Genomic DNA, 68,099 nt, shown 5'->3' with positions numbered 1-68,099 from the left:
GAGAACGAGGTGCCGGAGCCGGTGACACCCCCCCCCCCACCCCGGGCAGGGGACACGGGGGAGGCGGAGAGGGAGGGGATGGGGGGATGGGGGGGGTGAAACGGGAGAACCGGGGGGGGCGGGCGGAGAGTCTCGGGGCGGGACCGGGGGAAGCACCGGGGGGGGACGGGGACGGGGGACGGGGGGACGGGACGCGGCACCTGCGCTCCCGGTTCCACTTGATGAGGGTGTAGTAGCCCAGGAGGAGGCTGCCGACGCCGAGGGCGAAGAGGCTGTAACCTGCGGGGGAGGGGGTGTGTTGGGGGGGGGGGAGCGGGTGAGAGGCGGCACCGGGAGGGGGGGAACCGGGACACCGGGGGGGGAACCGGGCCGGGCCTCCCCCGCGCAGCCCCCCCGGCTCCGCTCGCCTCCCGCCCGCCCACCTGAGAGCCCGCGGCGCGGGAGGTGCCGCTTGTAGTCGATGGGCCCGTACCCCCCCGGGGGGGGCATGTCCTGCTTCACCTTCGGCGCCGCCATCCCGGCGGCCGCCCCGTACGTCACTTCCGCCGCCCTCGGCCGGAAGCGCCGGGCGACGGGAGGGCACCACGTGACAGCGCCCCCTCCCCTCCGCCCGTGCCTTAAAGGGGCAACGCAGGTGGCGGGAAGCGGTGGGGTCCACCCGCGCCGGTCCCGGTGCCGCCGGTGGGGACCGTAGTCCGGGAGGCGTCACCGAACACCGGGACGGGAGGTGGGGAAGGGAACACCGGGAGCTCCCGCTGCGCTCCGTGCATGGATCCTGCACCCCGGGGGGTACTCGGCACCCTCCGTGCACGCCCGGTACCGGGGCATTCCCCCCCCCCCCCCCACCGCGGGGACCGGACCCCCGGCGGCGGCGGCGGCTGCTGGAGCTCCGGGGGGTTGGAGGGCGGGAGATGAAGGCGGGGGGGGCATCCCTGTGCACCCACCGGCTGGATGGTGCACCCAGCAGCAAGCGTGCACCAGAATTGTGCACCAGAATTGTGCACACACCATCAAGTGCACCCCCCACCCACCCCCCCCATGAACCGGCCCCGCGCTCCCCCCCCCGCACCCCGACCGGGCTCTGTGCCCCCCCCTCCCCGAGCCCCGGGTGCCACCGCAGCCAGCGCCCACCATAAACCCCCGTAACCCCCCCATCCCGGGAACCTGGGGGTCCGGGAGCGGGGGGGGGGGTGAGGGGGAACTGCCCCGCGCGCCCCGGGGTGGTTTTTCCCTGCGCCCCCCCCCGTTTCCATCCCCCCCCTCCCCGGCTCCGTGAACCCTCGGATGCTTCAGATCAAGGTCGCTCTTGTCTTAAACTCTAATCAGCGGCCGTTAATCCGGGGGCTTAATGACTTTGCAGATGGCAGGGGCGAGATGGGGGGGGGACACACACCCACACCCCCCCCCCCGGGGCAGCAGCTCCCCGCTTTCTCCCTGGTTCGCCCTAAATTTCCAGCGATGATCGTAAATTACGAGGAGGGAGAGCGGCTTAATTTATCGCTTATAATTTAATAGCAAAAAAGGTATTTAAATACCCAATTTCCCCCCTTTTTCGGCTGTATTCACCGCAGCCTGAGCTACTCTTTTCTCGGGGTGCAGCCCCCACCTCCTCCAGCTGGATAAGCCCCCCCCCCCCCGGCTCCGGTGCCATCCCACCAGGGGCTTGGAAGAGGGAAACAAAGCTCTCCAAGGCTCGTTGGGGACATGGGGACGAGGGGAACCCCGGGGGGGGGGGGAAAGGGGGGGGGGGTTTAGAGGTTGTGGAGGGTATCAGCGATGCACGTCCCCTCCGGGAGGATTAAAATCCTCCCGGAGGGGACGTGCATCGCTGATACCCTAAGGGCCTCCTCATCCTCATCCTCCTCCCAAGGGACCCAGCCCCTCAACTGGGAGTTTTCTGGGGTGGTTTATACTGAATTTAGCACAAGACAATTTCACCTGCCTGCCCTCGGCCGTGCCAGCCCCACGGTACGGGACCTCGCTACACCTTTTTCTGCCCCCCCCCCGGGAGGGTTCGGATCTTTCCCCCCTTTTTTTCTCCCCCCTTTTCTACCCCAGCAGCTGCTCCGTGTTTTGGGTACCAAAGCAGGGTTGCCCAGAGCACATCACTCAGGACTGCAAATCTCCGGAGAAGGGGACTCCACACCCTCCCTGGGCAGCCTGTCCCAGGGCTCTGTCCCTCACCCTAAAGAAGTTCTTCCTCATATTTAAATGGAACTTCCCATGTTCCAGCTTGTGCCCGTTGCCCCTCGTCCTGTCACTGGGAACCACTGAGAAGAGTCCGGCTCCATCCTCCTTCAACCCGCCCTTTAGATACTTGGAGGCATTCATAAGGTCTCCCCTCAGCCTTCTCTTCTCCAGAGCCCCAGCTCTCTCAGCCTTTCCTCATCAGGGAGATGCTCCAATTCCTCAACCATCTCTGTTGCCCCACGCTGGACTCTCTCCAGTAGTTCCCTGTCTCTCTGGAACTGGGGAGCCCAGAACTGGACACACTATTCCAGTTGTGGCCTCACCAGTGCAGAGCAGAGGGGGAGAATGACCTCCCTCCACCTACTGGCCACACTCTTCCCTACGCAGCCCAGGATCCCATTGGCCCTCTTGGCCACAAGGGCACACTGCTGCCTCATGGATAATTTACTATCCACCAGGACGCCCAGATCCTTCTCCTCAGAGAAGGATCCAGCAGGTCCACCCCTAACCTCTACTGGTGCCTGGTGTTCTTCTTCCCCAGGTGCAGGACCCTACACTTGCCCTTGGTGAACCTCATGAGGTTCTTCTCTGCCCAGCTCTCCAGCCTGTCCAGGTCATGCTGGGTGGCAGCACAACCCTCTGGAGCGTCAGCCATCCCTCCCAGTTTGGTATCATCAGCAATCCCACATCCAGGTCATTGATGACTATGTTGAACAAAACTGGACCAAGTATTGACCCCTGGGGGACACCACTGGTCACAGGCCTCCAACTTGACCCTGCTCCATTAATTACAACCCCCTGAGTCCTGTCCCCCAGCCAGCTCCCAGTCCACCTCACGGCCCCCTCACCCAGCCCACACTTCCTCAGTTACCTCAATGGAAATGGAGAGGTTTTTCTCGTAAGCAGCTTATGAAGGACCCAAAAAACCCATCCCCAGGAGGGTCAAACACTTGGACCGTCTGTGAACCCAGCGGAGGTCGGAGCTGACCCACAGGGGAGCCGGGAGCGGTGGGATGGGGGTCCCGGCTCTGCCCCACATCGCTCCGGGTGCAGATCCACTCCCAAAACCAGGCTTTTCCCCGTGCCATAACCTTCCTCCTCCTCCTCGATGCTCTGCACTGCAGGACCCTCCTCCCATCCCATTGGCTCTTGGGAGTTCCAAAACCTGGTTTTATGACGTCAAAACAAGTTATTCCTGTTTTCAACCCAAAACGAACCACTTCTCCTGGGTGACCTCAGGCGTTTCCATGAGGAAGACTCACCGGAGCACAGCCAGACACCAGCATCGCTTCTTCCTTGGGACAGCCATTGGGGGATCCAGACGGGATGAGGCCAGGATGGGATGAGGCCGGGATGCTCCATGAGGATCCAGCTGAGTGTCACGGACGAACAGACAGACACCCAGGTTCCAATCCCCCACATCCAGGAATCCCAGGTTCCGATCTCCCACATCCAGGAATCCCAGGTTCCTCTCGTGGTCCTGCCCTTGACCACGCAAAGGCAGAGGCTGCGTATGGAAAGCTGAGCTGAAAAAACCAAAATAAACAGATATTTTTCCCCTCCCTTCAAGCTGGGCTTCGCTCCAGAGCGGGAACCCTGTCCCTTCTTCCCGCTCTCCTCCCAAACCAGCGGCTCCGGAGCAGGAGCTGTCGGCAAAGCCGCGTTTCCTCGCCTCGCTGAACATCAGTGGGGGAGCAAACGACACCGTGCGTGGCTTTAGGGAACCTCTCTTCGGAGAGACCCGGGTGCGATGGGATTCACCCGCTGCTGGGAAAGACGTGGGTGCGATGGACTCACCGTGCCCACGGCACTTCCCAGGCTGCCGAGCCGCGCGCCAACCGCTCCGTTTTCACCCAGAATTGGGGCCAAAAAATGTTCTGGCAACGTTGTCTAACGTTCAAGTTTGCCAGCCGCATCTCCCCTCTCCTCTCCCGGAGGGTAGCGATCCGTCGGCTCCGTGAGTCATCGGGGAGGATTTAAACGAATTTAGGAATCCATTCAAGTAATCCAGGAAGAAGTCGGGGTGAAATTTCTGGTGTGGGAATGGCGGAGCGACCGCAACGGCAGCTCTCCAGCCCCCAACGGGGACAACGCAGGCGGCTCGTTTCATCCTCTCGGGGCTTGCCAACTTGGGAAGCGGAGTTTTCCCGACAGGATACGTACGACGGATAAAACCCAGCGGGTGATGGAGGGGCAGAGCAGCAGACCCAGGGTGAGGAGAAGGGCTGTTTGTCCCCTCCCTTCAAGCTGGGCTTCGTTCCAGAGCAGGAACCGTGTCCCTTCTTCCCCGCTCTTCTCCCGGAGCAGGGACCCGGAGACCATCCGTGTCCATCCACATCCGGAGCCGGCATTCGCGAGGAGGTTTAATCCCTTTGCATCTTCAATTTCAATCCATAAAATTCCAGGCAGACCTCACCTTCTCCGTCCTCTCCCGTGGCAGGTCCCGGCCGTGGCCCCCCCCCCGGCATCTTCGCCCCCAGCCCCGGGGCACGGGACGGGCTGCGCCTCGGGAGCCAGGAACTGGAAATAAGAGGCAAACCCAAGAGTTTCTCCATTTGTTTATTGCCATTCACATCCTAAACCCGCCCCCTCAACAATACGACACACAGTCACCGGCTTCGGATTCCTCCCCCATTGGGACTATCAGGTTTTAATGAGTATTTTTTTATATATATATATTTTTTTTTTTTATTATTTTTGTTTTATTATCAAAGATTTAGAGTCACAATAAATATGAGTGACAAAAACATACCCTGGGGGTGGCGTAACCGTTACCGTCACGCTCCTGCGGTAGATGATTATAAATTCTTTTTCTTGTTTTTTTTTTTTTTTTTTTTTTTAAAAAAAAAAAAGCACGATGCAAGTTATTTCGCTAAATGCAATACACAGCGTAACTCTGCCTTAAGCAGACAAACACCACTGCGGTTCCTTGAGGTCTTTTTGCATTATATATATATATATATTTATATATTTATTACTTAAGGAAAAGAAAAAAAAAAAAAAAAAAAGCCTTGTTACCCCTCCTTCCAAGAGGAGAAAGTGAGAAATGAGCCAAATAGGGTTTTCTGATGGGATACCAAAGCCCGCTCCGCTCCACCCCCCCGTAGCCCAAGTCTCCCAGTTTCCACTCTGAGCTGTACTTTAATAATTTTATTTTTTTTTTTTTCATTAATAAGCAAAAAAAAAAAAAAAAAGTGACAACCGGGTCTGAGAATTCAGAGGGAAACAAACAGTGCCCCGAAAGGATTATATAGAAAAAACACCGACCCCAAACAACCTCGAATTTAAGATTAAGCAAGTCTTCCTCGCTGTTACAGCCGGAATGCCATTTACAGGAATCCCTAAAAAAATACAAAAATTAGCAAAGTCACCCTTTACACGCGCTGGAAAACCCTGTCCAAGTCGACTGTGCTGTAAAAAGAAAAGGTTCCACCACTCGTCGTGTTTCTGAGCAAAGGACCGATCTCACCAACCGACGCTCACCCATCAAACAGGTAATAAATTAGGTTATATATATAAAAAAAAATAAACAATAAAAAAAAAAAAATCACACAGCTCCCAAACCGCAACACGGGTTTCAAATGAAAATCCGGGGTTTATTTCACAAGTTGCTAAAATCTAAGTACAATAGTCATTTTTTTATTTTTTTTTTTTTTCCTTTTTCTCATTATTACTGTATTATAAAATCTTGTCGTCGCAACGTCTCAAAGAAAGGTTATATGGCTTGCGAGAACCAACGCTGCTCTAAACCCTCTCCCCAGGAGAGGGGGGGACAAGCAGCATCCGAGCAATGTCAAACCAGCCCATGCAGCACTTTGCAGCGAAGCGGTGGAGGGTCTGGGGGGGCGGAGGGGGGGGACGGGACGGGGGGACACACGACACGGGACGCGCCGCCGGGTTCTCCACCTCAACGACACCCCGTCACGGGTCGGACTGGGCGAGCAGCACCTTCAGGCTCTTGTTCCGAAGGAGGTTTAAGTGAAATGTGGGGTGGTTTTTACTTGCCGGGAGAGCTCTGCGGCACGGGATAGCCCTTCCGGAGGCAGGAATCCCAACCAGGACAGTGGGGCGGGGGGGTGGTGGTGGAATAAACCAAAGTTTTGTTCTTCAAAGCGCGTCTAAACCCTCCCCTCCTTCAATTCCTAAACAATTTAACCTTTAGGGGGTAACGTTATGGGACTATTCCCTCTAACTGAGCTTTTCTGTTTGCTTGGTGGGGTTTTTTTGTGGGTGGTTTTTTTTTTTTTTTCTGCAAGAAGGGGAACCCAGAGCTGGGGAGGAGGAGATCGGGAAAGACTGCGGCGAGTGTTTTAACAACCACCTAAGCCTAACGTGGTACCTTAACTAGCCCAGATCAACACTACTCGACTGAATAAACAGGTTTGACTCTAAAGGAAGAAGCGATTCCCTCCGGCGTTTTAACGCGTGGCCACCACTCGTGTCTTCTCCCGCTGCCTTTATCTAAAACTTTGCAGAAACATATCTATATGCAATAAATACACCCTCAAAGTCACCTGCAACGCTCCAAGAACGACAGGTTAAAAGCCACGTCAGAACCGGTTTGAATCCCGACAGCCAAACCTCCGTGTGTAGTATTTCCTAAGCCTCCCAAATAATTCTACCCCAATTCTTAATATTTACGGGGTTTTATTATACGCTAAACGAAAACAGACCGAGGTCCAGCATTGCTGAGGGAGCAACAGACTCATTTTTATCGTCAGTTTGAACCTTCAAATAAAGTCTTTTCAATTATTTGGAGGTTGATTTTAAGTCTCTCCCACCCATTGTGCTGAAATTCAAGTTTACAGGCTGCGGTACCCAAAAGGGTTTTGATGTAGCTTTTAAAACAAGCAAGTTCCTTACTTTGTGCCCCCTCTTTCCATTCCCCTTTTTTCCAGCATCAGCCGAAGCCAAAAGCCACCCCAACGCTGGAAAGAAACTGGGAAGTCGTCCAGGCTTCCCCAAAAGGTATCTGAATTTTAGTTTGAGAGGTTTCGCTGGTTCTTTTTAAGTTCTTTTTAAACAAATGCCCTCTTCCCAGGGGACTGGACGGCGCGAGGCACGTGCGTCGATGAGGGGATAACGCAGGTATTCGGCAGAAGAGAGAAAAGAAACCCAAACCAACTCCACGCAGGTAAGGAGCGAAGGAACCGAAACCTCTTCATAATATTTCAAAGTGCAAAAATAAAATGCACTCAAAATTTCTTCTCTCTCCGCATCTCCCAATCCAAAATGTCTTGGAATGAAAAGAAAAATTAAAAACTCCAACCGATTCCTCTCATCCCCATTCAGCTCTTAATATACATTTGTAAAACAAACGAACAAAAAAACCCTCAATGTCAAATTGAAATTCTAGGGCTTTTATACAGCAACAAATACCATTTTGCAAAACTAGGGTTTCTATCCTACCGAACAGTTGTCCAAGTATCTAAATACTGATATTCACACAACAGAAGAGGGGCTAAAATGAACGAGTTTTCTTTCTCACTACGCAAGAGTCGGATCCCAAGGGGGACGACCCTTTCGAGTTACTGGTTTCGAGTCCGATCTAACAGCAACTGCTAAGAAAATAGATTCGGCTTAGACTGAATAGTAACCCCTTCCCCCCCCCCTTTTTCTTTTATATATAGATATATAGATATATATATATATAATTTTGCAAATAATTCTTATCAGCACTACTTCTAGCACTGATATGCAACGTAAGTAAGTAAGGCATGTATTTCTGCCACTTGAATTCAACTTTAATTTGGGAGAAGCACAGGGAAAGGAGGAGGGAAGGTGACGAGAAGAAAAAACAAAACACGACCGGGACCTGATGGATTTGGGTTTAACCTGTGGAATCCCCAAAAATATATTAAAACCACGTAGAAACCTGTCCTTAAAGCAGGGCTACCTAAAGCTCTATATCAAAAATGAAATATTGGAGATGGAGAGGGGAACATGCTCAGTAGAACGCCTGGAAGAACGGAGCTCTAGAAGGGATCAAGGTAGGCAGTCCTGCCCCCAACGTGCCCAACGCCCACTGGCACGGTCACCGGGCCACCAATGGCCACTTCCCGGCAGGTATCAGCAGAGGAAGGAGCCAGCGACCCAACGGCAACCTCCCGGGTCCTCTGCTCCCTCCACTCGCCCTTTCTGATTGCGTGCAGCTTCTGGAATTCCTATTTATTTAATTTTTTTTTTTTTTTTTGAGTAAAATTGCTCAAAACAACAACAAAAACCAACCCTCCGAAAAAGAAAATAATCAAAAACAGTTTCACTTTGAAGTCTCTGGGAACATACGAAAGGCCCAACTGCTCTTCGCTGAATTAGAAAGACTGAACAAAGGTGTTTGTCTATTCAGTAAATTAGATTTTAGACTACCAACAGTTCAAAAGTCTATTCAAAACAGAATCCAACAAAAGTGAGAGGCTCCTGCACTGGTTCCCACCTACGGGACAAGTTTTTGGTGGCAGCCAGTCCCTTAGGAAAAAAAAAAACAAACAAACCAACCCATACTCAACTGGAATTTGAGTTTGCACTTATTTATCATTAGGTCATCATCAGAAGATTCGGAAACATTATAATCTGGAGACCGCCCTCCCGGCTGGAGGAGGGGCAGGGAAGAGAAGCAAACGTGAAACTGGGCTTCACTAAACGCATCTGCAAGACGGGGTTGAAATTCCTCTTCTCCTTGAACTCGACATCCGTGCTCGAGCGCCAACGAACACCACGCTCCTGGCGAATGGGTAGTTAATTACTAACGAAACAGAAGGCAGAGAGTCGTTTAGTCCTCTTTTTGTGCTGGTGACAAAAAACAAAACCCAAACTAAATACATAAAGCCAAAAAAAAAAAAAAAAAACCAAAAGAAGAAGGATTCTTCCCCTTCCCTGACAGCCTTCATCATCAGTCAATCGTAAGAATCTGAGAACCAAATGAGCTCGAGTCTTTGCCACCCACGTGGTGTCATTTTCTCATAGCAGGGACAGCAGCACTCGGTGGGATGAGGAGTGGTCTTTCTTGCATCCTATAAAGCCTTGGGGGCATATCCAGCTGGGATTAAAGCAGATTCCACTGTAATGTGGTATAAAAAGGATGGCAGAAACAGGAAAGTCTTCCTCTCGGGCGTTCCTCTGCATTATTTCCACGTGGCGGACTGTGGGATGGACCGTGGGGGAATCATATCCAGGAGATATTCACGCTGGCGGTCTACTGCCGAAGATGACTTGTGCACAGCTAAACTAGGATTAACGAAAGGTAAAGCCCCACCTGACGAGTGAGAAAAAGAGAAGAGAGAACAAGGTGTCACGGCGTGATAAAAACAGGAGACAAAACAGTAGCAAACCCTCAATAACACTGGGATTTCACCCCCATAAAAATGGGTCATCTAAGCACAGGGCACTGTTGGCCAGGAAGGTCAGACACCTTCAGAAGATGAAAGCTTCCAAAATCATCTGAACCAACAGGAGCAAGAGTTTTTGTACCAGAAATGAAGATTTGAGCAAGCTAAAGCTCTCTGCAATGAAATTACATTTGAAGTGTTAAATTAAGCTGTCAGGAATAAAACCAAAGAGAAATCTGTTCAATACTGGGCAAGAAAGTAGATCACAAAAGAGTGAGTTGCTTCAGTGTTTCCTGCCTGGAGACCCTTAACTATCATTTAAGAAAACAGACAACTTTTCTCAAGTCAGATTCTTATCTATATATATATATAAAAAAAAAAAAGATTAGATTAGAATTTGCCATTTCCATTTCTTCGAAGCAACAGCTTTAGTTATTTCAGACCCTGGGAGGGTGCACTGCAGCCTTACCAAGAGCAAAACCATCTATTTACCGTCCGTCGTTCTCAGTCATAATTAAACGACTGAACTAAACTCCCAGAAACCAAGGACAAACTCCTGCAGCGCGGCACTGGCTGCGCTACCGACTCAACCATGAACAGTCTGACGTCCCACCTATTTAATCTACTTATGAATGTGGAAAGGTACAAGAGGAAATGGGCACAAACTTGAATATAAGAAGTTCCATCTCAACATGAGGAGGAACTTCTTTCCTTTGAGGGTGGCAGAGCCCTGGAAGAGGCTGCCCAGAGAGGTGGTGGAGTCTCCTTCTCTGGAGACATTCAAACCCCGCCTGGACACGTTCCTGGGCAACCTGCTCTGGGTGGACCTGCTTTGGCAGGGGGTTGGACTAGATGATCTCCAGAGGTCCCTTCCAACCCCATATGATTCTGTGATTCTGTGAAAGTGATAGTTTTTATTTGGTAGCACCACCTGAGTGCCCCTTTTGATGAGCACAAACCACACCGAAAGCCAAGTGCCAACGAGGAAACTAAGAGCAAAGCCTTGGTGCCGTCGGGCTTTGACGCAGGAAGCGTGGAACAGAAAGCATCCTTGCCCCAAGAGCTACGATTGATGGAGAGAGCAGGGCTAATAACTACAAAGAAACAAAGAAAAGAAAACTTTAAGAGAAAAATCTACCTGTATTGATGGGAGTCTTCTTCCAGGCGGCCGCGCTGCCCTTGCTGACAGGTCTCTCGGCATGCTTACCTGTCCTGCTCCCAAGTGCTGCTGCAGACGATGCATTCTGCAACTTGGGGGACTGGCTAAATGCATGCAACACCCCACGGGGAGCTCCAGGAGGACCTCGAGACATCTGGCTGGAAGTCTGGCAAGAGAGCACAAGGTAAGACGGGAATAGAGTCTTCTGTCCCTTGAGTGCAACCGCCTGGATGACTCCTTCCTGCCCCTCTTCTCTCCCGGCGGCTTCTGCCAGGTCCGCAGCGCGTTGCTATAGTTTCAGGGCTGAAAACTTCTAAGATATCTCTACAGTAAAATAAGACTCAGCTTTCTACTTCTGAAAGCACCTGTAAGGACGAGGCGTTATAATCAACTGCAAAGCAGCAAAAAAATGTGCTGCGTAAGCACCTCCCCACGGAGGCAGCGCTCTGCTTCCCCGTCCTAAATAACCAGGACCTCCATTATTTCAACCCAAAGCAGCACTTAAGCAGCTTCCATCTCCCCCCAGGTGAAGGGTGGTTTTACCAAGGTGTGAGAGACCCAGTCCCTGTCACAGATGGCTGCCACCATCACCTTAAAACTTCACAAGCAACATCATGCACTCCTGGCTCAAGCCTATTTTTTTTTTTTTTTCTATTTTGGGTCAGTTTACTCTTGAGTATTTGGCACTGGAGCACATTTTTCCATTTCATACCTCCTAAAACAATTTAGGAGCACATTTTGCAAGCTAGGAGCTAAACCACCTGGATAATTACGACGACTCTGTAGAAAACCATCATTCTTCAGTTACAGGGAACATCATTTATACAACGAGTCCCCACGTGACAGAACACTTTCCCCAGCTTAGACTCAAAGACACACTCTGTAGAACACTTTCCCCAGCTTAGACTCAAAGACACACTCTGTAGAGCTAAAATAAAATAAGTTATCGCTTTTGCGCGTATCATTTTCACGTCTACGCAGCCAACATTCGTGCTTGGGGTGGTGGGACCCTCGCCCCATCGCTACCCAGGGGTTCTGGTGGCCAGGGCTGTACCTGCTTGAGCGAGTGGTGCTGCACGATGGGGTCCGACTTGGTCTGGACGGGAGCCGCCGTCTGCTGCAGTATCCTCTGCTCGATCTCCTGCTCCTGCTGCAGCGCTTTGACGAAGGCGGCCTTCAGCCGGTTGGTGTGCTCGGCTTTCAAGGCCTTTTTCTGGTTGGAGGTCATGCAGGTTTCGCACATAATGGTTCCGTTCTTCTCCTCCCTCCAGCGGCAGGTGAAGTCCGTCTTACACTGAGCACACATGTAGGGCTCGCGAGACGAGACAGGAACCGACACTTTACCTGGAGAACACAACCTGGTCAGCTCAGCTCCACCTTTCTAGGAATGAATAATACTCGAGACACCTCAAGAATATTTCAGCATTAAAAGACCCAACAAAGCAAACCCTCCACCCTTAGCTCCCATCAGGCTGAAGCCTTTCGCATTACTAAATCTTCCCAGTGGATACCTCTGTAGATACTGGTTAGAGGATTCAGTGGTGATGGACAAATGAGTGGCCGATAGAAAGTCAAAAGCTCTGGGGAGAACTGGATGCATGAGAGAAACCTTTACAACAAGTGTCCAGCCTATGAGACATCGTAACTTCTTTTTTTTTTTAATTATAATTTTAAATAAAGCAGTTTGAAAGTTATTAAAATGAATCCTAGATTTGACAGAATACGCCAACGTAATCCTGCGATGCCTGAAACTCCTGGATGCCCGCTACCGAGATAAAATCCAGATGGGAAAGGCTCTCTCTTCACTCTCAACAAACATTTTTAACGCGCTCTCACCTTGAGTTTCCAGCAAATTCTGCACAACTTCTTCCAATCCCACTAAGTAAATAAATTCGTTATTAGCCGCGCTTGGCAGGAAGTTCATCTCTGGCGCGGGTGGCTTGGGAGGAGGGATCTCCAACAGCGTCTTCTCCAGCTGCTTCCGCAAGGCCAGCTTGGCGGCCGCTTGCCGGCTGGCCGGCGAGTCGTTGGAGTTGCCGATGGAGGCGGCGCTGGTGGTGGTGGCGTTGGCCTGAGCGGATGTCACGGTTGTACCTTTGATTGAAGTTGGCGACGCCTGGGAGGGGAACAGGACAGAGCTGAAGTGACAAATGCTGGACGGTTGGGTGCTGTGAGCCACACGCTGTGGTCCCTGGGGAGGGACAGGAGGGAGGGACAGCACGGCTCTGATGCCGTTCGGGGGGCTGCGTGTCCCCCAGGAGCACTGGCTGCCTGGGACCAGACCCACCCACCAGCCTCTAGATCCTTGGTTTTGTAGGTGACCACCAGACCACAATACAGACGTTCACCAACACCGTACCTGTCACCTAATGCTCTAATTATTTTTCTAAAGAACTTTGTTTTTCTTTACTGCTCACTTTTAGAAATTCTCAAGCAAAAAAACCAAAAGGGAGTCATTTTCATCACGATTTTGCCAAAGCACTGACTTTAAATGATTTCCTTTATCTACAGCAGTTGTATGGCACCACCAGTGGTAGATGTTAAGCTGCTGCTTCGGTATCTCTTGGTGGTTCAAGCGGCAGCACTAACCCGTTTTGAGCTCTGTTTACCACAACACTCATTTACTCTTCTTAGGGAAGAAAAAAATTATTCTAATGGGACACCTTCATATTGAAACACCAAATTTGGAACGAGTCAACATTTAGTTGACTGAAATATGTATTTCCTCCCAATACTCTGTAATGTTTTAGTTCATTCCTGAGTACGGGAGGTGAATGTGAGCAGAGAAAGGGACTGCAGAGGACGAAGGAGGAGCTGGAGTAATAAGCAACCCCATCCCTTAGAGGACACCAAGCCACGCCAATTAGATACAAGAACCCGATGATCATTAATTAGTTCCTCGGAATGCTGTGTTTGGCACCAGGCACCGCGCGGGGGCTCACCTGTGGGATGTTGACGAGCAGGCTGGTGTTGGGGACGTTGGCGACGCGGATCAGCCCCTGCTGGATAATTCGCTGCCCCTGGATTTGGACGCTGGGGACGGAAGCCCGCGGCGCCAGCAGCAGCGGAGGCGGCCCCGTGCTGGAGTGCTGGCGGATGTTGTGGATTTGCTGGGAAGACACAGAAATGGGCTGATGCGATGGGGCCATGAAGGACGGGGAGGGTTTTGAGTGGGATGGACGTGACACAGCGGAAGTGAGGCAAGGCAGGGAACGCAAAGAAAGCGTGATAATTAACACCTGTGTCAAAAATGCGATGTTTTTCCCTTTCCCGCTATCAGAATGAAACAAGTACAACGTAACACGAAGAGATGCTCATGTGCGAGGCCATCACATTATGGCCAAAACAGCTGTGCCAAAAAAACCTAAAATAAAATCTAACTTTCCCAGTCAAACTCCTTTCAAAATGTAGAGTTGTTAAGCCTGTTTCATTTTAAAGGCATTAGGAAAGCTATTGCTCAGAATGAGTTTTTCTCCATCATCATCAGAGAAAGAAAATGAAATACCAAATCTCTCCCTCCCTCCTCAGCGCTGCCTTCCCAACTGATAAAAGCAGACCTTTCACTGCAAAATAAATCCCCATTGAACAAGGAAATATGCTTTTTTTTTTCCTGATATCCCACGGAAGTCATAATTTTAGAAGACCGTATCGAATTGAACATTGCTTTCCTACTCCTTTAGTGACACCACTATTTTCTGTTGTAGGTGATAAAGACCCTGCAAAGCAGCACTTGCAGCCTCCCCGTTGCCTATCTCATTTCAGCAGCTCTTATTCAATCACAAGACAGACACAAGAAGGAGGAAAAAAAGTGAATTTTAGCATTTGAAAAGGTGAAATTGATATGACAGAACGAATAATGAGGGCGGGGGGAAATGGAAGAAGGAGGGATTGCGTTTCATTTCCTCTGCTGCCGCTCTCCCAAAAAGGGGGTGAAGCTGGAAGCCGGTAAATTAACTTTCATAACGAAGGCAAAGAAGCTGCTTTGGTGGAGCCCAGGGAAGGGGCTGTGCAGGGAAGGCAGCATCCCGCATCGCCACGGGACCCTCATGCTCCACTGGAGGCATTATGGGACAGCACAACAATGCAAAACTGGAACGATGCAGGATCTTTCAGCAGCAAAACATCCAGAAATTCCATTAAGAACCTCGTAGGTTCCCTCCAGAAAACAGCTGAGGTGCGTTAAGGAAAACCAGAGCAGACGTACCCCGAGGCAAAGCCTTACCTGCGCTCCCCTGACGAGGGGCGGCATTACTATCTGCGTGTTTTGCTGAGTTCCTAGTTTTGAAGAAGTCTGCTGCCCTCCGCGGACCAAGGGGGGAGGAATAACGGTGCCCGGGATACGCGTAGAAGAGGTCTGCAAAACAGAAAAGGGTTTACTCGCACTTTACTCTGGTCTGTTTATACCCGTGCTCTCTCGCGCTGCTCAGCGTGCCCCCAGAGCACGGCTGCCGTCTCACGCAGCCATACAACGGAAGGACGGGACGGCAGCCTGGCTACGCGCTCGGGGACCACTCTCTCTCTCATCCTGCATGGAATTCAAACGGTAAAGAGCCGTCCTGAACGGCGTTTTCATCCGCCCTCCTGCCGCTGGAAGTCAGTCTCCCAAGAAGTGAGAGGCAGCAAAGAGCTGAGCGGGAGAGCGGGGGGTACGGAGAGCAGCTCTCCTCTCTGGCTGATGTGATGGACGCAGGGTAGGACAAGAGATGGCTCTGGCTTCAGAGCTCTTAGTGGCCAAAAAAACCCAGAAAAAAAAGTGTATTTTGGCAGAACGAGTAAAAGAACGGGGAAATACAAACTGCTGTCTTCAAGGAGAAGCACAGGGCAGGGAGAAGTTGGAGATGCAGGAACCCGGGGAGGTGAGCAGATGGGGGGTGTGTGTGTATGTGGGAAGGGAAAAACCAGACAGAAAAAGGGGAAAAGCTTCAGAAAAACGACAAAGGAAAGGAGTGAGGCTGAAGAAGCTTGAAAAATTGCTGCCCGTGCTTTCTGGGCTGCGGACTGTATTAAAGCCTCAAAGTTTCTCACGAAGGTGACACGGTTTCATGCATCACGTTCCTGCAGAGCACTAACGCTGCGCGACTGAGCCCGAGCAACAAACCTCTCCCCGTCCCACTCATGTGCCTTTACCCGTCTGGCCCCAAACTGACCGTCCTCTGTGAATGAAGACTCCTAAAAACACCCCAAATTCCCACTTTGATGGGTCACCGCCTGTACACACAGGTCCACGTTTAGGCAGGTGGGAAATTTAATCCACTTGTTCTGCCTTTTAACTCAAGACCAAACGTTTATGCAACTCCTACATGCAGGAATTAGTAGAGATTTTAGAGTCAAGCAAAAGCAGATGGAGGTTAGGTTAATTTGCCCAAACACCGCAAATTAGACAGAATAACTTCAACTCTGGCTTCTGTAGCTCCCAGCTCTCTGCTCTGTCCAACCCAAGTTTCACTGGCTGGTTGCTGAAGACGTAACTCGTGGGTCCAGTTCCTCTGAAAGTGCTGTCTGCAGCGGAGGCAAACGCGCCCCAAGGAAGAGATTACTCCAACTGACAGATGGCTTTAGGTTTTGTGAGCGTTTCCTGAACGGATGGCGAATTTACCCCTTCCCTCGGGTACAGCATTCCAGGGGGTTTTGAAATAAGAGTTGCCATTTTCCAAGTGGAAGCATTTTGTGCCGAAGCAGTTTTGAAATTTGGTTCGAATTAGCCTGGGGTAAATAACCAGAAGCATTTTTTAAATCCAAAAGCCAAACGAGATGCTAGACTCCAGAGGAAGATCAGGCTGACAGATTTTTTTCCTTTCCTTCCCACCATTTCATTTAATTGAGTCTGAACCAAGATCTTTCCTACCATCGTGTGCCATTCAGCCACCAAAGAGAAAATAACGAGTCACTCGGCTCTTACGGTTAATCACACTGAGGGCACAATTAAGTCTCTTGAGGGTACGGCAAGAGGCTGCCACGATATTCCTGTGACATAACTCCATGGCATCCTCTTTCCCCAAAGGTGGTTAGTGCTGGGATGGATGGATTTGCCAGCAGAGTGGATCAGGATGATCAGCCAGTGAAAAAATAAGCTTATGGGGGTTATCTGTGCGTGACATTCTCCTATCTCCCACCCCAAATGTTCTTAGAAAGCTTATAGCAGGGTTTTGGGAGTTAAAGAAAACAACCCTCCACCTGGCCGTCAATGGGATGGGATTGTCCCTTCCTGAACTGAGCACCTTCTCCTCCGCTCCGTGCCCTAATCCTGGCAGCCTGGCCCCACCCCACTGACCTGGAGGGACGGCTTGCCAGCAGGAACGCTCTGCGGTCCCCGCACCAAGGGCGGAGGGGTGGCCACAGCACTCCCAGAGGAACCAGCAGGCTGGAAGAGGAGAAAAAAAAAAAAACAAAAAAAAAAAACCAGAAAGAAAGCAGACGAGTGTAAGGGTGTAAAGCAGAATTACAAGAGCTAAGGGAATAAAAAGCGTTTACCTCCTTGCGCCTCAGTAAGAGAATCTTCAAAGAGTGTAGTTTTCCCCCTCCCCCATCCCTTTCTTCCTCCATCTCAACATGCATATTTAAATGAAGAAATTATTAGGTGAGTAGAGATAAGATTATACCAGGAAAATAAAAGAGCCTCTACACCAAAAGCAGAGCAACGTGGAAATCTATTTTAGCAATCTCAGCTTAGAGCCCACTCCGGTCTTATCCACCATCACTACCAGTCTCTGCTAATTAGGTTCAAGCATAATGCGAAGTGAAAAAAAGTTTAGGAAAAAGCCTTTGGATATTAAGAAATTTAGGAAATGCCATTTCCCCCTAGTTAGTTCAAACATCCAGAGCTCATCGCTCAGCGTCCAGCAGCGAGTCGAGTGATGCGGGTACTTGCATTAGTTTTAATCCCATCTACTGAAGAACTCAAAAGCCCGGGAGAAAAACACCGATAAACCAACTAAAACCAGCCCAGGGAGCTGTATTAACATCCAGCTGAAGTGCACTTAAATCTACACATCGCCCCCACCACAAAACCCATCCAGTCGGCATCACATGCTGTAGAAGAAAATCGTTTCGTTGCCATTGTTACGTGAAATTTAGCCCGTGCCTCGGCGGCAGCGCGTGGGGTGCTCGCACGCCCCCTCGCCTCCCAACCTCCTCTGCTCTTCCTCCTGCCATCCTCCTCCTCCACCCGTCCCTGCCAGCCCAACGGCCCCCGCAGCCAGCAGGATGGGCCACCGCTCTGACAAAAAAAGGTCGACTTTTTTTTTTGCTGGGTTAGTTTCTGATGAAAACAGCTCTTCTCCCAGCGCGCTGGGTATCGCGCCCGGCGATGAGGGGTGGGGAGAAGAGAGAAGGAAGGGAAGGGAGCTCAGGGTGGGAGCTGAACCATTCCCTTCCCGGGGCTGCCTGGATTTTTGGGATGATGAAAACGGTGCAGCGGATTTACTTCACTTGGTAAGACCTGGAATCCAGATCTGGGCTTCTGCCACCCAGCAGAAAAGGCAGCCCTCGGCCGCCAGCCCCCAAAGCCTGAGGTTTGGATGCTTTAATTCTACCTCTCAGCACATATTTTATGTGCAAGAATCTCCTCCAAATGTATTTCAGCAACCTCTACGCGGCATTAAGGACGGGACAGGAGTTGGAAGTATATTACATTCATAAAGGCACCTGAGTTTTAACTAAAAGGCCTTCAGTTTTTCAATAGGGTTGGCAAGATAAACCGTCTGGTCGTTTGGTCTTGGCAAGACAAAAAAAACCAAACCAACCAACCAAAAAGGAACTCCATGAAAAGGAATGGCTACCAGGATAAGCCACCCTAAACTTCATAAAGATCTTATGAAAAGGGAGATATGCATTATTTGGAAGCTACCTTATGTTCCATTGGTTATGGCAACCACCACAGCTGTTTAAATTTCCCCCCTCCGTTTCAAAAGAGGCGATAAGTATCTGTAAGGCAAATAAATACCTTCTGAGTAGTGGTCTCCTTCTGGATTTGACTTTGCCGTAACTTTTTCAATAAAACAAGCTTTGCTTCTTCTAACCGTAACTCTTCTTTTAGCTGTTTTATCATTCTCTCACGCTCCTCTGGACTGCTCTTCTGCAGGGCCGGGTAAGGCAAGAGAGGATGGGAAAAGAGGGAGGGGGAGAGGGAAGAGAGAGGTACAACTTAGGACAAGAACTTACAGCATTATAATTGTCACCTGTGTCTTAACATCACCCACATGCCTGCAACACACGGACACAAACCGAGTGTGGAGAAAGAACTCAAAGGCAAAAAAAGAAGTTTTGGAGATGTTTTACTAGAGAAAATAAGTAAAAAAAAAAAAGTCAAACAAGGAGTCAGACAACAAATCTGGGCTGTGCCACGCTGAGCAAGGGACACTGCGTCCACTAAAAAGCCAATTCTGAAAAAGGCGTATTTTTGAAGCATGTAAAAATCAAGGAGTTAAGAATCTGAAAAAACTAGAAAAGGACTTCAGCCTTTAACAGCTCCATGATTCCCCGCTTGCAAATCCCGCTCTCTAAAACCACCATCCACCCGACCCTGCGACCGCAGGTGTCTCTGCAGGAGCAAGTCGTGTCCCTTCTTCTTTCTAGATAGCGCAACTTAACGTGTGTCAAGACAAGACGACTCACCATGAGTGCCTCCGTGTTGGTCTCCTTTAATGCTATTTTTGTTAAACCATTCATTCTAGGGCTAGAAGGTTCATTGTCGGATAACACTATAACGTCTGGTGAGGGGACTCGCTTTTCCCTCTTTATTTCACTGCAAAATCAAAAAAACAAAGACAGAGGATGAGTTAATAAAAACAAGCAAACAACTACTTCACCCTGCAAAGTAACGTTATTTACAATCTTCTGGTTAATCCCAAATCTCTCAAATTCTGAAGAAGCCCAACATGGAGGAGCTCAATCAATTTCTGTTCTCCTTGAGGATGTTCAGCTTCCCACGGAAAAGTGTGCCGTGAGGCAAGGGGCAGCCACAACACGGAGCAATGGTGAATTCCTTCAAATTAGAAGCTTTTCCATCAACCACTTCATTCCCCCCTCAGAAGACACGGAGGCTTTCTGGGGCTCTGCTGGCACCAGGGGAAGACCATATCCCACCCCTAATCCAGGGGCAAACAGGTCCTTTCTGCTTCTCTTTAATGTGCTGAAAGGGAAGACCATACCCCCCTTTTCTTTATCTGTTCTTTCTGTTTCTTTTTCTGCAATTATTTTTAAGTTGTGATCTTCCCCCACGCAATTTACTGAATGTGAAGGAAACCCAGCACAACTCGGGGCGTGTTTCTTTCTACACCAACACCACTAAATTATTTCCTGCTAATAACAGCAGAAACCTGTAACACTCTCGACAGACACGCGCATCCAAGGAGCTTCATCGATAACCACTGAAACGAGTCCAGACACGTTATTAACTCTTTATTTGCCTTTAATGCTCAGTGTCCTAAGCGACGGCTGTACCTTCCACCTGAATTCCCGACCATAAATCACCTCTCAGCTCCATCGCCTACGATTACCATCAACAGGATCTCAAACTACGTGAACCAGAAGGGACAAGAGCTGACGTGATGTGACAACAGTCGCCGGTGCCTCTCCCCGGCTGCATGAGCTGGTAACCGTCAGATCGCCTTTGGTACCAGGATTTGGGATTTCAAACCATGAAACATTAACTATTTCAGAGCAGGGTTTGCAGCACGCGATGGCTGAAAGGTTTAGCAGGAGCTTCATGGGAAAGGGACGGGAAAGTCTTCTGTCCTGCCCAGGAAACGATGGGGCTTGAGAAAGGGACAACAGCAAGAGTTTTAGGAGAACTTAACACAAGTTATTGGTTTTTTCTTTTTCTTTTAACCCAAAGCCAGAAGCAGGAATAGTAATTTATAGTGAAAACCTTCTGGCTCACGGCTATGTATTAGACAAAATGCATAATTTGTATCGAGCAGAATGAAGCAAGTATTTAAGTACAGTTTGTATTATTCACAAATAAGACACGTAGTATATATGAGCTTCGTACTTTTAAAAATCAGGCTACACAAAAATTTCTAGACTTAACTGATACCCCACTTTTATCAGGAAGCCAGTGATTATCAGGAATTAATCCTTATTATCTTATTTAGTGATGCAAAGGATATTCACACCGAGTAACAGCACCAAAAAGCTGCGTTCCCCAATGAGCTTTATGAAACACACACCTTCAGCAAACACAGCAGGGCCAAACGGTGCTTCGAATACCGTTGCAGTCTCAAATACTGGCAAAAACCAGCTTTTAAAGTACAATTTCAACGTTAGTGGAAAAAAATAAAGAAGAAAGTAGCGGAGTGTCCTCTAGAGGGCACAGCGAACTCAGTCACTTCAGCTCTGGGGTTGTTTCACAAGTACCAGGGGCACAGGTGAAGCGTTTCCAGCTTTTTCCCCCCAGTATCTGAATGCACCGAACTGGCCTCGGTGGCTCGTCGCGGGGGAGTCCCCGGGTTGGGCTGAGCTCCCCCCATGCTTGGTGGCACCCCCTCGGGACAGTGGCACGTTTGGTCCCTTGCTGGGCAACAGCCCCAGCACCTCCGAGTCAAGCACCCAGACTCAACTGGAGTCAAACTGGCCATTCCTCCTTAAACTTTTAAGGTTAAAGCATGAAGAAGCACGAAAAGCACAAACAGCACGGGCAACAGAGTTACCTAAAAGGCTGAGACTCACACAAAAACGGGGATTTGGGCAGCCAGCGGTGGGAAGCTGAACCAACCCCCTCTGAAACACCCGGGCTCTTCTCCCACAGGGAGGGCAGTCGCGGGGCCGACACCTCGCAGCCCCGAGCTGCCCACGGACACGAGGCCCTGCCAAGGCCTTTACTCGGCTGCCCACCCTCGGCGAGGCTTCGCCCCCTTCTCCAGGCACCGGCCAGAGCGACCCCGCGGGACCGGGGAGCTGCCGCCGGAGCCATGGCGGAGCCGCTACCACCGGGATCCGGGCGGCCTTTCTCCGGCCCAGGCGGCAGCTTCAAATGGCGGCACCGGGGCTCTCTCCCCCCCCCCCCCCCCCCGCCTTGGCGGGGCCACCGCCGGGTCACGTGACATGCCCGGGGCACGTGACCCGCCACGGCGAAAACCATGGCAACGGCCGGTCCCAGCCGGTGCGGCCCGGCCCGGCCTTCATTTTGTGAGGTGAGGTCAGGCTCAGGTGGCGGCGGAGAAAATGGAGTGGCCGGTCCCCGGGGCACCCCCCGGGCTCCCCCATCACCGGCACCCGCCCCAAAGGGTCTCTTGGTGTTTTTTGAGGGGAGAAAAAAAAAGGGAGAAACAAGGAAGAAAAAAAAAAAAAAAAAAAAAAAAACCCTCAAGAGAATCACGGGACCGCATCACGGAGCTCTCCGGGTTTTATTTTCGGGCTGGATGAGGAAGGCCAGGCGGGAAGATGATGCCTGCCAGCCCCCCGGCTTTCCCGGGATACCACGGGGAGGAAAATCTTCATCCCGAACTCGTGAAATGACAGATAACAGAAGAAGGGAAGATCTGCCCCGGAGCGTGAGGGACAGACGTGTCCTTCATCAGCGACCCCAACATTCCATCTTTGAAAGATCACAAGAAAATTGAGGAGGGGGAGCACACCCCACCGGCCAAGCCAGGATGGTGGCAGCATGGAGGGAGAGCAGCCGTTCCCGCTCCAGATCCATGGCCGAACGCTTCTCCTCAGCCCATGGCCAGGACAACGGGAGCCGGGAGGGACATCGGTCTGCCCGGCCAAGCCATGACACCATCACACCTTCTCCAGAAAGGAGAGGAGCTGCAGAGCTTCTACAGCCCGGAACAGAGACACCACCACTCACCCACCCCCATTTATCTCCTTGTACTTGGAAGAGAGCAACACCAAAACGAAGCATCTATGCGAGATACCACTGCTTTGCACCAAAAAAAAAAACCCCAAGCTGCCTAAGCCGTTTTGTAGAACCACGATATGGAAATAAAACCTTGCCCCCAAGGCTCTGCAATAAACCCCGTCCTGGACTCAGACCATGGAGCAGGAGGAGAGGAGACCAGGGCCACCCACCTGGTGTTTTTTCATCTAAGGGCTTCCCTGAACCCCGCCATTTCTCTGTTTTCCAGGCTACATTACAATATTCACAACAGCTACGTTATAAGATACTGATCTAATAAAAACCTGCGTTAGAGAGCACTACATTCAGAGTTTAAAAATCAAGGATTTCCACAAAATCATTAGTCAGACCTATTTCGGACCATCTACCTACAGCAACTTTGAGTCTGTTGACACGTGACCTTGCAGAGGAAACCCCTTCTTCTTGAAGGGGGGAGATACTCCATATATCTATTTTTTAAGGCAACACATACTGACAACAGCGACAAAGTCGCCCCATGCTCAGTATTTACAGGATTTATACCCTCCACAGCGCGACTGACTGCACAGAGGTCGAGGCGGCACAAGACTGAACTCCAGAGATGTCGACCAGGGCTCTGCAAAACAAGCTTCCCTCAAAAAAAGGAGTTTGCTTTACTCTTTTGTTAGCCTGTGTGTAAAGCAAAGAATTCAAACCAGATGTTTCAAAATAAGAAAGACAATGGAAATATCACCACTTTCAGAAAAATACTGCCACCAGCAGTTAATAATTTGGGATAACTGCCCTGATACTGTGACCTTTATCCTCTGAAGCCATCAGGCATATCCTTTAGCTAAATAAAGACGTAGTTCTATTATTCTCCCTTCAGCTTTCATAAGTGTTGCTGTCTCAATCATTTGGGCTTGATGCCGGAAGATGAAAGTGGGGCTGCTGCCCAGTTACGTGCACCCATTTAAGCCTTCACAGCAATAAAACACAATTTAACGGAGACCTTGCAGAAAGTTTGTGGAAGGAATCAAACACAGACCTCCTAAGTCACCAAGTACCCTAAGAAAAAGGCCGCGCTTCCTCCAATATCCTCTTTTAAAACCTCAGAGCACAAGGACAGAGGCATCACACCATGGAAGAGTTCTCCTTAGGGTCCTGCAGAATTCAGAGCACAACGACTATTCCAGAAAAAAACCCCTCCAAACTAAACAAAAAATGCCACTTTCCCACGGGGACACAGTGTATTTGCATGTCGATTTGAAGGAAAGAAGAGGGTTGGATGGCTGAGTCCAGCCTCGGAGGTTTGCTTCCACTTAGCTGGGCTAGAAGACGATTAATTACATTTTTTGTCTCGATACCCCCGAGGTCTAAAGTATCTGGAGGTGGACTCAAGCTTTTCCAACAGCTCCACCTTCCTGCCAGACAGAAGTTTCACTGAAGTTGGACCAAGGAAGACAAAGTTTAAACTTAGAAGTAGTCAGAGAAAGAGAGAGACACCCAGGAACTCCTGGCTCTGTCGAGGGTTTGATTTCAGAAGACTCGCGGCGCAGCCTGCAGAGAGCTTCACAACCTCAACGAGAGAGCTCGCGACAAGCAGTCTTTGCATTTCTTCATGCCGATCCAGCAGCAGTACACAAAAAAATAGGCTTCCTTTTGCAGACTAGATCTTATCCATGCTCTAAAACGCCCTTTTGATCGCTCTTAGAAAAAAATAAAAAATAAAAATGAATGAGATGCTCAGTTGGGTAAAGTTAGAGAACGACTGACCCCCTGGAGAGCCCCGTCTTCGGTTCCCAACAGCCTCTGCCCATCTGCAGGTAATCGAAGGAACATCCCAACCGTTACTCAGACGACAGCTTCATCTGCATTAGCAAATATGCAACAGTTTTGCCTCAGTCCATTCAGCAATCTCTTGTATACTCCCATTCAAAAATATTTGGCAAGGAAGGAAGACAAACAAGGAAAGAAAAGGCAACGCAGCCGGGATTTTTCTTTTTTGCCCTGGAGTTGTTGTATCTACACAAGTGAAAAGTTGCGATGGATCTAGTGAGTGCGGTGAGAAAGTGAAGCTAAACAAACTTCAGCCCTTCCTCCAAGCATAAAGCACGGAACCTTTAATGGAGCTATGTCTGCATTTAAAATAAAACACTGAAATCCCCCAAGAAACTTTGCCGTCGATTTTGTCACCACGTCCTTTAGCGCAGCACACACTGGAAGGCACGGACACAACGAAGAGAAGCTGCGAAGGGGATCTGACTCTCGACCCCCAGATTATCTCCCTGCCTCCTCTTCCCCCCAATTCCTTCTCCACAGTAGGTCCAGGATAATTACACACCAGCTCCCGGCACTGCGGAAACGCCAGGCAGAGGAGCAAGATTTTGGTTTGGCCTTGTCTGACCCCTCATCAAAGCCTTCTCCCACTACAGACTTTCTTCTGTTTCTTCTGGCATCAGAAAACGCGCTCAAACCAGGTCCTATTTTTAAATTTAGCTTCAAGGTTTAGGAAAGAAAAAATTCATTTTTAAAGTTTAACACAGAGATATCGCCAGGTTTGTATCTCAAATCTTGAAAAATCAACTGATTTCAGAAAGACAATCCATTCTATCAGCTTTATGTCAGCTGAACTGTGATTACTGCTGGGCCACCTTTTCCAAGGAAAATATTATGTTTTCAGTTCTAAAAGCATTAAGGAAGTTTAAAAGCCAGAACACCACACATCACTAAGCACGAATTTTACCCAAGAAGTTTGTAGCAGTTCAGTCACTTTAAGCAACAGCTCTTTTTTTCACCTCCTCAGAAAATCAGCTCAACTGCTTTCAAGACACGGGTCTTTGGAAAGCTGCAAGCAAAATTCCTCTAAAGATCAAAGGTTTGGAAAGGTGAGTCCCAGATTGAAAATAAATAAAAAAATCCTTATGAAATGAAGATCCACCTTCCCTACAAATGCCAATTGCATTCTTATATGTGTGAGGGATCAGCCCCATCCCGAGCATCTCCAGACTCCGATTGCATTCGCTGCCGGTATTTGCATCCTGAGGCTGGGCGGATGCTCAGCTCCATGTTTGTGCTCCGGGAGCGGAGCCGTGCAGGGACCAGTGCACCCCCAGGACATGGGAGTGGAGCCCCGGAGCCTGGGAAGCCGCTGCCGGACTCCAGGAGTTTGCAGAGTCATTCATTTTTGTCACTTGAGATGACCCAGGGTTTAATTCCTCTCTACTATGAATTTTATACAAACGTGCGTTACGAAAGGTGTTCCAACTTACGAACAGTATCCAAAACCTCATGAAATTCTAAATTATGTTTATTAATTCAGCGGGACTGGGATCAGACCTCCTCTTTACACAAGTGTTATTTTTTGTATGGGGAAACCTCCCTCCTTGCAGAAACTGAATCCAACAGTATCCTGTTACCACCTGAGATAAGAACGCTGTACGGAGAGAGGATGTTCCCCTGTCTCAGCTAAAGAGGTGTTATTGTTCCTTGATGCTCTCTGGGAAGCTCAGCCCCGTCTTCATCGTCCTTCATCATCTCTTGCAACAGAGAGGGACACCAGCGGAGCAGAAACACTGGCACACCTTTCAAATTATTATAAATTCACAAAGAGCACATGCAAGTGGGGGCAAGTACTGCAACAAAAGAGTCAGAATACCTGATTCTAATTTATTCAGGTGTTGGTACGAGCAATCTTTTTAGATATTCTTCAAAAAAAAAAAAAAAGAGGGTGCATACCTGTGTTAATTAGTAGGTAGTGATTACGCCAAGAGACACCTTTGGAGATGTACCCCTCATTAGCACGATACAACTGCCTGACATGGAACCATCCATGACCCCAATTAACTCCTCTCTGCAAGGCAGAGGCACCTCCTAAATATCAAATTGAGCAAATTCGTCCCTTTGACGGAAGTTTTATGGAGAAAGCTGAAAACCATCACTTTCCCTCAATCACGCTGCTGGCAGAGGCCTTGTTTCACAGTATCTGGATAATCAGGTTCTTGCAGGTTTCTCTCAGAAAAGCATCAGAAGTTGGAAAAAGTTTACAGAGGACATCAAAGGTACCAGTTTTCTTGGGAGCACCCATCAGTGCCCCTCCTCCCAATAATTCCTGCACAGCCGATAAGGATCTGGTGTTTTCAGTTTCACACCTCAGATCTCGCTGCTGGAACACCCCAGGTCCCAGCGAACAGGGATTTACTACTCCGAGAGCTCCCCAAGCCCTTTCGCGGAGACAGGCAGCTCCCAGCTCTTACCCATTACCTCTCCAGCATCGGCTGGGGTCGGAACCAGCAATAAATGAGGTTTCTAGACCTCCCACATCAATCAATATATTGGATCTTACTGCACTATGAAGAAAAAAAGCAAGACTTTGTAGGGCCAACATCAGGGCCACAGTATTTTTGACAAAATTTTTACCCTGTTACAGCCAGAATGTGGGTCAGAAACGGGGTGGAGGATTCAGAATCTGGCTTTAAAGTGATGCCTTGTAAATCTGTATGTCAGAACCACCCCGTTCATGCACACATCTCATACACGAGTCAAAGGAAAAGCTTTACATTTTTGTCATAATAAAATTCTCCAGAGCGATAAAGAACTTTGAATTCACGCTTTCAGATGTCAAAAATTCAGGCATCTTAAGGAGGCTGGACTTCTAAAGAAAGTATTAAGACTCGTCCTGCAGAGAATTGCCGCAGACAGGTGCTGTCTTTTCAGAATATTTTCTAGTGTCAAAAAAATCCACAAGTCACTTCAAAAAAGACAGACCGATCCCCACGTACTGCTCTGTCAGGAAGAATCGAGTTGCAATTAAAACTCCTCTGTTTAGAGAATTAGAATCTATTATTTTTTCCTATATCGCAGCTCAATTAGAAAGCCCCAAACCACTCTGCCTCGCATAAATCTCAGTCGGTAGCTCAAAGCGCATCCTCTTTAGAACTTTTGCTATTCAAGAGCGTGTTTCTTTACTCAGCTGCTCGTCGCAGCTGCCGCCGCTGCGGAAGGAAAAGCCGGTGAGGAAGTTACATGGAGCTGTTGAGTCTCGCGTGAAGAGCCAGAGCTGCGACACCACGCGTCAAATTTTAATTCTCTCTACCTTTAGGACGCAGAGAACTTCTTCCTGGTGCCATCGCAGCAGAGTTTACCGCGCCGGTGTCCCCAACGTCGCAACTCACCTTTTTGAGGTGCTCATGTCCACAGGCTCATCTCCCGTCTGAACTTCCACTTTAATGGTCGCTTTCACCTCTCCGCTCTTTAATAATCCTTGCACTTTCCCAGCTCCAGGATCTGTTTTTATTTTCATGTCGCCTTCAGCGTTTATATCCGTTCCTAACAGTCCTTTCTCCATTTTTAGTTTTTTACTGTCCACATCGTTATGCGTTACCTCACGTTCTAAGGCTCGTTTCTGACTCCGTGTCCTGCATGCTTCCTCTGTCATTGTCAGGCTCTGGGGGGAAAGAGGAGACACAAACGAGTTAACGCGCTGCAAAAAGAGTAAGTTGGACACAACACCTTAATTTCAAAACAGGGCAAAGTACAGCGGTTACCGCAAAAAAAAGGAGTTCAGAAAGAGCCATAAAAGTTTTGCCAGTTTGCTCACTTACCCTATCTGCAAAATACATCTCAGTCTGGAGCTATTAAGCACCCGGCATCACTGTACTTACACTTTTTATGTTAGGCAAAAACAAACAAGCAAAAGAGCAAAACAAGAACACACACACACAAACCCCACTGAGTGTAAACTACAATCACCAAGGAGAAAGAAAAAAAAAAAAAAAAAAGAAAAAAAACCCCAACCAGCCTGCATTGGAGCAGGGGAGAATCTACACCCCCCCCCCCCGAGGAAAGAAAGTTTGGCTCTTTCCCAAAAGGCAGGAAGAATGTATGTATTTGCCTCACATGCAAATAAAGGCAATTACAAAACTCTGGATTAGGATCTGCCTGGGGGTGCTGCCGTGCCTTGCTGAGGACCTGAGCCCCACTGCGAGTTGGGGGAAGCGGAGACGATGGGGAGAAGGACCACCACACCCTGCGTGAAGAGAGGCTTCCGTATCTCCTGACAGCCCGGCGCTAAGGCGCTGCCATTCTAATACTCAAGTTGAGACTTTTTCCCCTCCTGGAGCAGGAGCCCTTTTGCCAGGCGGCCACTGGGCTCGGGGTTGGGGAAGGGGGACCCCCGGATTTAACCCCTCTCCTGCCGGGGGGGCGGGGAGCCCCGCTGCGGGTGGGCTCGGACATCTCAGCCCCGAACTCGGGTACCTGGGGACCCCCATCCACGGGACGCGGAGCTGAGTCAGGCTTTGATCCCATGACATCACTGGGCTCCACATGACCCTTCCCAGGATGCAGCCTGTGAGACAAAGCACTTTCCAGAAACCAGTCTGAGCCGGCGGCGGGCGACCCGCGGCGGGGACAGCCCTGCGCCCGCCGGACCCCGCATCCCGCATCCCTCCTCCTCCTCCGAGGGCACCCTCCGCTCCCCTCGGCTGCTGGGGACGCCGGCCACTCAGGAGGTGGCATGGGGGGAGAGGGAGACAAACACACCCACCAAGCCCCCCCCCCCGCCTTGATTATTTTACTTAATTTATTAATTAATTTATTTTAAGCATTCCTCCCATCAATTTTTTTTTTTCCCCCTCCTCCTTTTAAAATGGATTTCAAGAGCGAGGCTGGCGCACAATAGTTGAACAAAGTCTTTGAAATGTTATTTTAGCAGCGAGAGATTAACATAATTACGTAACATAATTAACCTCTGCTCAACCCCCCCCACCCCCACCCCTCACCCCCCTCCCCGTTATTCAACAATGTCACATCAAGCTTTACGTGAAATTGTAAAGCTTTTTAAGAGTAGAAGCCTCATCCGAGCGACCACAAGTTTCTCTGGATGGCGTTGGGTGAAATAGATGTAATTTATTTTTTTTGGGGGGGTGGGGGGGGCCAGAATTAAAATCATAATCAATACACAAAGTGCCTCCCCTGGGCTGATCTGCATCTACAGCGTGACCACGCTTGGACCTACAATGCTGGGAGAAAGGTGTGTTTTACAGAAAGCTGAAGTTACTGTCAGTATTTCTGCCAGCACACAGCCCGGGGATGCAGCGGGACGGAGGTATTCGGCACGACTCAGCTGATGGGAACAGCCTTTTCCTCTTCCAGCCCCGCTCCGCCTCGGACAGCCCTCGGAAAGCACAGCTTTTAAGCGGAATAGTACCTGGGGTTAAGCATCTCTGCTGACAACCCGGCAGCACCGACAACGGCTTCTTCCCCCGCCCTACGCCCAGGACGAGCCATCGGCCAGCCCGGCCGGGAACCGCAAACCTAATTCCTATTAACTCGGTGCAAACGCATCCGAACCCAGGGCTAAAACAAAGGACCGGCCGGCGACCGCCCAGCGACCGTACACTGAGAGACGTGCCATTAATCACAGGGACTTTCTCCAAGCAAGAGTGCTTAGTCAGGAGGAAACCTCCTCAAAAAAAAAAAAAAAAAAAAAAGAGCCTGATCTGGATTTATTCTGGGTTTATTTTCAGTATCTTCATACTCTCCAGCCTCACAGGAATGAACAGCAGCGACTCCAGCAGCCCGCGATGATCCAAGAGCTGCAGCGGCACTTTCAGGCTCCAAACTTTCAGGACATTTACAAGACGCTGCATTTTCTACCCTTTCGTTTTCCCCGGTTCTGACTGGGACGGGGAAGGCGGTCCCTGGAGCTGTACCTGGGTATTTGACAGCATCACGGGCAGAGCTCTGCACTCCCACGGCTCAGTCTCACCTACCTGTGTTAACATCACAGGTGATGGAAATGATCTGAAATCTCCTGCCGGCACCAAGTTTTATTTAAAAAATTAATGCCGTCAAAATCATAGAATTGTCCAGGTTGGAAGGGACCTTTAAGATCATCGAGTCCAACCATCAGCGTAACTCTGATAAACCATCACTAACCCATGTCACTAAGCACTATGTCAACCCGGCTTTTAAATCCCTCCAGGGATGGTGCCTCAACCACTGCCCTGGGCAGCCCATTCCAAGGCTTAAAAATTTGAAGGTAAAGACAGGTAACGTGTACTGAATACTTCAGCTGTTTCCCAGCTAACCAAGGCAGCTCATCTCAGAGCGACGGGAGAGGCACAGAACCCACTCGGAGCATCTCCAGGGGCAAACCCTTCCTACGCAAACTCCTTCATCTGTTCAGTCCGACCTTTGTAACAACCTCGATGAAAACACACCGTGTACCTTTTACAGCCAAACCTCCTCCTTTTACGAATTCTCGAGGGCATCCCTTCTCGCGCCCTGCAACTCCTTTAGGAACCAGCGGCCGTTTCTCCTCGTAACCATCACCCCTTTATCACACACCGATGACAAACTTCACCCAGGAACGGCCTCGGTGTCCCCGCGGGACCCCTGCTCGCACCCTCAAAAAGCGGCGCCTCCGTTTCCCTTCAAGGAACTTTTCTGCAAATCAAAATTCAGACCGAATTTTGGTTCAAAATTCACAGTGTCTTGGTGCAACAGCGCGGGCTGGAAGGCAGGCAGGAATCAGGGGGGGAGAGCGATCGCCGGCGAGAAGAGGAGGATTTGTAGCACAGAACAGCACCTCGCGAAGATCACAGACGTTACTGGGAAGACCTTGGGATGAGATTGCACGGAGATTTTTTTTTTTTACAGCTAAATCTGAAGATTGCAAGTGCAGGCTCAAGGTTTATACAGGCTGTAACAGAGAGATCTGGTCGCACAGTTCTGCGGCAGTGATTAAATCATATTTATTGCAGATGAGCCCTAAAACCAAGCTCCCTATTTCAGGAAATAACACCAGAAAACAATTTGCTAACAGGGATGGAGACGCAGAGAGACCTAAAGGAAAATTAACATAGCACTGAGAGAAGGGGAGGAGAGTAACGAGAAGGATTTCTTCAGAAAGGCTGTTCTGCCTCTCTCTTCAGGAAAATTGGTGACATCAGAGTCTTTCCTGGGAATCACCCGGGTTCCTGGAGGACAGGACAGTCATCACAGACCTTCCCACCAGTATCAAACAGCACCTTTCCAGTACAGTCTGCGACCAGCCCTCGAGTCTGCTGGATTTATTGAGATGGCGCCTTCACCAACTGATTCCACTGGATGAGGATGAATCACCCAGGCTGTTTCAGGAATAACGCACAATTTCTGAAGCTACTCCCCAAATCCCCACTTCTGCTTCCCCACCGCCAACAGCAAAAGGAACCGATCAATGCCAACAGTAAATGGCTTCGGCTCAACTCGACGATACCTTTTATTCGAAAGAAGGAAGAGAAAGTAAGGACCACACGGTAAATTTCAAGTTTTATAGAAGGCTCTGCTTTTTATGACAAGGACCGGCAGAGCTCGGGGCAGAGCCCCCGGGACCAAAGCAGCAAATACTCAGTTGTAAGTGCTGTTGCTGTAACAGATTAACTGCTGCCATCAATTCAAAAGGCAGGTTAGTGCACCGTATAAACCGCAAGGAACTCCTTGGCCTGTGGGCCACGACACTGGTCAAAAATCCCCCCCGTGCAGCTCCGCTGCCCTCTGAGTGCACCGACAGCGGGAAAAACCCTAAACCTCCCCAATTCACAACCTATTTATGCCAGCCCGGTGAACATCGCGTGTGCTTGTGATGCCACCCGTGTGCTTTCCATCAGGAAAAGGGCGAAAAGAGCTTTCTCACCATCTTCCAAACCCTTCCTCTGTCCAAAGAGCAGAGCAGCAGGACCAAGAAGACCTGGTTTAACTCATGGGGGACGCGTAGGACCCCGTGACACAGCCCAGCCCCTCACAAAGGGCCAGGGATGCTGCCACCATCACCTGCTTTGCTTTGGCCGCTGCAAGGAAAAGCTACAGAAGAGGCAAAAACCTCACAAAGTTCCAGTTTAAGACTTGGGAAATGAATTACTTTGTGCCGATTTTTCCAGATGTTCGGTCCAGCCCCAAATGAACCTGAGCAGGGCAACCAGGACAGCAGCCCAAAGAGCTCTGGTGCACGAGCAGACGGAGAGCACCGACACGGTACGTGAAGGCAAAACCACAACTGAAAATAAAAATTAGAAAAAAAAAAAAAAAAAGAAAAAACAGCCCACTTTGCTGGCTGCTTGTAATGTACACTTCCACTTTCCCCCACATCCCATTCAGAGTTACCGTATCGCCTCCTCTCTCCTCTCCCATTCATGATTTACAACTTCCTCGTACAAATTCCAAGTAATTCCTTCACGGAGGAGCTCTGCTTGCTTTTCCCTGCTTAGCACGACTGGGTAGTTTTTGAAGTTGAAAGGACCGAAGCTGAAATCGCATCCCGACGTTTTGCTGGAGCCATCAGCAGGATGGGGCTGGGATCCCACCTCCACCCTCGGGTAGCCAAAAGCAAAGATCAACAGCCCTCTTCCAGCATCATCTGGAAACTTTTACAGCAAAAGAAGGGGGAAAAAAAAAAAAAAAAAAAGGACAAAACAAACCCCCCAAAAAGAGGCAGGTTTACCGAAGAGGAAGCAGGGAGGGTAAGACACATTGGATGAGTATTTTCCAAAGGTGGTGGGTGAGAAACTGTCTCTGCGGAGCCGCTGGACCCAGGACCACCTCCACCCCCTCCCCACGACACCCAGGAATCCACTTCTCGCAGCAGGATGTAAAAAGCCTCAACAAGAAACCACTGCTTCGATGGAGCTTAATTTCTTATTATGCCATAAGCAGGTTTTTTTTTTCCCCCCTGTATGCTCATCGATCACGAAGTGAGATGTCCTAGAAAAAGTCATTAAAATGGGTATGTGTCCGTGTGTCTGTCCTGCTGCGTGTGCATTCGTGTGTGTGTGTGTGTGCATTGACGTGTGCGAGCTCCTGACCTTGTCACGTAGGTTTTCAGAAAAAGAAACAACAAAAAAAAAAACTTTAGAAAGCCAAAGTAAGAACTAGGTTTTACTTTTTTAAAGACTAAATTACTACAACAGCAAGAGGGCACAAACATCGGTTATTCTGCGGGTTGAAAAAGAAATATATACATATAAAAATCATCCTGCACCTGACTTCAACTGGGCACCCAAAAATCCATCCTCTCCCCGAGGAAGGCAACAAAAAGCCAGAGGTGGGCTGATGCCCTGGCTCCCTCGGCCGTTATTTCCATCCCATGGGACCTGCAAAGAAGCGGAGCTGCCAGGGCTGCAGCCCCCTCGGGGAGGAGAGGGGGGTGCCCTCAGCGGGGACCACCGCGGCCCACCAAGGGTTAAGCCCTGCCATTTCGGTGCCACTCGCCGAGGTGGCCATTAAGGCTGTTACATAACAAAATGGCAGCCCTTAACCCTTCCCTTGCCGGGCTCCCACCCTGCTCGGCTCGGTGGCCTCCGCCTCCAGTGGCCTCCGCCTCCACAGCCCAGCTGCCCTTCTCCATCAGGATTATTACTTCCCCCCCACCACCCCCTTCTTCTTTTCAGGGGGGGGGAAACTAAACGAGCTTCCTCAGGACTCGCAATTAAAAGGAGCCCACAAAGTTTCCTCTGTGGCCACCGGTGGCTGGAGGTGGCAGAGGAGGAAAGTTCTCACTGGCCACGGGGGCCACCAGCGGAAAAGCATCGTTTCAAGGTTGCTGGCCTCGATGAACGGCTGAAGGAAAGGGGCCAAAGTGTGGGGTACCCGAATCCTGAGAACAGCTACGGTGTTCCCATGGCATTCCCAGCAGGAGCACCCACAGCAGCTCCTCCTGCATCTCACGCCGTGCCCCGTCTCCATCCCGGGGACCAGGGACACGCGCCGTGCCCCGTCTCCGCAACTGCTCCCAGTCCTTACAGCAATTCAGCCCGCGTTTGACTAAATATTTACTAAAACGAACAGATAAACGTTTGCAGAAAGGCTCCGAAGCCCAGCTCTGAGCACCACAAACGTGAAGTTCTGTGTTTGCCCAGAAAAGGGGACTTTGGTGGCCGAAGTCCCCCGGCACTAGAAGTCACACCCTTCTGCTTTCCACGGCATTTGGGTCAACTCACCTTAAAAAAAAATAAATATCGCTATTATGGCTGAGTTTGGCTCCATTTATTAGCCTGGAGTCTAACCACTATCTACGGGCTCTGTGTAACAGAGAGAGAAACATTCACGATCCTTAACAGAAAGCTCAGTCGATCCTACTATATTCAGCATGTCGCCGTGTAAGTGGAAAATAGCTGTTGCCTGTAAAAATCAACCTAGTAATTTGCTAATTATTTTTTTTTTCTAAGAACTTCAGAGAAGTGCTCAGCACCAAGGATTTTTCTAAGAACTCCGGAGAAGTGCTCGCTATCAAGGTGATCTTAGAAAAAATAAGAAAGCAGCCAAAAAAAAAAAAGAAAACCTGCATAAAAATACCATTTTTTTGGTCCTAAAATGCCTTTTACAAGTGGTGTTATTCTTTACTCGCAGTCTCCAGCCCAAATAACCTCTGGCTCCTCACCCCGTGCAGTGACACTGGTTCCCCGGCCGGCGCTGCCAGTTCTCCCCATGGAGGTGATTCACGGAGCCGGGGGAATCCAACCACCCTCCCACGAAGCCGAGCGAAATCCCAGCGATTTGGTTAAAAAGACACCAGCGATTATTATCGGGGTCTGGCTCCAGCCCTGCCTTTTCCGGAGGTTGGGATTCTCCAGGTACATCCATCCTCCCGGATATTAACTCATCATTAAAAACTCTTTATTTGGACTCAAGAATAAAACCTTCCACTTAAAGGACTACAACTGGATTTAAACTTTGATTTGATGGGAACAGATTTAAATATTAAGTAAGGGCCCCCGTAGATTGCAATCAGATCCTCCCCCCTTCTCCCACCCCCTCCCCATTTAATGTGTGCTGCTTATTAGGGGAGGGATCCAGGTTGGTTCATTGATTTTAACGCAAGAGCAGCAAAAATTAGCATCTTTAAATACTCAGTCACAACAACAATCAGCTTTCCCAGCACCACACGCTGTGCATATGATAATACCCGCAATTCCTTGGGTTTCTGCATTTTAAAAAAAAAAAAAACTTCGGAGAAGGGAGGCTTTCCCCGTGCACAGACCATCCCCACCAGCGGCAGCATCTCTCCGCGCCGAGAAGAATCGAGCTCCAGATTCACGTTCAACCCACTATAAATTATTTAATACAGCCTGGGTACAATCATAGAGGGAATTGGTGTAAGGGGGTAGAAAGGACAAGGCACCAAGAGAAAGACGGAAACAACTAAAGGGATTTTCTGAATTCACCCATCAATATTCTAATTCTTCTAAAGAGAGCTTTAAAATTAATTCTAAGATCCACTGCTTTGGGTTTAAAGAGGTATTTTTAGAGGGTACTACTCACAGCCACTGCCCCAGGGATCTGTTTGACCTGAATTCTCCCCCAAGTTTCATGGATCTATTTTTGTCTAGAAACTACTGGGCAGGAAGTCTGGTAACGACTGCGTCTGGGCTTTGGATTACCAAAAAAAAAAAAAATAAAAAAATCACAGAGATTCCTCCGAGCAGGATCACTGTTAAACACCAGCTCCCCTTATGGTTGAAAACGGGGTATTTGGGTAACAAGCTGAACTGGCAAAATAAGACGGTGTTTACACACAGTGCTCTACAACCGCCCAGAGCTGGTTTTCAGGTGTTTTACGGCGATAACTCACGCAACGAGAGAGCAAATTAAGAAATTTCCACAACTATGGTCAAGACATCTAAGCGTGAGTTACTCCTGCTCCGTCACCTCTGACTGATGATGGCATTAAGAAAGGTGGTTTCTATGATTTCATTTGGCCTTTTGGTCTCATGAAAGATGTCGCTACTTGGCAAGATTTGGGAACTTATGTAATAAATACCCCCCCCCCCCAAAAAAAAAAATCAGGGGTGCTCCTGGCTTGCACAGTGTTAGTTCTGAAGTTGACCCTGGTAAAACCTAGGAAATCAAAGGAGTAAATCTACGAGCAGAGACATCGACACCTACAGCATGAAAAATGAGACTGGAAGAAAAGCGAGGACCAGAAATCACCTTGGCAATACAAGTTTTTCAGAAAAAAAAACCCACACTGGATAAATCCTCAAATTGCTGTTTATAAAATGCTTCATTTGACAATGGAGTGGGAGAGAGAAGCACCATGACACGCAGGGACAGCTGATGGAGAGAGCTTTACTTCAGCTCCGCCACCAAGCTCTGCCAGAGCCACACGGCATCTGCAGAAATTTCACTTCCATTCACAATTTTTCTTCTGGGGGTTGCACAAACGATCAAAATATACAGAAAGCCCCGAGGGAGGCATTTCTCTGCACTCGCTTTTGCTTCTCCTTTGGTTCAAGCCCGACAATATTGTGCAGCTGTTGTGGATGCCCAGTTAAAAGGAAGTGAAACTTCTCTGTCCCCGAGTAAACCGGGGAGGATTTACCTGCTCCGGAGCATGGATCGAGCACTAAATTAAAGGCCATTTTTGGTTAAGGCACAGGAACCAAGTTCTGATCCCAGTTTAATCTGGGAGCTCCTCCGGGACAAGGCAGGAGCTGAGGTGCAGAAGACCAGAAGACAATTCCACCCTCCCAGCCCACCTCCTCGTTTCCGGCACTGCCAAAATGAGGGGGGAGAAGGGGTGTCTGTGCGGTATTAGAGGCTCATCCTCCATCCTATCCACAGCTCCTACCTGTCAGCGAAGTTCATGGGTTCCAGGTGGGATCCTGACCCGGCCGAGTGGCTGAAAGTGGCTGCGGCGAGGATCCTGCGGGGAGAGAGAGGCAGTTAGCACAGCCGGTGACACGCCACCACCTTCACCCCAAACATGCTTGTCCTTAAACACTGGTACCCTGGGGAGAGATGAGGAGACTGCATTCTATTATTTTAAGAAAAAGAACTGCAAGTCAGGCTTGTGTTCGGATGCTTTTGGGTGAAAAACAAAAGCGCACACAAAAATACTTTAAAGTTACTGCTTTTCTTACTCCATATTTCTTTAGTCTCTGCTTCTTGCATTAACGCTCTAGGAGAAAGCCAACTGTTTCTTGCCATCTCTGGTTTGACCCAAACACCTGCTGGGACCAGCTTTCCCATTTCTAGCTGACCGTTTCCCTCGAGGAGGAGGAGACCTACAAGCCCTACGTTTGGTCCAAACAGCCGGTCCCACAGGAGCTTGCCCTGGGCAAGTCGCACAGCAGCAGCTGGGCCACCTTTCCATTGCACTTCTTGGCCAAAAGCGGTCGGGTCCACGTGTGCGTGCAGGAAAACACCACCTGAAGACACATCTTCAGAAAGGAACCTGTTGTTTTTACTTTGTCCAACAAGCCAGCAGGGCCCCAGAGGAGCACTTTAATAGCTAGGAAGATGCAGCCAGTAAAGCAGTATTTGTCCAATGTCACCTACACGAAGGTAATATTGTTTAAGTGGCAGGAACATTTGAGAGATGCAAACAAAGAGTCATCTTTGGATGTGACACCACGGTCACACACACGCTCAGTCGTGGTTTGAGCCCAGCCAACAGTTAGGACCATGCAACCACTCGCTCACTCCCCCCAAAGAGGGGAGAAGAAGGAGAAAAGGAGGAGGAAAAAGCCCTCGTGCATTGAGATGAAGACAGTTTAATGGAACAGCAACAGAAGAGGAAAAGAATAAATATGATAACGGAAAAAGAATATAGAAAATAAAGCGATACAACACAAGTTGCTCTCACCATCTGATGACGGGTTGCCCAGACTATCCTGAGCAGCGATCACAGATCCCTGCCCCCCCGGCCAGCCCCCGTTTATACGCTGAGCATGACATATGGAATATTCCTTCGGCCACCTTGTCCTTCCTGTGCTCCCTTCTCAGCTTCTCTGGGAAGCTGAAAAAGTCTTTGATGAATGTAAACATTACTTAGCGACAACGGGAGCAATGTGTGTTATCAACATTCTTCTCATATTAAATCCACAACACAGGAGCTACTAGAAAGCAAATTAACTCCATCCCAGCTGAAACCAGGACACTCACGCGTGGGCTCATTTCAGCAAATTAGTGACAATTTGATATTTTCAATTAAAGGACATCAGAGCAAGATTTAATGCCAAGCTGGATGCACTGGTGAAATACAGCCGGAGGTTTTGGTGGGGTACCACCATCACCTGGTAATACCACGGAGCCAGTTGTCCCCTTGCTCCTGGTCCCACTTGAGGCCACCCCACCGTTCCCTGCAGAAGCTGCCATGAAGCAAAGAAGGGGGAAATGACTTCTTGGGGAAAGTTTTTGTCCTGTAGGACAGTGTATAAAAATAATTCTAAAAGAACACACTCATGTGTTTATCTGCTTCTTACTCCAGAAGAAGTTCTGCTGGCCAACGTTTGCTTACGCTCTACAAAAATCCTTTTATGAGCCTGTGCACACTGTGTGTGATACCCAAACCTTCCTTCTCCCTCTCTGTGAAAACACCGAGGGAAGAAACCCACAGCCAGTGTACACTGGGCAGTCAGAAAAACCAACCCGTTGTGCCGTACGACCGGACGGGCAGTTCCCTGTGCCAGCAGCACAAGCCCAGTCCAACGCCCCCGGTCACAGCCTGGTTTTACCCAGCATAAAGCGAATTATCAGTTTATAGCCGCAATTTCGGCAGCAGGTCCCGTGCGGGGGGGGACACGGCGTGGGCTCTCGGGGCGCTGGGCTGGAGGTGGAGTGCAGTAATTGATGCACGCCGGCTGCCAAGAAGACTCCTTGGAAGCTCGGCCTCTTATTTCTGCTAAGCCACCAAGAACTGAGTCATTTCCCTCCTCAAAAAAATAGTTGCAGAGCTATTTTCTTTTGTCCAGAAGGCAGGACAACATCTCACCGGCTTCTCACCCTCCTCTCCCGACTCAGGAGGGGACAAAGGGCTGTCAGGGGTCACCCCTCTGACACCCACCCCAGCATCAAACTGTCCCCCTTCCACCAACCTCCAGAATCTCCGAGGTCATCTTGTCCCAAAAGCTGGGAGGTTCTACCCGGTGCATCTTCTCTGTTTTACTATTTTAAGCACCCCAAAAGGTTCCGAGAGGTTAAATAATTTGCTACAAAAGCGCAGATATAGACACTTAATGAATGGATAGGCAACCGTGTTCTGGTCCCTGATTAGCTATCTAGAGGGCAGGTCTTGCTAATTATAGCACATCCTATTAGTCCAATGCTTTTCTAATTAGAAGCCCCATTGAAAAACCATTGCAATAGCGACTTCAGGGCCTTCAGCAGCGCTGTGAAACCCCACAGATAACGGCAGCGCTTCCACGCTGCTGCTCCTGCATCTGGCCTGGCCACGAACAAACACTTCTTCATGGCCGAGGACGACAAAAAGGGACACACACACACACCCCCCCGACACACACGGCGTACCGGGCCGCGACAAGCGCTACGGCACTGCCAGGGTAATCGGTAGCTACAAGGGTATCGCAGCAAGCGGGAAGCCACAGGATATAAGAAGAAAAAAATAAAATTAAAAAAAAAATAATAAAGGAATTATTCTGCCTGGCAGAGAAAATTGCTGAACGGGACTGGTAAAGGTCGTGGTGGGAGGGGAGGATCCTCCAGGCAGCAGCTGGATCCGGAGCCGGCTCAGCTCCGCCGGGAGTTTTCAAAAAACTTGCAAAAGTTTTCCCCGAGAAGGAGGGATATGGTCGGAGCTGCCCCCTGTGTCCTGGAGGAGCTCAGCAGAGACCGCTCCTCCCGACGTGCTCTGGACGCGGGAAGCCGAAGCTCCCGAATCGTATTTCCGAGGCTCTGGCCAGCCTCCATTTTTAATGAACTCTAGCAATAAACTCCCATCGTGCTCGTGTCATGGGACTAAAATAGTTTTCATCTTGCGAGGACACCAGAAGAGGAGTTTAACCCCTTCGGTGCCGCGGGACCGAGGCCACCTCTGGCACTGACCCACATTCAGCGCCTGGAAGTTTCCACTGAAGCCCAACAGACAGTGGGCAACCGGTTGCCCGGGGAGGCCACGGGTGCCAGAGCCCCACATCCCACACTCCATCCCCCTGCGGCCGGCTCCATCCGCGGCTCAGACTTCTCCCAAGATGGGAAGTTTGCTTTTGCAGCACATGCTAAGGAAAAAAAAAAAAAAAAAAGGTTAAAATGCTTATAAAACTATTTTTAAGGATTAAATTTTCAAGCGTCCATTCCGGGAATCTCCTGGGAAGCAGGCAATTAAACTGTTAACTCTCGGAAGTGACACTGGCCAAGCAGCAGCTCTGAGATTTGACAGCACTTCCATGGGAAGAAGTCACTGCAGAGGAAGAGGAGCGGATGCCAAGCCGTGGGATACAGGGGGGGGGGCTTCGGTGCATCGCTGACGTCCTCCACGGACACCGGGGGACACCACACACTCCCTGCCTCGCCGGTCCTGCTCCGGCTCCTCCATCCTTCACGAAAACCAAGCCTTTAGCATCCCATCACTCCGCAGCTCCTTCAAAGGCTGGGTGTTTCCACTGGGGCTCTCATTCCGATAGAGCTACTTTTAAAAACTGTGATAAGTAGAACGTTGAAGAAATCGAACAGGCACCGGACTGAGGAGCGTCTAACTCCCCGCAAGAGGAATCGGATCTATTTGCTCGGAGCCTACTTTGTCACTCATGAAGTTTTTTTTCCCCTCTAGGAAATGATGATGGAAGCTCAGATCAGAATACCAGGAACCGCATTTTAAGCAACGTTACTGAATCCCATCAACACCATCTAGAAAAATAATGATCCGGTAAAATCCAAGCGAGATTTACCCTGCAAAATAGGGTTTTAAAAACATTCCATGTTCAGAATAAGACAGGCTATGGATTGCCTAAGAAGATTAAGGCCCAGAAACCATGACACAGGTAGGACAGTTCAGCATTACTGCTGGATACCTCCTCCGACAGCTGAGATAAGGAAACATCTCTGCTTTTTGGAAGGTTGAGTGAACTGGTCAGCAGAAAAAAGGACCCACATTTCAATTTAAATATTGACAGAAAAGGGGCTAGTTTCCCTCTCGTGTTCAGGCTTTACCTCCATACACATTTTTGAATACAGGGGTAAAGTCTTCAAAGACTTTATTGGTCTAGAAGGAGAACTCAAACTACCAAATCTGGTATTTTTAAGCACTGAAATACCAGTTGAAAGCGTTTTTGCACGCTCCAAACCCACAGATTCCTCCCTGCACACATCTCAACAGAATCCTACGAAGAGCCATCGGGTAGAAATAATAGCCACGGTGCACATTTCCCTCCAGCGTCAGCCACCCCCACGGGGTGGAAAATCACTTCTCTGGCTTCTCTGGATGTGCCGACCCCTCCTGTACCTGCCCAACGTTGGTATTTCTCCAAATATCCACGCACTGCTTTTCAACCGCCGTGTGCCCGAAGATTCAAGCGAAAGCTGCCGAAACACCCTGTTATCCCTGTTCCTTGGTTTTAGCCTCCCTACAGCAAAGTGCCACCTTGTAGGATGGGGGGAAAAAAAAAAAAAAAAGCTCTTTTCAGATGCTCCTTAATCCCACCGCCACCCGTTTATTGTGTACAAATCAGATGGCAAATAAAACCGGTTACAAATTAAGAGTCTCCCAACTCGTTCCCAAATTCCGGCGCCGGAGATAACGCACACGACTCCCCTCCCGGGCCATCGACAGCCTTTATAATTACACCCTTTCCCGATCGATGCCTGCGTTCCCAGGGCAGGGAAAGCCGGAGCTGCAGGAGCCCTTTGGATGAGCCGGTCCCTAGCCCGGGGGGTGACACGCTGGGCCAGGGCATCGCCGGAGATGGCAACCGAAAAGTCGGATATAGATGAAACTACTCACTGGCACCAGCTGTTCTTTAAGCACATCCTTCTTCTGGAGAAGGCTGATTTTTCCAGCATTTGTTCTCTACTGGATACCAAGTGGATACCAAGGGTGGGCAAATTACATGGAAGCGCACGCAGCCCTTCGAGGAGGAACCCTGCCTTTGCTTCTGGATCCGGGAGAGTACGATCTGCTAATTAACACTGCTGCAAGGCACTCCATGCAGATCTTCACCCTAATTTAGCAGAACTAGAGTTCGGCTTCACTCTGCCCCCTCGAATCCTGCCGCTCACGTCCATCGGCAAGCAGGAAAACAGGAAATCCCACAGTAAGTTTTCTTTAGAAAAACCAGGCCGAACCTTTTGAAAAACGCCGGTATAATCTAATCTTTTGCAATCAAAACTTAATGTTTTGAGACCAAAGTGCATTTTGACTTCTCTCTCGCTCCATAGTCTGGAATATCTCAGCAGTAATTACATTACCGCGCTCTGTCCTCCCTCCCCAAACAAGCCCCACCATCTACCTGTGCTTTTACTGAGATTAGCCAGAATTCAGTCAAGTGTGGATACCTGGAAGATGCAAAGATAAAGAGGTTCGGGTGATGTAGTTCAGAAAGAAAAATCAACACTAACTGCAATTATTACTGGTTTTTTTTTCCTCCTTCCAGGAAGCCTTGCTATTCAAGACCTTGCAAATCTGGCTTTCTGTAACCAGAGCCTCGGGTACCCCGTTCCTGCTGTGCCGGTTGACGGATCACAACACCGAAACCAGCGGAGCCGAGGGATGCTCCGCGGGAAACGCTGCGCTGGGCAGCCCCGGGTCAGCACAAAACCGAGCGCGTCCCTCCGCAGGTCCATTGAGAAAAAAAAAAAAAATCAGGCAGCCTCAAAATACCCAGATCACCATCGGGTTGGCTACTCGTGACTAGAAACACCCACCACTACGGGCTCCAGCAGACACGAGCAGGCAGCTGGCTCTTCACTCAAAATGCAATTTATGTCTCCGAATCGGGGCAGGTTCCCCGGAAAAATCTCTGAAAAAAAAAAATCAGATATTCCTCAAAAAGTCCACAGGAAACCGCTCCGAGACACTTCAGTTTCACAAAAGTAAGCCCACGCTATGACACGTCGTTCTACAAAAAGGTGATATTTCTCGATAAAGTTAACCTTAGAGCAACCCTTGGGGCAGCCCAGTTTTGTTTTGCTTTGGTTTTGAGAGCCGTACTCCCGCGTACAGAAGCATTTAAGCAATGTCATGTTCTCACTCAAAGGAACTAAGAGGGACGATAAGGAATCAGGGAAGCCCATGAGTGAAACGGAGATAAAAATATTATTTTTGCCATTAATTTTACAATTAGAAGTTTAAACCGTGAAAGTGGAGTTAAGTCAGAGGAAGGGCGAAACCGCTGATTAAGAGGTTGCATGGGAGCCAGGTCCGAGCAGTTTTATACATCTGGTTCACATCTACCCGAGTTAATCTTTGTAATTACTATACGGGTAGACCTGACTCATTAAATCAAAAAAAAAAAATCTTCACGAGAGGCTGACTCGCAGGAACAACAGAAACCACCCTGCGCGTCAGAGAGAGCGGCCGACACCAACAGTGCCCGGTCCCAGAAGAGGAACTACAGCATCTACTGTTAAGCACACGGAGAGAGCACCCAGGAGAGCTAAAAATAGATCCAAGGGGCTTGGTTTGGGGGTTCTGTGTTTTATACACAGAGCACAGTTTCAACTATTTTTTTTTTTTTTTTTTCCAGTTATTCCGTATTTAAGGCCAATTATGTCGGTCCTCACCCGGGGCTGAGATCTACTGGATTCACGGGGTGAGCACGAAGGGTTCCCCACCACCGAAATGTTCATCGTCCAGATCAACGGCGCTGGCTCCGTGACTCTGGCGCTGCAGGACAGACAGACAGACAGACAGACACGCTCCCGGCCAGGGATCCTCCATCCTTCATCCACACCGAGCGGTCGCAACGAACTGGTTTTAATCAAAGTGCAATCTAATCGCCTAATGGCGCTGGTCCCCGCGGATTGTTGTATAAACATGTTTTTCAAGAACTGGAATTACTATCTTCTGTTCTCAGATGCAGAATGTATTTTTGACAGAGGAAGGGGGTGTCTCTTTTCTATGCAAAGAGGCAGCGTTACGAAATGGGTTTGCAGAACTGTTTTGGCAGAATATTAAACAGGGGAAGAGGGATGTGGGCACGAACGCGTCACCTCTTCCACCGAACACCCAACAACCCCAAGGAAAACGACCCGAAAGCTCTGGATCTCTCCTCAGGAGAGACGGAGACTGAAACGAGCGGCAAATTTCAGTTTAAAATAAATAAATAAAAAAAAATAAAAGCAGGTGGCAAATTGTTATTTCTGGGTCTGGTGGAAAAATCTGTTCTACTTTCATCCTCGAGTAAGATGGGCTTTTTGCATGCGCTGTGTTTGCTGTGGAATGCCGTTCGGGGGGCTTGCTTTCATCTGCTGACACGGAGCTTTGCTGTGCTCTGCCAGCGACTTCAGCCGGGCAACCTGGCATCAGCTAAAATACAACAACTCCATTCCTCCTCAATAATTTGGTCCGTTCCTACCTGGCTTCAGCATCAGCTCCTGCAAACACAGCAGTAACCTTTTTTTTTTTTTTAAATTTTTGGGGGGGAGTGGTGGAGCTCAAGATACCATCCTCCACTAATGACACGTTCCTAATCTCAGTTGTAGGAGTGCGTTAATAACCCATAAGCTAATAATTTTGTAGCAGCAATTTTAGTTTCCCCAACTGTATTATTTAAAAACCCTAACCGAGGGTGTGTGTAGGGAATGACACGGCTCAGAAATCCAAATAAGGGAATGAAATGGCAGCTTGGCAGGGACCCAGCGGCCACACCTATTTACAGGGGAAGCCGAGCACAGCCACCATCATTAATTAATTCAGAAGCCTCGGCGCACAAAACTTGATCTGGATGCAGGCTGCATCCCCCACCTGAGATCAAAAGGGAGCTCCGCAGGCCGAGCATCGCGAGCCGTCGGAATTAAAACCGGGGGAGGCTGCGGGGATGATGCTCAGCCCCTGGTCCTGCAGTTAGAAGGGAAAAGGAAACAAAAGTTGTCATTATCGCCCATGGGATGGAGGGGGATTTTTAATCTCGAGGAAGCCTAACGACTGGTAAGGAACCCATCAGGGTCCCTGGACCCAGAGCAAGCAGAAAGCCAATGGGTACCGAAGATGAGGGAGAGGAAATTTAGTCTCTCGGTTACTCCAGTGGCTTTATGGAAAGCAAAACCCAACTTCCACAAAAACATGGGGGCATTTTGGGTACAAACCAACCAGACGTGTCACAATTACACCAAACAACGTTTTGCAAAGGAGATCTTATCAAGTTTGCGTATCTAAATGTCCTGAGGGATCAATAACATGCGCAATATTAAAATGAGTCTTTATTTAATTACTTCTATAGCCTTCATCATCATAATTCTCAGGCACCTCATAGAAATAAGTCACCCATCAGGTCTTAACCGACAGGACTCGCATGCTTTTGTTCCCCAAGCCACTTAAAAGCCCTGGTTGCTTGTTAAACCATCAGCTTCAGGCTTAAAAGCAGGTCTTGGTCCAGCAAAAGGAAATAACTTACGCCTTTCTGGATTCCTTTAGCGCTAAAGGAAGGAGAAAAAGCAGAGGAATTTTAAATACCTTCAACAGAAACTAATGACCACAGGTAACGAGTTTGGAAGTGTCCTCTGCCTCCCAGACCCCAGTGCTCCCGTAGTGCAGAGAGGTGCACCATCACAACCGCAAAATCGCAGTATTTATTTAAAGATGTCAAGTAAAAAGCTTGCCTTCTTTAGGATTTAAGAATTTTAGAGATTTTTCCCTTTACCTTGCATACGTGCCATATACCAGATCACCCTGAAAACCACCACGCTTTCCACCTCATGTTCTACGTTACTGATTAATCTTGCTTCTTTTTTGACTATTCATTAACGTTCCCACAAACAGTATTTGAAAAATATATTAAGACCTATTGATAAAGTTTCTCTTGGTGATCCTCCCCTTCGCCCCTGCCATCGCAGCCCGGGGAGCAGTAACAGTCCCTACACACGAGCAACCTTTCACAAATTGCAAGGCATTAATTGAACGCCAGCCTTAACTGTAAGGGTTACCTACTATCTTGGAGCATAACTTGAATGAAAATAAGAATTATTATGCACAGCTGACCCGGATTAGTATCGAGCTGAGCTTCTGAAAGTTACACAAGGATTATTTCTCAAGTTTTACAGAGAATGTCATCTCCTCATTGGGATTCTCCCCCTCGGTATCACCTGTTTTCAGACACAGGTAGAGAAAAAGCTGTTACAAATGTTGTCTTTTTGCCCAACTACAAAAGTGAATTTGAATTTTAAAAAGGCCTAAGACATTGAATTGCCACATTTATAGAGTTAACCAAGGCATTAAAGGCACACTTCTCCCTAGCGTGGCCCGGAAAGGAAGGATAATGCCCATGGAGCATCCTCAGCTCTCCAGGAGCACAACCCACGGACAAACTGAAGTCCCCCCTGGATGCCCTCCGTAGATGCAAGAAAAAAAAGCCGTTTTACGAGGTTTTTCCACTACTGAAACAATCAAGCACTTGCTTTCAAAGGCCGCATCTCATAAACCTTAAAAACAAACAGGCAAGCCAGCAGAAAGCAAAATTGTAAGTCCATACCCAACAGCATCCTACAGAGTGTAACACCAGCGCTGTGCCTGCATCCCACACATAGGTAATTTCACTGTAAAACAGTGAAACCCAGAAAATTTTAGATTTGTGTTGTGTATGAATCTCAACAGGGAGTTCAGCGTGTTTGTACACACCCCAAGCCCAGGGACACACGCACAACTGCGGTCCCTAATTCTGTCGGAGGCAGGATTTTCTAAGATCCTATTAAATATGAATGCCTTCAGTTTACTTCCTCTAATTCTGTCAAGCATTCCAAAGCTCTGGATCACACGGCTCTTTCAGCAACTGAACATACTGGGCACAGCAAACGGGCCACGGCAAGGACGCTGCTCCTACTTACAGCAACGGGTAAATCAGCATTAGTGTGAAATCTAACAATGTGATTTTTCCGACTCATTTTAGCGCCCGGGAAGTCTTTGGTATTTGCAGCGTAAAGCAAATAGAAAAGCCACTACTGAGCATCTTCACCAACACTTCCCCTACGACACAGTCACAGAAGTGCTGCCATGAGGCTTGCCCTGATTCAACAGCGTCCCGCGTTGCTGCTGGGCTCCCTCCAGTCCAGCCACGCTCCGGGCATTTACAAAACTTGTTTTAAGAAAACCTGCAGCTATCGCCTGTCTCTGCCACGGGGTGACAAGAGTCTCTCCATCTAGATCGAGTTAGGAAACAAGTTAATCAGCATCACTCAACTGGAAGCGCTCTACTGAATTAAAAAAGGAAAAAAAAAAGAAAAAAGAAAAGCTTTTCTGAATGCCAATTCCTATAGTCTTAGAGGTAGTAAAATTGGGTATTTGTGCCCCAGAGCAAATGAGACAGGTCACATCAAAATCAATTTCAAGACTAACTGAAAACTCAATCAAGGCTTCATATTTTTAAGCCTTTACTCCTTCGACGCCAGCAATCTGGTACTTTAATGCAAAGACCCCATCATAAACTCCTACTTATTTTGGGTATTTAACAGAGAAGGGAAAAAAAAACCAACAAATAGACTGCCTTGAGCCCAGCTCACTCATAGCCACCCACCTGTCACCGTGTTCATTGGGTCTCCCATCAAATACGACTAAAAAAACAACCACCCTTCCGAGGTGCCATCTGACATTCTTAGTTGTTGTTTCCCACTTTTGTCAGTACTTTTGAGTAATAATCTCTACCGTTAAAGTAATTGTGATTAAAAGAGTTACCAGAACCTCTTCCCAGCAGGTGAGGCAGAATATCCATTTCCATACTCTCTTTTATAGGCTTTATATTTTTTGCTCCCATTCCTCCGGCTCCCATTCACACCACCGGAGCGAGGGCAACAAAAAAGCAGATATTGCTGTGGGTGACTGGAAGCACGATGGATCGCCTCCCCACGGCTTGGGCTACCGGATCCAGCGAGATTTAGGTATGACTTTTAGTTTAGCTTGGTTCATGTTTATACAGGAATAAGCCCAAGTCAAGAAGGTGACGCATAAGACACCAAAAGCAGAGAAGACGAAGCACTTGCACACTGATCCCTTTCATGCCACAGCAGAGTTCACTACAGGGCATCGCAAATTAGCCAGGAAACTGCATTCAACTTATTAGTCACCTCCTAATTGTCAAAGGAATTGGGAGACCAGCTCTTCTTCCAAACGTGGCAGGAGCAAAGCCCTCCCGGCAGAGCTCGGATGCGATGCCAGAGCATCCGGAAAAGCCAAACTTGCCGCCGTCCCCCCAGGAACGAAGCAGCAGCCAAAGCGCCTCACCTGGAGGGTCACTCGAAAAGAGTCACATGAAAACTCCTCCACTCTTGCAAAATACTGATTGGAGTTTGTTTGTTGTTCTTTTGGGAGAGAGAAAAAAGGAGGGAAGGGAGAGAGAAGGAAAGGAAACAAGTTGGAGAATGAAGAGAGGCTGAAATGCTTAACTTGGAGTAAAAAAAAAAAAAAAAAGGGTAAATATCAGAATTTAATAAGAATGAATACAAACAGAACAGAGTGAGATAAATTCAGAGATGTGTGTGTTAAACAGCTCTTAACCTGAACGAGACCTGAACTCCTGGAGCACTTTAAGACTCCAATCGTTATCATGATACTGACCATTCCATGGACTCTGCTTGATGGCAGCGGCACCCGAGGGAGACGCAGGAGGTTTCTAAATGGGAAAGGACCTGTCAGGTCCGGGGGGTCAGGGGATCCGTTTAGTTTGTGCACAAACCAGAAACCGGAGGGAGGACCCAAGGAGTCCAGTCAATGCCCAAGGGCTCTCCGGGAAGGGCAGCGGTGGGAGGAGGAAAAGCCTCACGGAACTGAGCCTTCTTAAAAATAAAAGACGAAATAAACATGCCTGATCATAAGCTTCCACACGCCGTGGTTAAAGGCGCACAGACTCGACCCTGCCGCTGGGACAGACCCCCCAGTTATAAGGGATGTACAGAGATCCGTTCTGGAGAACTCGCCCAACTCATGCACCTACAAAGACACAGCTCCTGAATTAACGAACACGAGAGTCCGGGGTGACCTCCCCCCTTCCCTCGCTCCAGGGTTTGCCAAACCCCCCGTCCCACACGTGACGCTCCTTCTCCCGTATCCATCTGGCCTTCAGCGTCTGGGGCTGGCTGGTAAATTTTACTCTCCCAGACCTTTCAAATGTTTGCATTTCCTAATACAACAAAGCGGCATTACAGGCTGCGAGGCAAACTCAACGACCCTTCCCCCCCCCCATCTGAAGTCTTGCCAGCAATTCTCATTTGAAAAACGAGATGTTACGGGGTTAAATAATTTCAGAGACAGAAGCTAAAGAAGATGAAGATTAAAATAAAAGGAATCGTTGTTATAAGCCATGTTTTGCATGTTTCCTTTGTAACACACGCTCATACCCATTTTGGGGATGGGACAGCGGAGGCACGGAGAGGATGAAGTGACTTACCCAAGGCAACATGAAACTTCAAGCTGCGACACTGAACTCCGTCAAACCCTACTGACAGCAAAGGTGAGGAGGAGAAAAAAGGGCATTTCTACAGCTCCACCCAGCAAAGGTTTTTCCACTTTTTGCCTTATTTCAGCATGGTGAAACAGCAACACATTCAAACATTTTTTTTTTCTTAAGAGCCAACACATCAAAAGTGGGCAAAACTTTCTTGCTAAACCTTGATTTTGTCCCATACAGCCCAAATGGCCTAATTGGATTTTTTTTTTTTTTTTTTTTCTTTTTCCGCCTCCAAATGCCCTCTTCAAAGAGTCACGACGCTGCTCTCCAGCCTCGCTCGCCCTAGGAAGAGAGGAGCATAGCGGACAAGAGGTTAAAAAGCCCCGGCGCAAGCCCAAAAGGTGCTCTGTAATTAAGAGGTAGGGAAGGCGTAGGGGGTAATTCCTCCCTGCCCCGTGGTGGCCGCAGTCTCCCGAGGTGATGCCGAAGAGGTCGCAGACACACACAGAGAAACGCTGGCAGGTGAACACCAGTGTTTAGTGCTGCCCCATCAGAGAGTCCCGAGAGCTGACACACCACCAGGTCAAATACCGAAGAACGCAATTAAAAGGTAATGAAAGGTAGAAACGCCAGTACCTTCGGCAGTCGGGGAAGGAGGAAGGAAAAGGAGAAGTGCTGAACAGCAAAAAGCCAACATAGGAAACTGCGTATTAATTAACCGTAACCTTTGTTCTGTCCCTGTCCTATAATGCTCGCTTGGGGCAATTCACTCTCCTTTTCCCCACCTGAAAATGGACATGATTCATCTGCCAGTGAGGTGCACTGAGGGACACGGGGTGTTCAGACGGCGCTGAGCAGATAGAAAATATCACAAAGAAGTTAATAACCTCAAAAAAAATCCAGGTGATGCACAAGAAATAAAACAGGAGCTGAAGGAGGATCAACATACTCAACAGATGTCTAGAGACAAGGGGAGGGAGAAGGCTAGAACAGCCTAAAGAAAGAGGACCCCAAGCAAGTCTTTACACCAATCAATCATAATATGAATGCATAAATAAGCAGAATGTCTATATATAAAGTGCCAAACTCCAGCCTGTAAGTTTTAAGGGCACAAATCTAAAAGCAGCAGCAGGGAGAGCAGGGACAGCCCGACGAAACTATCAAGATCAGACTTTTTTGAAAGAAGAACACAACCGAAGGGCCATGCTGGAGTTGTCTGGTCCATCAGTGGCACGTTCTCCTCTCAACATTTATTTTGCCTGATGTCAGAAGAGGAAAGAGAGTGCTCACGTACCACCACCACCCCCCCCAATCAACAGCGTATGCTAACGACATTGCACTTCACATACTGGTCTACAGACCATGTGCTGCGGTACCTCAAACACGAATAGCACTACACAAAAGCAAACGTTACTTCCCCAAGTCTAAAAATAAGCCTGCCATATTTTCAGATACCACAGTCTCCAGGAACATTTGGAGGGGAAAAAAAAAAAAAAACAAACAACCCAAGCTCACCATACAGTTCTACGTTACTTAGATTATTACTGAAAAAAGACATGGAAGTTGAGAAGGGCTTGGAGCTGGGCTGTAGAGTTGGTCATTCCAAGAGGAGGAATAAAGGAATAAAACCACCCTCCACATCATTTTTCCTTTTATTTTTTAGCAAAAGCTCAGCACGTGTGTTTTAATTCAAGAGGGGAACGCACACACCGTGTGTTTTCCTCCTAACTTTTTTGTTGTGACCTGTTTGAGCAGTCCCTATAGGCAGGACAACAGCCAGGAGCTCTGTATAGAGCACACAACCTCCCATCTCACCAGACACACGAGAGGGAAACACGGTGCTTTGTGAAACACCAGCAAAATAAGCACACGACTACTCCCCTCAGAGCACAGCAGTAAAAAAACAAAATATTAAAGCCTGGGGAAGCGCTCGCGGTTCACATGTGCGTAATAGGCATCAAAAAAATAAGTTCTGATGCCCCAAGATTTGAATTTTTAAATGCCTACGTAGGCAATACCTACTATCAGCGAGTAACATCTAGATACTGCATCTACAACTTAGTGCTTCAAAACGCGCTCAATGAAAACATTCTAAATTTAGTCACCAAACCAGCACTTTCCACTCAGAAGTTACTCATAAAGCCAGCGCTCCATCAAAGCGGGAACCCTGCGCCCCGCTGACCACCGCGGCGCAGCACCAGCCCCCTCCTTCCGAAGCTCTCGGACCAGACACCGCGGCTTTCGGCTGGTTGGGGACCGGCCAGGCATGTCACAGCACGGCCACCGTCTCGAGAGGTACCACCGAAAACGATCTCAAAGTGCGGCCCCATCACACCTGAACGCGTTTTAGGCTTAACTTTTAAAATACTTCCAGCATCATCCAAGAGACGTCGGAAGTTGACTTCCTTCATCCCAAGCATCGTTCCTCCTTCTTTCCCCCCTAAAGCAGCGCAGGAGGAGGGGGTGCAGTGAGAGTCCTTATAGCCCGTACGCACGGGTAGGGCTAACGAAGAGCATGCCCAGAAACAGAAGTGTAAGACCATAAGACAGTAAGCCCAGAGTTCCTTCCAGTTACAGTGCCTTTACCAGCAAAGGGATAATTCCGATTCGAACCTGAGGCCGAGCAGAGAGGTCCCCAAGAGCCAAACCTTGTGCCTACGCATGCGTGCTGCCGTCTGGCCGACGGAGCGATCCAAATCCTTCGTTCACCTCGCCTCGCGCAAGCCTCACGCAACGCACCGTCACCCTCTGAATTCGAACCAATGATTTTAAACAGCTCCACGGACGACTACCGACCCGTAATTACTACAACAACAACAACAAAAAAAAAAAGTGGTAAGGCAGCTATATTAAGTTACAGCATTAGCATACTGACACTGCATCATATGCCAACGGTGTTGCATCATCACCCCTTGATGTAACCTCAGGACTACGTAACGCTCTCAGGGATGGCATTAGCTGCTCCTCGGAGCTTCCACCTCTGAGGAAAGAGAAGTATTTTCAGCTCTCTCCATCCCCCGCTGGACACCCAGCGACTGCAGGGACACAACTCAAAACTCCCCCACTCAAACTCAGCAAGGTGGGGTTTTACTCCGAGCACAGAACCGGGTGCTTTTCACACTCCAGGTTCACCCAGAGCACGGTAACCGGTAACGTATTTGCTCTTTTTCCAAGTAAAAGCTAGAGGAACATCAGCCTGTTGCCTACCCACGGACAACACACTGACAACACGCAAGGGTTGAGCTCTTACAGCCTCAACGTCAGGTGTCAAGCGGCAGAGCCCTCCCCTTTTTCAAAACCAGATAGTTTGGGGGGGAGAAAAAACAAACTGCACAGTTCCCAGCCCTGAAACCAGCGTATTTCGTGATCCTATCTGAGATGTTTAACCGCAGAGCCTCGCTGCCTCCAGGATATCACACCCCTTCTCTTGTCCAGAGCTTGACAATCCAGGCGCACCGAAGGCTACGCCAGCAGCGTGATGCACAGGAATACGCCGTTCCATAGGTGTCACGATGTCGGATGGCTGTGAGGTGGCACCCGGGGGTATTGTCCCCCCAAAGGCTGGCTCTCCCCCTGACATTACAGCACAGTCCCCCCCCCTTACAGCACTCAGGGGGCTCTCGGCCTCCCCGCGGCCCCAGTGCCACTGGGCATCAGTGGGGCATCACCCCCACATCCCAGCAGGTACCGTCGCAAGATGTGGTGGGACCGGCTGTTTGTCACCAGAGCACACGGCGACACAACACCCGGGAGGCCACCGCACAGTTGGCTCACACAAAAAAAGCTTTCCACGTGCTACACATCCCTTTATTTCTTACTTTGCCGCCTCCTGCCTCTGGTCCCCTGTCACCTCGTCCCCTCCGCTACTGGAGCATCTCCTACTTCTTCCTCCCCACCTCTCCTCCCACTGGAGACGCCGGTCAATAGTTTGTCTGGAAGAAAGCAGGGTTCCGTTCTCTTCTCCTGCTGATGTATGGCAGCTTCCAGCCTGCTGGCATGTCTCCTATTCCCAAAGGCCCCTCTCCGTTTCACTTCCTGTGTAACCGTCTCCGCCAGCAGCTCTGCTACCTCTGCTTCCAGCCGCGCTCGCGGGCGGGCAGGCAAGGAGGGGAGGGGGGGAACGTGAAAGCCAAACACCTGCAAAAGAAGCTGGAAACGGGGATCAGGGCCGTGCCTTGCAAACTAGTGCTCCGTGACAGTCCCCGCCGTAGCCATCCATCAGCTCGGGAACCTCTGTCCCGGGGAAGGGGTTTGCCGCACAAAGTACAGAAATGGCAGAGCGTGGGGGCAGCCAGAAAAAAAAAAAAAAAAACAAAACCAAAAAAACCCACAAAAACCCAACAAAAACACAAGTGAAAGTAAAACCTAAGATGTATAGAGAGTGTAAAATAGAAAAAAAAAAAAAACACCTAAGCAGATGCTCTAGGAGAAGTAAGAAGTGCATCCCGGCTTACGGGCATCCCCAACTTTGCCGTTCAAGAGCAGTAACGGATGCCAGGCGGTTTTCGGTCACCGAGCCCCGGCTCCTCCACCGCCGGCAGCGGCGATTCCCGGGCACTCGGGAGCCCCACCTGGCAGCGCCGGGGCCGAATCCTGCCCGGCCCCTCCCGCAGGCACCGGCAACGTGCAGCAAACCGAGAGGCCGGGTCAGGGTCCCCGGCGAACCTCCCCCCCCCCCCCCCCCTCCCCGCAGCCCCCGGTACCGACACGACCCCCCCCCCCCCCTCCCCGCCAAGTGCCCGGGCAGGGGGTGGCGGTGCGGGCGGTGCGGGGGGGGGGGGGGGGGGGGCAGCCCCGCTGCACCTTGAGCGGCGGGAAGGGCGGGCGGGGACTCTTATTGTGACACGGGCCGCAGCCTGGCCGCCAGCCGGGCCGTGCCACGGCGGGGGCTGCCCGGGGCGGGGGCTGCCCGGGGCGGCCGATCGCCCCCCGCCGCGGGCCCCGCGGGGCCGGTCCCACCGCCCCCACCCTGCGCCGGGGGGCAGCGGGGGCCGGGGGCGATCCCAGCCCCCCCATCCCACACACACACACACACACACACCCCCCCCAAGCCGGCCCGGGCGGCGACGGAGGAGGAGGAGGAGGAGGAAGAGGAAGCAGGCACGGCGGAAAGCCCGTAACAACTTTCCGAAACAAACGCCTCGCAGGCTGCCGTCCCGGCCCCGGCGACGAACAAAAGCCGGCGGCGACCCGGGGCGCTCGGCCCCGTGGCTCTGGAAGGGGGGGGGGGGGGGGGGGGGGAAGGAGCCGCGCCGCCAAACTTTTCGTTTACCGACGAGGATGCCCCCCCCCCACCCCCGGAGCCCCGCTGCACCCCCCCCCCCCCCCGCCGCGGGCAGGGGCACCAGCTCCCTCCCTGACCGGCATCCATCACCCAGCCCGCCCCGGCGCCCGCACAGCGGGACTTTGCACTTTTCCCGGGATAAGCGAAGGCTGCCGGCGGTGCCCGCACGGCCGGGCTCTCCCGGAACTTCCCCGGGAGCGCACCCGCATCCCCGGCCGCTGCTTTTCACAGATAACCCTGTCGCCGCCGCCTCCCCACCCCCCCGAGACAATAAACCCCAACTTTTAATCAGGGAACTCACACGCCGCGGTACCTCCTCGCCGGTCCCCGCGCATCCGAGCGCCGCGGGTCCCTCTCGCCGGTTGCCGGTCTCCTCTCTCTCTCTCCCCTCTCCGTACCTCGCCGCCCCCCTTTTTTTTTTTTTTGTTTTTCCGCGCACGCCAGGGATCCCCGGGCTAATCCTCTCCGCCGCGGCTCCCCCTTGCCAAATAATGCGCTTCTCACACATGGAGTCGCGGCGTCACTCGGCGGAGCATGCGCGCGGCGGGGCCCCCGAAACACAGGGCGGCCCGTCCTGCGGGGACGGGAACGGGAACGACGGGGACAAGAGGAGGAGGAGGAAGAGGAGGAGGAGGCGGCGGCAGCAGCAGCGACCGCACCGCCCGGCGCCGCGCAGGGGCCCGTGCGCCGCTTCCGGGCAATGGTGGAGCAGGTCTGTGACCCGGGGCGCCATTGGCCGGAGGGGGGTCGCGGCACATGGTAGGCGGGCGGCCATTGGCTGCGGGGCGCGGGCCGGGGGTGCCGCCGCGGGGGGCGCGGGCCCCGCTGCGGCGCCCGGGGGCCACGTGGAGGGAACGGCGGAGGAGGAGGCGGCGGCGGCGGCCTCCGTGACCCGGGACCGGCCGGGCATTATTGTGATGGCGGCGGGACCTCCGCTGACACGGGGTTGTTTCTGGGAACCGCTTATCGGTTTTCCTTCCCTCCGGGAGGAAGCGGGGAGCACACACACCCCCTCCCGCCGTTGCCCCGGGGAGACCGGGAAGGGAGCGCGGCTCGGGGCTGACGGCCTGTGCCGGGCAGCGCTACGGAGCGGGGAGGCGGGAAGCCGGGCTCGTCACTAAAACATTGCCTCAAAGGCAGCAAAGTCTGACAGAGCCGCTCCACGGATTGGGGAGAGAAACGCTCTAAGCGGCCAACAGCAGAAATGGCTATTTTCTGCCCCCCCGGGGTGGCTCACCCTGCGGCTGCCGAGAGCTCGCCGTGTGGCCGCAGAGAGCAGCCCCCAAACCGGCTGTAAATAACTCGGATAAACCAACTCTTAGCGCGGCTCCCGACGGCGAGGGCACGGCACCGGCACCGCGGCAGAGCGGCTGCGGGACGGGACGGGAAAGCGGCGTTTACCGAGCGCTCCTGCCCTGCTCCTGCCCATCTTCCTGCAGAAAACTCCCGAAGGGCTTTCTGAAGCCGTGTCTGCCAGATCTTAAGTCCAGCAGATGAATTATTTTAGACCAAATTAATGGCAGAACTAATTCTGAACCTCTTTTTTTTTTTTTTTTTTTAATTATTACTGTTCGGGATCCCGTCAGTGTAACACCCTTGCAGATCTCTGCTGTGCTTTTCCAACCAGCAACCGTCTCCCTCCCGCCCTCCAGGTGGAGGGGCAGCTCATGGAAAGCCCTCCCCTCCCTCCTATTTCTCTGGTCTAAGTGCTCCCACCAGGCTGATCCCTGCACATCTGCCTCACGGGGGGGGGTGTGGGAGGGTATAAATAACCCAAAAGCCACCAAAAAAGCCAAATTCTTCCTAGATTTTCCGCAGGGGACTAACGCCAATGAGCTGTAAGATCTCCCCGGTTTTCCGCATTTCTGGAGACGGGTTATTTTTCGGGTGGTCTGTCGGCTCCAAAGTCCCCACATCTCGCTGTGCCCCGGCAGCCTCAGGTTAGTGATTTCCAGCAGGGCTTTAGGGTTCTCCTTCCTCCCCCCAAAAAGGATGAAGCCTCTGGCTCCGCAGTCCTATTTCTGACACGTTTTCTAAAACCTGGCCGAAGCACGAAGTTAAAAGCGGGAGGGATGGCACAAGGAGCTCGGGAAGCCGAACTTTTACCCCAAAAGCAATATTCTACCAGACCTGGTGCGCAAATGCTCCTCACCAGGCGTGATACTTATCGCAAGAGATTTAGAAGCAAAATAATTAGCAATGGTGGTTTTTTTCCCAGGCTTTGATAACTTAATTCTAAGGCTGAAAGTTAATTTAGAGGTGCTGTGAAAGGATGGAGACCCTCTCCTGCCTCTTTGTGGGTTACATCCCCCAATCACACCCCATATTCAAGCCCAAAGAATTCCCGACAGCGCCGGCTCGCTCGTCCGCACCCTCGCTTTGCCTCCCAGTCACCACAGCGCCCACAGTCTTGCCAATTATTGGTTTGGTTTTTTTTTTTTTACATTAAAAAATGATGGACACCCCCTTGTCAAAAGGCTGCAGGTGCCCTCTCCAGGAGAGCAGCAGGGGGTCTCCTCACAGCATCACCACCACCCGCCCGCTCTCCGCCGTCCCACCGGTACCCAGCGGTGGGACATGGGGGTAACACACCCCCACCCCACCCCCCCGGACCCTTCTCATGAGAATATTCCCAGGGAAAACTCATTTTTAGCAGTCATACGGGTCAGGTCAGCGTAAGGCTAGAAATCCAACCCACCCACCTACCCTCCTTCAGACCCCACGCGTAGGAACGCTGCCGCAGACTGAAAAGAATGCTTTTTTTTATCTTTTCCTTTCACCTGCTTAACCTAAAACATCAAAGGAAGCGATTATTTAGAAAATATCCAGAGTAAGGGTGGTTTAAGACCAGCTACTGATTATTTTTTTTTTTAATTTTTTAATAAAGCCTGGCTTCTCTCTGGGGCCCAGCGAGGTGCTGCTGGGGGACGGTACCGGCGCAGCATCAAGGGGGACTGTGAATAATTCCGTCACCTGGAAGGTGCATCAGTGCTGTCACCTCTTAACGGGGACCCAGGCTGCTGTTCCTGCGATGACAAGGGAGTGTGGCCAGTCGGTGGCCCTGTCAGCAGGAGAAACACCGAGCCCACAGACCTGTGCATTCCTAGAAACACGTACGTGCCGTGAAATCGCTCGTTCACAACACGTTTATGGAAAGTGCTGAAGTGAAACTGGTCCCAAGCTGCTTTGGGGAGGAAAAGTTTCTATGAAACTGCCGCAAATTAGGGAAAAAGCTAATTAAATTAATCTACCTGTATTTATCAGACTCCGAAAGAGTTGGGATCTGGGGAAGAATTCTGGAGGTGTGTAGATCTTGTGTTCAGAAAAAAAATAAAAAAAAATAAAGCTGACGCTACTTAGGTCCAAACAAGGCAAACCAGGCACCTGAGACAGCAATTAATAAATGGTACCTTATCCCTATTTTAATATATAAACACCTTTGCCAGGTAGAGAGCATTTGCCAATGAGAGTATGGCTAAACTACGATTAAAGCAGTCCCCTCTCCTATTTAAAATAGCACCTAAAATCTTCACAGCCAAGTGTCAATGCACTTTTAATCTGAATTTTTGGGACCCTATACCTTCTAACAAAATACTTGGGCACCAGGCATCACCATACTGCACTTGTATTAAAACAGGCAACATTGTATTATTAACATTATTGGATTTTAATCTAAATTAAATACTAGGTTTAAATTAAAATCCAATAGTTCAGAATCAAGGAAGCCCTTAACAGCTAAACTTTTGCAAATCCTTCCCTCGTTACGAGTCAGATGATGCCCAGTAAAGCAATACCAGACCAGTATTACCTCACCATGTCTCACCTGGGCCTTGATTAAGGCTACCCAATTAAATGCAGAGCAGAGCGCAGTCAGATGGGAGAAGGAAAGCTGGCACGTCCTGATGTGTCACCGAGGTGACACTGCTGGGAGGAGGGCATCGGTTGGTGACACTCACGGTGCCTGGACCGGCCGCTCATGGGTGGCCCCAGAAGCCGTCCCCCCACCACAGCCCCTCCAATCCGCCCCCCCCCAGCACTCACTCACTTGCGCGAGATTTTCGTTTAAGAATGTGGCACAAACCCAGAGAACAGCGTAAATACTCGTTCTGACAACCCACACTGATGTTACGTACCCTGGACTCTACTTTAAAGCTCAACATCTCATCACAGAAGCCAAATTTTGCCGGAGCCACAAAGCCCAACTATTAAGTTGTTCTTCCAAAGGTACTTCCCTCCTTCCAAATGCAAAGTCCATAGATGATATGGATCAAGTATTTGATCCTTCCTGTATATTTTAATACCACACTATCTATAGTCTTCATAACAATGTCACCCACTATAGCATACAGAAGGACGTTAATTTTGTTGCGACAACAGCAGAATTTGGTATCGGGAGGTGAGACAAGAACCCAAACAATTCAGGCCACGTTCACAAGTGTCCCCTAAAGGAGAAGGAAGGACGAGATGAAGCCTTTTCCCAGCGCACAGGGGAATGTAGGTCAGAGAAGAACAAGCCAAGCTCAAGCCAGATCTGTTAGACTTGGTCATCTTCCTGTAACCACCGGCAGATGTTAAGACGCATGGGAACATGCTAATATTGGCACACGGAACAGGCTGAACAAGTTCTCGGGCTCAATAGCCGATACGTGTCTTGGTAAAGGCAGAGAATGCGACTCTGAAGCGGGGTGATGGTCTGGAGGACCCACAAGTCAGGAGCACAGATCCTTCTGATACTGCTTCAGCTCGGCGGCTCTACCTGTTATGTTCCCCTCATTTCCACCCTTCGGGAGACACACCAGGGTTTATCTTCTGATTGAGAAGGGGGCGGCTGCTGAGCGTGTGTTGGCCTCGAGTCTGACACTGGCACGACACAGGCTGCAACCTTTTATTTTTTTTAAAACAATCAAACCCCAGCACCTTGTAAAGGATGGGATATTTTATCTTTCACATCAAGTTCGAAATTAACAGACTACATCCTTAAATAGTTAAAGGAAAAAAAAAAAAGGTTAAAACTGCAAGCATTGCTGTAACAGTACTGAAAATCTTAATTTTAAAATGGCTTATGCTAAGAATGAAAGGAATTCCATAGGCTTGAGACCAAGAGATGGTCCTTCACTTACTGTCTGGTGAAACTATTTCCAAGCAAGTGCAAGCTGCAGCTCCCACCAGCTGCTCCAGACAGAATTTCGGGTAAGAAGTTCAGGACTGGGATGTGCTGGTAAACTGGTGCCTTTAGACAAGAAGAATCTGAGACGCTTGAGGGTCACTCTATAATCTGTTTGCCTGTCTCCCACCCGCTGGGAATAACTGCAGCAAAGCAGGACGCGAGATCGGAACCAGTCAAGATTCCAGGATCTAAGCAGTGAGGTGACTGACCCTAAATAGAAATGAAAATTAATCTTTCTGGAGCTGAGAGAAATTAAAGATCAGTAAGTTATTGAGGAAACGGGGAAAGCAGCAGATGTATGCAGACACTGCTGCCCCAAGAAGCGTGATATTATCTGACCCTCTCTCTAATAAGCACTTTTATGGTTGGAAGAGGGTATATTGGGAGCTTTGCTCCAATTCAACAAGCGCTTCATGGACTATCGATTGTGCTCGGAAGTGGGAGAGAACAAAGTTCACCCAGCGTTGCTGTTATTTAAAGATCTGCCAGAGGACATCTCAACCTCCTGAAAACCGGTCCACCACCACCGACCGTCTCAGATGGCTCCCTCTTGTCATCTGCAGCTTGGGACACAAATGTTTTGCTGGCAAACAGTGAGTCAGACCCACGGAGCCATTTATCGGAGGGAATGGCTGTAAACAAGCACCTCTTGCTTGTTTACTGATGGTTGTCACGTGGCTCATCAGTACTTGACCCTGATTAAAAGAAGAATTAACCGGTTGCAGAAAACTCTACAGAGCTCCCCTGTAATTTGACTTTCTGTTCAGTTTTAAAGCCACGAACGGTGCCGGGAGAAGCAGCAGGAACTCAAATCAGTGGGTGCACATCTACAGAGACCTCGGGCTCCCTTCCTGCCAATTTTATCAATCACTAAATATTCCCCCAGAATTTTTTCCATCTGGACCCACCAGCCTGTTTTTAACTATCTCCTCTGCAGCCTCTAAGTGTGATACACCAAAATACCAGAAGCCCTCACGAACCTCGCTGGTTTTATCATTTTGTGCAAGAGATAAGGCTCGCTCCGCCAGTCCCCTCTCCAGTGTGGAATCCCTTCCCAGACCAGACTTTGGGCTGCTCGGCACCGGGGGAATCTGCCTACGAGGGGTCTGCGACCCAGCGGCAGCTTGTTCTGCATCAGCTGCACTGCTCATCACTTAACATTTCATTTAAAATGAAAACAGGGTTGTGCCATGGTCCGCACATCCAATCAGATGATTTTATTATTACCCGCTAATTTCCTCCCGCTTTACACACATACACTGGATATTGCTGCCCCTAACTGGTAAGCTCCTCAGGGTGGGGGCTCTCCCAGTGCTACAGGACCCCCTGTGCTATTAAACTGTGTAATTTTAAGAACAAATGGCTTCCCGAGTGCAATAACAAACATTTCCAGTCGTGTATATTTTTTTCTGTTGACTCCTGATTAAAAAATGTTTAAATTCCTGATTCACACAAGTATCCGGGTCTGTCCGTGTCCATATACTCTGAAACCCTAAGCCATGAAGGCGGGAGAAAAGAGAGTTGATGCACCCCCTGTTCTTAGGAAGCACTCATAGAATTAAAACGTATATGACATTTCCTCCAGTGTTTTGGTCGCTACTGGCCTCCAAATTAGAGGTAAAGGGGGAAATATAAGCATGATCTCAATAACTGACAGTTTTTCCCAAATATGGAGCAGAACGGACCAAAAGCTCTATTTGTGCTACCCCATTTTCTAGAAAACCAGCTTTTATCCTTGAGGGGACCAGTTAGGCTGACTGGTATGCTTTGGGCTGAAATGGTTCCTTTCTCCAGAAGATTAAGTCCTAGATGCCACGGTGAAATCTTTGCTCTCTCTCCTGACACAGGCGGGATGTCCCTGCACAGGGCTCTGCTGCTGGTTTTGGGAACCTGTACCAAAGATTGTGATTTTTGAAAGCCAGACTGTGCTGCTCAGCCGAGCTGTGAATTTTCAGGTTATCCATCTTAAACCTGAAAAGGGTCCAAAAAGTATTTTCAAATAGGGTTTGTGTTTATCCGTCAAAGTGTCTTGGAAATTGCGGGAGGTGGTCGTTACTGACTCTGGGTTGTCATTGTTAATAATGCATCATTATTAATCAGATTTGAACAAATCCCCCCAGTTGGTGTTTACCAGTTGGCAAACTGGACACAGAAAAGCCCGATTCAGGAAGGATTTGTTTTTACAGTTCAGACCCCGCAAACTAAGGGTTTCAGAGCGTGTAGGGAATGTCTGTCACAAGGAAAACGGGTTTGTAGTTGCAGCCTGGAGAACTCCACCTAAATTCCACAGATGTATTTGAGCAATTCCCAGTAGTTTATTCTGTCAATCCAGCATCAGACGAGATTCCTAACGGAGATTAACGCTCGCACAATCAGGGATCTGTCTGTATGGATGCCCCAACACCGACAGTTCTCTGTGGTTTAACAGGCGAGTTCTGGCTAAAGATGCTTAAGGATGGAGCAACTGAGAAAGAACGAGTTGATGGAACCTATTTTGTATTAATCACAAGTTCTGCCTATGCAAGACCTTCTGTTTCCAGTGATATAGTTTTGATGAAAATAGATACAGGATCCTCCAAAAACATTGTCAGATTACTCTTTAGATTTCTTTAAATATGCAGACAGGCACATGATTCATGCTCTCCCTGTTGCTAAAACCCATACTGTGTACGAACACTGAGGCTGGCTGTGTACAAAATCATCTTTTCACTGAATTAGCTTCAGTCTTAACTGTTTGTTGGTTTGTTGTTTTTTTACTGAAAGTAAAGCCCTTCTTACCCCAAAGAGTGGGGTTACTGGTCAGCTACAGACAAAAGCATGGAGGTTAAATTTCAGACTGTGATTAAGTTTAGCACACCGATAATCTCCAGCACCAAAACCAAGGTAGCCTTGGAGCGAGCCAGGCAGAGAACTGACATCAAACGGAGAAATCTTGCAACAGAGATGAAATGAACTTAGTACAATCCTGGTTTAAAAGTGACTGCAATAAAAGGTAGCTAAAGAGCACAAAGTAGGAACTTTGAGCAAAACACATGCAGAGTACTGTCCCTTCAATAAAACTGAGCGTTTTCCTTACAGTTGTGAAAGGGAGTGCCCAGTCGTTCCTGGTTTCTCAAGGCATCCACCCAGGGATCAGCACTGCACTGGGACTTGCATTGCACCCAAAGACAATCGTGCCATTTCTCTACATAATCACCTCCTTGGCTGTAATTAAATTTATTACAATTTTTATCAGGTCAAGCCCAAGCAAGCAAGTTATCTGTACCTCTCAAACAACTTCGGTTTAAACTTTCAGAGGTGAACAGAAGTTTGACAGTTCAACGTGACCTCGGTTTGCAATAACTCATGTTGTCATTTTTAAAAGATGAATACTCGGAGGTCCTTTGTTACCTGGAATTCTCAAGGACTTGGCTGTGTATTTGCAAGGTGCCAACAGAGCCTTACCATAAAGTGATGTTACCAGCAATACAGTCGGGTAAAGCCAAAGGTCTGAGAAAGCAGAGGTTTTACTTCACAGAACAGCCAGGTTTTACTGGTCTAAATAAAGTCCACCAGATTGTTATTGGAGAATGCCGCGTATTGAAAACCTCTGTATTTTCACGAGGATTACGAGAGCCTTATACCATGTTTACTATAAACATTTATTCACATTGGTCCTTCTGGTAGTAAGATGTTTATTATCAGCACGTTAAAAAGCCAGTCTTTTCCCCTAACCCCCTGCTCGTTCTAACTTCAGTTCTATGAAGTCGCCTCTCTTCCCCCAACAGCACTATACTAGGTCAGTTCCATAACCTGCTTTCCTGCTGAAAAGCGAGGCTTATAAATTAGATTCATTTCTAAATTTAGGATTGATGGGTTCAGTCATTATTGGTCTTATTTTTTTTTAAGGCAGATTTCAAGGGAAAGGTATTCATAAAGCAACTAGGGGTTCTTGCTTAAGAGTTCACAGAACTCCTGAAGCATAAATCTCAGAGCACTCTGCTGAGACCACCCTCCCAGAATTAACATAGAGCTTTTATGGGAAGACCAAGATTAGGGGTTTTCTTCTTCCAAAATACTCCTATGCTTTCTAGTACTTCACAAATTGCATATGGAGTCTTTATGGTATAAAATACCCCTAGTCTTTATGTTATAAAATACAGGCTGCTGAATAGGAACAAGAATCAGTTGAGGAAGAAGAGGAGAACACTTCGTTGTGCCAAGAGGCAGACTTTGGAGAGCTGTTTTCCAACCTGAAATCTGTCCTGGACAATGAATCCAAATAATCCTACCGAGCAAAGGCCGTGGGGGAGATCCCTCGCAGGCACCGGATACTGCTCCTGGTTACGTGCCGCTCCCAAGGCCCTGCCAAGAGATGGCTCTCAGGAAAAATAAAAAGGTTTCAGTGCTCTAATCAGATACTTGTTTAATAACTGCAAAAAAAGGACAGCCCAGTTCTTATCATCAGGCTCTCTGGAGATTTGACATCCTTGGCATTGTATCCTAAGAGGAAGGAAATTTCTCACTTCCCTAGCTATTTCAGTTATATAAATCAATTGTTGAAGGATAGTGTAACTGGTCTGTGCGCAGGAGCCAAGGCAACTGTATTTGGGCTCAGACGCCCTTTGGAGATACTCATCTATAAATTAAAAATATAATGCTTTACAGTTTATTGGTAATCATATTGCGTGTACATTGAAAAAATGGTGAAATCTAATAGCTAGAAAAAAAACCCTACTTGATTTTATACTGGCAGTCAGGATGGCAAGTCTCTTATGTTCTGGCAACAACAGGCTAAACCAAGCAAAGGTTCCCCAACTGTGAAGGTGTTTGATCGGCGTCCGTGGGACCCAAAGCCCAGATGTTGTCACCAAATGCCAACCATCCTCCTCTCATCTTCTCCAGCCTCCTTGGACCTTCCACATCTCACTAGCTCGGCAAGTGGGTTCAGCTGCATAAGCTTAAGGAATTTGTAAGAGGCTATTAGTAAGGGCAGTGGATTAGAAGATGGGAGTTTTCTGGCAAAGAGAAAGCTGCTCTGGGTGGCAAAACCAGGAAGAAGATGGAAAAATCCTGAAAATACCTCTGAGAGTGTAAGGCCACTGGTTTCCTGTGCCAGGCAACCAAAAAGCCAACGCTGCAGGTATGGTTCCAATATTTCAGCTTGTCACTGCCACCCCCATTATTCACTTGCAGCAAGGAGAGGATCTGTCCTCAGCCACGGAAGCTACAGGGTGAAGTGATGTCACAGCTGGCACAAGGAACCCGTCGTAAAATGAAACTACGATAAAGACACAACTCACAGGTGGCCACAGGACGTCCACGTACCCAGCTCTAGGGAAATGGTGTTTTCCACAGAGTATTCACGGAATCATAGAATGGTTTGGGTTGGAAGGGACCTTAAAGATCATCGAGTTCCAACCGCTCTGCTGTGGGCAGGGACACCTCCCACCAGACCAGGTTGCTCAACCTCGTATTCTTCACAACTAGCACTGATTTGCTTATTTTGCAAATCTAGAAACCTATTTGGTTAAAAGTAACAACTCAAGTGAAAAGGCAGGGAAGATGCAGTCGTACAATGGGCATTCTTGTCCTCCTCTCCATGTTCGTAAGCTTTCTCTTCTAACTCTACTGAGGACCCAGAGCAGCATTTTCTCCTGTGATTAAGACTGGTCAATGGATTTGGTTGATGTGATTTATTTTACTTGGGTAAAAAATATTTATTATCCCATTCTAAAAGTAACTTATGGCATCTCTACAGGTAACCAACCAAACAGGTACAACCGCTGGCCTCTGGAGATGCTTTCAGGTGCCCTCCAACAGCCAGCCCACTGTATGGAACATGGTATGGTAGCTCAAACACCTGCAGTTTTCAGACCTTTTTTTCCAAAAACTTACACAGGAATTAGTCAGCAAAGGGGTATTCTTATAGTGTGTCTTCTCTCATTGTTCCTTGGCTGCAACATCCATTGATATTTTTGGTTGCGCACCAAAATTGTGAAACTAGATACTCTGAGTCAGCCCCGAAATGTAGATGAGATGGAACCCCAGTGCTCTGCGAGGAACGGGGGACACGACCAGCAGGGCAGAAAAGGTAAATATTCTTCACACATCTTCCTGGAAAGTTCTTTTCTGAGCAATAAATAAGAGATATTTCATAGAGATCTATTCAGACTGTGGCAGTGGCCCATCGGTACTGCTCAGTTCCTCAAGTGGAAATGTCTATGTCAAGGGATCCAAGTGGCCCAGATGTTTTGAAAACCATAATTTGTAATTCACTGTTCCAGCTCATTCTGGCCTTGGCAGTAAAAAAGCTCCAAATCCTCATTCTGCAGCATTACAGTACTACCAGGAAACATTTTAGGGCTGTCTCTGCTGTTCCCTCGGGAGTGCTGCTAGAAGTGTGGCTGTGACCCATTGAATAAGTCACCACTATTACTTTTAAATCCCCCACCTGCCTTTGGGAAACTGACAACGTACAAGCCAGTTTCTCCTGCGACTCGACGGACACCCCAATTCAAGCTGAAGATATTGGGGTGAAAACCTCCCTTTGGCCCAAACGGCTGAACTCTTCTCGAGATAAAGAGACATTCAGTTACACCTAAACCTAGCAACGGCCTTTTATTTTTTGCTGCAATAAGGTTAATGTCCAGTGGTTCTGCCTCTTACGCAGTATCCTTGCAGCACTGAGGTCTGCGATGATGGAGACTGGATAATTAACTTTGGATGAAAGCTAATTCACATTCTTCAAGTAGCTTTCAAAAGCAAAGTTAGTGTGTTTGTGTACTTTTTTTAAACAAAATTTTGTTATTTGTGGTCCCCAACTCATCGCTTATAGACAAGTTTCCTCCTGCAAGACCCTGTGAAATTGCTCACGGACAGAGGAAATTAAGCTGTTTAAAATGAAGCCAGCTGGAGACACGAAACAGCCTGTGGCATTTTGCTTGCTTCAAATAGTAGCCCATGGGCCAGCAGGATTTAGGGACCACTGGTACACAGCCGGAATTTCAGCTGTGTTTGTGTGATAACATCATCTGGTTTACTCTCTGGAAGATTGAGCACTGTTTGAACAGTTTGCGTATTCAGGTTCATGTAAGACGTGTCATTAAACTCTTGAGAAAGTCTGGAAAAAAAGAAGTCATCTGTACTACTGAAATTGAGATTAGAAGAAAAACTCATTCTGCGGCTTAAAAGAAAACTGCCCACTAAAAAGCCATGTTTTCTTTCATAAAACTTTGTGCTTGGGACAGTTATGAAAAATACCAAAGTATTTCCCACAGTTTTCTTTGCATTTAATAGTGCTTTGTATTCAGCCAGTTCAAATAAATATTTGTACCCCCAATTTCTAAGTTGTTCAGGAGTTATATTTAAGGGTCTTTCTCAAGTTAAAGCCAAAAGAAAAGCTTTTTCTTCCCTTACACTTTTTTTGTTTTGTTTGGAATTTGCTGCTAAAATGTGAAGAGTCAAAATTTGTAAAGTCCCTTACTTCTAAGTACTTAAAACTGACAACATTCTCTTACCTATAGCAACTGCCACAGCGTACACAGCTCGTACATACAGTCCCTTACACTCTAGCTTTTCACCACACTTATCACAGAGACAGGAAAAAAAGTGGTAGACAGATAGAAAACTAATAATGAATTAGATTTTTAAGAAGCCCTCTAGATAGGTTCTGTGAAACATGGCAGATAGCTGGGGGTGAGGAGAAGGTGGTAGACCACAGACAGGATATAACTTTATTTTGAATAGAGCTTGTCTTGCGTACAAACTAACCCCCCCCCCCCCAAAAAAAAAAAAGTAGTACAGAGATAGAACGCTGCCAGAAAGTGGTCGAGGCGAACGCAACAGTGGGGTTTTCAAATTCGTGAAAAGGAGCCTGGTGCTCAATCT

At 49.2% G+C, this 68,099-nt stretch overlaps 1 protein-coding gene across 4 annotated transcripts; it reads right to left on the bottom strand.

Moving 5' to 3' along the window:
• Positions 1-8,338: 8,338 nt before the first annotated feature.
• GATAD2A (GATA zinc finger domain containing 2A) lies at positions 8,339-55,577 on the bottom strand. 4 transcript variants are annotated; one of them, XM_074163751.1, is made up of 12 exons: positions 55,365-55,577; positions 37,083-37,157; positions 27,649-27,920; positions 19,288-19,417; positions 18,617-18,748; positions 16,946-17,035; positions 14,897-15,028; positions 13,617-13,784; positions 12,511-12,790; positions 11,729-12,018; positions 10,654-10,840; positions 8,339-9,442 (listed from the first exon to the last, which is right to left on the bottom strand). In XM_074163751.1, exons 3-12 carry the CDS (start codon positions 27,909-27,911, stop codon positions 9,312-9,314), a joined length of 1,803 nt encoding a protein of 600 aa, XP_074019852.1. In that variant the 5' UTR covers positions 27,912-27,920; positions 37,083-37,157; positions 55,365-55,577; the 3' UTR covers positions 8,339-9,311. The 4 variants fall into 4 exon arrangements, with proteins under 4 accessions (XP_074019852.1, XP_074019854.1, XP_074019851.1 ...); XM_074163753.1 differs by lacking the exon at positions 16,946-17,035 and having other exon boundaries at positions 55,365-55,571; XM_074163750.1 differs by lacking the exons at positions 37,083-37,157; positions 55,365-55,577 and adding an exon at positions 11,592-11,602 and having other exon boundaries at positions 8,345-9,442; positions 10,654-10,885; positions 11,701-12,018; positions 27,649-27,914.
• Positions 55,578-68,099: the final 12,522 nt, after the last annotated feature.

The sequence above is a fragment of the Numenius arquata genome, chromosome 25, assembly GCF_964106895.1.
Source record: "Numenius arquata chromosome 25, bNumArq3.hap1.1, whole genome shotgun sequence".
In the NCBI taxonomy this organism is placed as follows: domain Eukaryota; kingdom Metazoa; phylum Chordata; class Aves; order Charadriiformes; family Scolopacidae; genus Numenius; species Numenius arquata.
This window is presented reverse-complemented; position numbering and strand designations above follow the sequence as displayed.

Excerpts from the sequence above, each read along its gene's own strand:
- GATAD2A (XM_074163750.1), bottom strand. The coding sequence starts at position 27,911 with ATGACAGAGGAAGCATGCAGGACACGGAGTCAGAAACGAGCCTTAGAA. Across the intron at positions 19,418-27,648 it reads GACATGAGCACCTCAAAAAG|TGAAATAAAGAGGGAAAAGC; the intron begins GTGAGTTGCGAC and ends TTGATTTTGCAG. Across the intron at positions 12,791-13,616 it reads TGCTCGTCAACATCCCACAG|GCGTCGCCAACTTCAATCAA; the intron begins GTGAGCCCCCGC and ends TTCCCCTCCCAG.